Raw genomic sequence first — 50,570 nt, 5'->3', positions numbered from 1 at the left:
CTTTGCTTCCCAGCCCTCCCAAGGCTTCCGGACTACTTTTGTACCACTTGTGAACTTCAACATCTGCTTTGCGAAATCATGGATCCCAGACTTCTCTCTCATGTTGTGTTCAACGTGCTTAGAACAGGAGTGGGGAACATATGATGTGGGGGCAAGATCCAATTAATCTATGCCCTCCCCCCACCACAGTATCAAAGAGCTGGTGCTCCAGCTCTGCAGCCCCCCTCCAGGAGTGCTGACTCTCCACTCTAGGGCTATGTCTATACTCACGGCTTCTTGCGCAAGTCATATGCAAATTAGGTTACGCGTGGAATATTGCTGAACCTAATTTGCATACATAATGAGCCACCATTTTTTTCAGAAGAGGCTCTTGCGCAAGAAGGAGTGTCTACACTGCCCCTTCTTCTGCAAGAAAAACCATCTTGCACAATGCCGTTCTTCCTGTCAAGTAATAGGTGTAATGGCGTTGCGCAAGAGGGTTTTTCTTGCGCAAAAAAGGGCAGTGTAGATGCTCTTTCTTGCCCAAGAGCCTCTTCTGAAAAAAATGGTGGCTCATTAGGTATGCAAATGAGGCTCGGCAATATTCCACACAGCCTCATTTGCATATTACACACGCAAGAAGCAGAGAGTGTAGACATAGCTTAGGGGTCATAGCTTAGGGGTGGAGGGATGAGCTCTTTCTCCCTCTCATCCTGGCTGGGGAAATGGCAGCACAGCAAAGCACTGCCTGGAGCCATTTTGCCTGCTACTCTGATTGGCCATGACCCATAGCCAAAAGGAACAAGGTGGGGGGAGGAACTGAGGCGGTAGGGACATGGAGCCATGTGCATCCCTGGGAAGCTGTGGCAGGTAAGCATCCCCATCACCCAGTCACTGTATTCCCCCGCCAGCCCTTTCCTGAATCCCCCTCCTGCACAGACCCCCATGCCCTCCTCCTATACCTCCTTCCCACCTAGACTTTTCATCCCCACTTTCTTCCTGCACCCTACCTCCTGCCCAGACCCCACCCCATCCCCAGTCTGCTCCTGCACTATATTTCCTACCCAGACTCCCACCCCCAATCCTCAGCTCATTCCTGCCAATAGTGATGAATTGGAAAAGTGGGGGAAATCCAAACAAACAAAACCAATCTCCAGCAAAAAAAAGGAAAGGAAAAAGAAAAGTAAAACAGTGTTGAATTTCATGACTGACTTTGAGAAAACCTTTATCACTTGTGGTCTGCAGAGATCAGCAAACCAAAAAAAACTTACTATAAAGTTCCTTAACTGCCCCGTGTATGAAGAAATATACATAGATTACATATTTTACAGCAGACTTCTCTATTTTCCTCTGTATGTTAGTGCACGTAATCTAGCCTCTTCAAAATCACTAACTTAGTGTCCATATTACAAGCTAAAAGAAAAGCTACCAATCTCCCTCTAAGACTTCTGCAACTGCTTTGGATGCGTCTATGCAGCAGCATTATTTTGGAATAATGGATGTTATTCTGAAATAATGCGAGCGTCTACACAGCAATTCCGTTCTTTCGAAATAATGGACGGCTTATTCTGACTTCTGTAAACCTCATTCCATGAGGAATAATGCCTATTCTGAAATAGCTATTTTGAAATAGCTGTAGTGTGGACCCACCTCTACTGCTATTTTGAACTAGCTCCTCCCCAGGGCCATTCAAAGTCATTACACCCTAGTGGTTCCTGGGGCTCTAAATCAAGGTAGCATCCTCAGGACTATCTTCGAAGCTTTCCCATAGGGTACGTCTAGACTATCGCGTTTTGTCAACGGAAGTTTTGTCGACAGATACTGTCGACAAAACTTCCGTCGACAAAGAGCGTCCAGACACATTGAGTTCTGTCGACAAAACAAGCTGCTTTGTCGACAGAACTCCGTAGTCTGGACACAACGTTACAGGCAATAACACCTTCTGTCGACAGAGTTCTGTCAACAGAAGGTGTTATGCCTCGTAAAATGAGGTATACCAGCGTCAACAAAACTGCTGAGTTCTGTCGACGTTATGTCGAAAGAACTCAGCGGTAGTGTAGACGCTGGTATAGTTTTGTCGACAAAAGTCCACTTTTGTCGACAAAACTAGGTAGTCTAGACACACCCATAGTGTAGACATGCTATTGTAAAATAAACTATTTTGGAGTATTCCTTCCGGAGTAACTTATTCCGAAATAAGTGTACAGTGTAGATGTACCCTTTGTGAAATAGGAGAGGAGTCTGTTTTTTTAGTATACTTCGGTCATCTGAAGAAGTGGGTTCTGCCCAGGAAAACTCATGATACCAGGCACGTGTTTTGTTAGTCTTTAAAGTGCTACTAGACTATTTATTGGCGTTGAAGTTTTTTCCTGTTACAGAGTAACTCCGCAACCCCTCTGAAGCTTTTGATTTCTGAGGGTCTGTTTTCAGTGACCATTCAAATCCGTGGTCAGACGCAGCAGCGACATCGTTCACGTTAGGCGAGAAGAAAGAAAACAATCAGGAGCAAGGGGAGGGAATCCGAGTGCCCATCCTCCCGGTTTTTGGCCGAAGCACACGTTAAACCCTCCTTTCCTTTGTACAAGCTTTGGAAAATGGCGGCGGCGGGGGCGGGGGAGCAGAGAAAGGAGCAGGGAGTGAGGAAGGGAGGCGTGCGTGAGGGAACCTGATTGGCCGTATTTTGCCGCAGATTCCTACTTGAAACGGAGCAGGGCGGCTTTTACGAAGCCACACAATGGCAGCCGCGTTATCGTAAGATTTATCGAAAGGGAAAATATTCCAAAAACAGATAGAAAAAGTGACGTAAAGAGATTCCTAATCTAGCCATCTGCACGCTGAAGGAGAGGCCCACCAGCGTCAGGAGAGGCGGGCTTCCAAAGGAGCCCCCATGCTTCGTGCCAGCGCTTCACCCCGAGTCGCCTAAACCCCCCGCGCCAGTCCCTTTTAGTAAGCAAGCTAGTTTTGCGAGCCTTGCGCCGCCCCGGCAGTCAGAGGCATGGACAGCGAAGAGCGGGGGAGGGGAGACGGTACAAATAACCCGCCCTTTTCCCTCTGCGGTTCTCAATGAGGTCGGACTTCAGGCAATATACGGAGACGATTACCCGGCATCGCCACGCAGCTGTGACTGAAAAGCTAGCGAGCATGTCTGGCCGTGGCAAGGGAGGTAAAGGTCTCGGGAAAGGAGGCGCTAAGCGCCATAGGAAGGTATTGAGAGATAACATCCAGGGTATTACGAAGCCAGCTATCCGCCGTTTGGCGCGCCGTGGGGGCGTGAAGCGCATTTCGGGTCTCATTTACGAGGAGACTCGGGGAGTGCTGAAGGTTTTCCTGGAGAACGTGATTCGAGATGCTGTTACTTACACCGAGCACGCGAAGCGGAAGACGGTGACTGCTATGGACGTGGTTTATGCATTGAAGCGCCAAGGCCGTACTCTGTACGGATTCGGAGGCTAAGCCTGGCAGTCATTCTTAGGGAAAAGAAAAGAAAAAACTAACCCAAAGGCTCTTTTCAGAGCCACCCACGCTTTCATAAAAAGGAGCTGCTGTTGCTGTAATGGTTTGGGGTCTGGCCAAAGCCTTCGTTACATTAGTAGACGACGGCTGTTCAAGTTAGCTCGGGTGCCGGATGGTAGCTTCTCACACGGAGAAATACTTTGCTTTGCATTCTATACAGCGCATTATCGCTAAGACTTAAGTGAAAACCCAACACTCCTCTCCTCTCCCCCCAAAATAAAAGCGCATTTCTAAAGGCTTCTCAGTTTTTAAGTTTGCGGGAGCGCATCCGGACTGCGGGGTGGAAAGGGGAAAACAACAGTGGGGTGTTTTTTTGCCCGATAGTAGCGTGTACCTAAGGAAGCGGAAATACAGCTCTTTTCCGTGTAAATGTGGTGGCTCTTAAAAGAGCCTTTGTGTTTTAAATGGTTGCAAGATAAGGGCTTTAAGCTCTTTCCCCTCGGATGCGTCGGGCCAACTGGATGTCTTTAGGCATTATAGTAACTCTCTTAGCGTGAATAGCGCACAAGTTGGTATCTTCAAAGAGACCAACCAGATATGCCTCGCTAGCCTCCTGCAGGGCCATAACAGCCGAGCTCTGGAAGCGCAAGTCGGTCTTGAAGTCCTGGGCGATTTCTCGCACCAGGCGCTGGAAAGGCAGCTTGCGGATCAGCAGCTCGGTAGATTTCTGGTAGCGGCGGATTTCTCGCAGGGCGACGGTACCGGGGCGATACCGATGAGGCTTTTTCACTCCCCCAGTGGCAGGCGCGCTCTTCCGAGCAGCTTTAGTGGCCAGCTGCTTACGGGGGGCTTTGCCACCGGTGGACTTACGGGCGGTCTGCTTGGTCCTGGCCATTCTGCGCGATGGCGGGTCTTAACTCCGACAACTAGAAAGAAAATGAATCGAGGCGGTTGGTCTGACCGCTCTTTATAGCCAAACTCTGCATCATGATTGGATGAGGAGGAGACGGCAGCTCCCATTGGACTTTTCAAAATTGTTTAAAAAGACCGCCTTCTTCGCCGAAAGCATTGGTTCTAGTCATCATCGTTTTTTCTTTAATCCTTGTGACTTAACTTCGACTGAATTCACTGTTGCCGATGATAACTTTTTTTAGGTGCTATTATAATACTGTTATGATTCTTTGAGAGGTTCAGCTTTTGGTATTGCTGTTTTATAGCCGGGACGCTATTCCAGAAAAAAACGAGCAGATGAGACATTGGATAAAGTTCACCCACCGGTGAGAAGGTGGATGTAGAGAAGTATTTATTATGTATCTGGCGTTGGTCAGGATTTTAACTGAAGTAATGGGGGGGAGGGGCAGAGACTAAATAAAAATGTACATGCTTTATTTTAATTTTTGTGGTTTTGGAAAATGAAGACTGGAGTGTAAGGGGGTAAGGTAAGGAGGGGGAGGATAGGATAGAGGATTGGGAAGTGTGGGTGGGGGAGCTCAAGGCAGGGGGAAGTGGAGGTCTCAGTACAGAGAGCTAGGAGGTGTATGGGGGGGTTACTAGTGTCTTTTATGTTGATGACTGTGGTACTGCTCTAGCAGGAGCTGCACCCATGGGGCTGTGGTAGCATTCCCTGGCCAGGAGCTCCTCCTGGGGATGGGATGTGGGGGGTAGTCCAGGTATGTGTGCTTGTTGGGTGAGGGCTGGTTGGGACTCTGCAGGTGGGTCCTGGCTGGCTGCTGTTCCAGCCTGTCTGCACCCTCAGGCCTATAACTGCTCAGGGGAAGAGGGGGCTTGCTTGGGATATTACCCCTTCCTCCATCATGTAGCCTGTTGGTGAAGCTCTCTGCACCTTGGCCCTGGCCTCCAGCTCCCTCCCCCATCTTGCAGCTGGTCTTGGGGGGAGGGATAGTGCTTTGGGGGCTATCCACCTCCAACCAGCTCCTTCCATCCTGTGGACTGTTGGGGAGGACACTCCAGGGGATTAGCCAGGCACCATTGGCTACCCCCAGACTTCAATGCCCCCTCCCCCAGCCTGCAGACTGTCTGGGGGGGGCTGGGCTCTGACTACCCATGGTCTCCAGTGGCTCCCCCTTATGGTTTGCAGGTTGTTGCAGGAGCGTGGCCCCCTTCCAGCAGCTGTACTGCCCTCCCCATGGAGGTGGGGGCAAGTTTTGGATTTAAGGCAGGTGGGCGACTCACACAGTCTGGTGGCAGGCAAGATAGTTGAGTCCCCACCCTGCTGGTCACTCTCTGGCTATATCTACACTGGCAGGTTCTTGCGCAAGAACCCGCAGAGCATCCACACAGCCCACCTGCTCTTGCGCAAGACTTACAGTAAAGCGTGGGAAGAGAGGTCTTCTTGCACAAGAGCTACGCTCTTTTCTAACAAGTGTAAGCCCTCTTGCGCAAGAGGGCAGTGTAGACACACGGCAGGGGTTTCTTGCGCAAGAAAGCCCTATGACTAAAATGGCCATCAGAGCTTTCTTGTATAAGAGCGTCCATACTGTCATGGATGGTCTTGTGCAAAAGCACATGGCCGTGTGGACGTGTTCTTGTGCAAGAGTTCTTGCGTAGGAACTCTGGCGCAAGACCCACCAGTATAGACATAGCCTCTTTGTGATGCAGCTGCCCCCAGTGGCTACTCAGTATCAGGTCCTTCATATCTGTGCCCCTACTTTTTATTTCCCTCCCCACACTGCCCCCTGCCTTTCCCTGTTGTTCCTGAAAGTTCCCATTTTCCAGGCAAGACCGAACCCTGACCTTGGTTGAAATTAAGAGAAAGCTGCATATCAAATTTGGTGGTCCTACCCTTAGTTCCCTGTAGTGTGTATGCCTGTATAGGCAAGCACAAAGAATTTGATTCCTGCCCACCCCCTCAGCAGAGCTGTGCAGCTGCACTTCCCTTCTTTGAATTTTGAACATAATCTGGTGGCTCTGTGCTTGGTAGGAAATTGGGGAGCCAAGGCCACATGGTGGGTGCTCATCTGCTGAGTGGCTGCGCTATGTGCAAACACATCAGGCAGCTATTTTCCATGGGGGCCCACTCTGGGAGCAGCTGGGCAGCCACCCCACACCACTGGTGTTACCCACCAGCTCTGTGTTCTTGGGGAACCAGCGCATGGCCACCTGTCAGCCCTGTACTCTTGAGGAGCCAGGACATGATACTCATGGAAAACAATCCCCCTCCCCCAGGCTTCTGCTTGAATCAAAGACAAAGCAAGGAAAAGGCAGGCTATGTCTACACTGCAGGCTTCTCGCGCAAGAGTTCTTGTGCAAGCGTGCATCCACACTGCCATGTACTCTTATGCAAAAGATGTGGCAGCATGGACTCTCTCTTGTGCAAGAAAGCTGTGATGGCCATTTTATCCATAGGGGTTTCTTGCGCAAGAAACCCCTGTTGCCCAGTCACAGTGCCTTCTTGCAGAAGAGCTCTTGTGCAAGAGGGTTTATTCCTCGTGGGGAGAGGAATAACTCTTGCGCAGGAAGCCCTCTGTTCCAACGCTTTACTGTAAATTTACTTGCGCAAGAACAAACGTGCAGTGTATATGCTCCGCAAGTTTTTGCGCAAGAACAGCAATTCTTGCGCAAGAAGCCTGGAGTGTAGACGTAGCATAACTCCTCCAAACAAGGATGATAGAATTAAGGCAACACCCCATTCTCATCTGTTTTGAAGCTAGAACAGAGAGACATCTCTATTAGCATATATAATAGAGAACCACTCTTCCAAAGGAGGAACCATACTGAACTATGGGATACCAAAAGCAGAGAAGCACTGCCTGATGGGAAGTCTCTGCTCCAGATGCTAATTAACCCAGGCCTGCTCACACCAAATTAGTCATTATCAGACCAATTTTAGTAATGAATCCTATTGACATCCAAAATTCTGAAACTGCCTACTTGCATTGTGAGTTCCTTCAAGGAACATCACCATAACCAGGTGTGATCAGTCTCTATTGTCTCACCTCTGTTTACCCATAAATAAATCCAGTGTTCTCCAATCCCTATAAAAACTATCCTTGCCCAAGAGACTGTTTTAATACCTGGATTTAAACTGCATCAGTTCCACTGAGACTTCATAACCAGTCTGATTCTGCTGGGGGCTTTGCTCTGCTTGTCTCCTGCCCTCTGGACCCCCCGGGTTCCCATCACCATCTGGGAACTCTGATCAGTGTTCCATGAAGTGGTGAGGTCTCTCTCTCTCTTTTTCTCCCTTCCCCCCAACCTCCACTACCTCTCTCTAAGCATAGCCTCCTGACCCTGCCCTATGTAAACTGTTATATGGTTAGCTAGGCCTAACACTTGTAATCAGTTTCAATTTATATTTAATATTGTAACTGTTTTGTGAGTTTGGCTCTCTCTCGCTCTCTCTCTCTATATATATATTCACTACCCAGAAATAAATAACTTAATAACTTTCATTGTTAAGCTGATTGCTTCTCCCTCTTTCTCTTTCACTTATTCTTCCTCAATGGGTGTTGTTTTAGCTTCCCCATTTGCTCTGCAACAACTATTCTTGTACCCAAGCTAAAGATCCCTCTAGTGCCCAAAATCCTGTGGGGTTTGTTCATTGTGTGGTTTATCAGTGAATGACTGTGGTGTGAAAGTGGGGATAGGAAGGTGCTGAACCTGGGGGGCGGTATATGAGGATGGCAGATTAAAGTGATGTTAAATCCAGACCACTGAGTCCAAAGGCACATGAGGATGCAGTGTGGCATTGCTGATAAACCCAGCCTGTTGAGTCCAGGGACATATAAGGGGTCAGCTTGTGAGTGTTGATTACCCAGTCCTCTCAGGAGTGCTTTGTTAGTGGGTGTGAGTGTCCATGTGTTGCTAAGGTAGGAAAAACCCTGTCCTGAGGAACCTAGTTCCTGCAGGAGAGCTCTAGTGGGAGGGGGAATTGCAGCAGGGAATTTCAGCTCCATATGAAAGCACAAACAGGGCACTGATACAATGATTAATCTTCCCCTGCCCCATAAGAGTAACCCTAATAAATGAGCATACCCCAGAGCATTGGGCAAATCTGGTAACACTAGCCTCAGCTCCATCTCTTTCCCAAACTTGGAAGGGTGGGCAGTTAGTACTGGTACTCAGGCTTCCACTCACAGACTCTGACCCAAGAGCGCTGGCCACTGCACATAGACAGGACATGCAGACACTCTCCATCCTGATGAGATTATAGCAGAGGTACCAATTGGAAGGGCAGTGGGAATGGGATTGTAGCACTAGTATGAATCTGAATTATTAATAATCACCTTCTGTGCTGCCTGCACTATCATTAAAAAAAAGCTCTCAGACACAACGTACTTGCCAGCCTAGGGAATCTTCACCCTCCAGTGAAAGTCCCAGTCCCACCCTAGGCATTGACCCCATGACCTTATGTCCACATGGGCAGAGACCCTGGAGACCCCTTCCCCAGAGAATGAGAGGATGAGTTGATGACAATCAAGCAGACACTAAATTCATATTCGGGGAACTGAACGTAAGAATGGCCATACTGGGTGAGACCAAAGGTCCATATAGCCCAGTATCTTGTCTGTCAATACCAGAGGGAGGGAACACAGTAGGTAATCCTCAGGAAATCCCTCTCCCGTCACCCATTAACAGATAAACAGAGGCTAGGGACACCATTCCTACCAGTCCTAGTTATAGCTATTGATGGACCTAACCTCCATGAATCTATCTAGCTCTTTTCTGAACTCTGTTGAAATCCTAGTCTTCACAACATTTGGCAAGGAGTTCCACAGGTTGACTGTGTGCTGAGTGCAGAAAAACATCCTTTTGTTTGTTTTAAACCTTCTGCCTACAAATTTAATTTGGTAATCCCTAGTTCTTATATTGTGGGAATAAATAAATACCTTTTCCTTATTCACTTTTTCCACACCAGTCATGATTTTATAAACCTCTATTATGTCCTCCCTTAGTCTCCTCTTTTCTAAACTGAAAAGTCCAAATCTTTTTAATCTCTCTTCATATGGGACCCTTTCCAAACCCCTAATAATTTTTGTTGCCCTTTTCTGAATCTTTTCCAATGCCAATATATCTTTTTTGAGATGAAGTGACCACATCTGTACACAGTATTCAAGATGTGGGCATACCATGGTTTTATATAGAGGCAATAAAATAGTCTCTGTCTTATTCTCAATCCATTTATTAATGATTCCTAACAGTCTATTTGCTTTTTTGACTGCTGCTGCACATTAAATGGATGTTTTCAGAGAACTATCCACAATAACTCCAAGTCACTGGGCTCACACACTGCAGCTGCTTTTTATCCCTTTAGTCACTGACCTACCGCTTGGCACAGCACAGACACAGGACAACTCATGGTCTGAACCGAACCCTAAAGCCAGAAATTCACGGCTGTGAATAATGGATCTCAAACACACATCCCCTTTTTTACTGAGCACCTGTTTACTGAATGGTGGGGAGGAGAAAGGATTTAAGGTATTTTGAATTTAAAAAAAAAAATAAAAAAAACCCCAAATAGTCTAGCAGCACCTTAAAGACAAACAAAATATGTAGATGAAATCATGAGTTTTGCTGAGTACATCTGAAGTGGGTTATACCCACTTTCGATCTACATGTTTTCTTAGTCTTAAAGGTACTGCTAGATTATTCGTTGTTTTTTTAAAATTCCACTTACAGCCCAAGTGGGCTACATCTTGGAATGGTTGATTATTTTCCAAGTGGAAAGAAACCGAACGAACCACAGCAGTTAACAAGTGTTTTGGGAAAAATGGAAAGGTTAGCGCTGCAAATAATGATCCAGAAAGTATGTTACGAGAAAGGCAATTCTGTGACAATAACACACAAAAATCTAATCGCTTCCGGGACTATTAGCTACTGGAACCAATGCTTTCGGCGAAGAAGGCGGTCTTTTTAAACAATTTTGAAAAGTCCAATGGGAGCTGCCGTCTCCTCCTCATCCAATCATGATGCAGAGTTTGGCTATAAAGAGCGGTCAGACCAACCGCCTCGATTCATTTTCTTTCTAGTTCTCGGAGTTAAGACCCGCCATCGCGCAGAATGGCCAGGACCAAGCAGACCGCCCGTAAGTCCACCGGTGGCAAAGCCCCCCGTAAGCAGCTGGCCACTAAAGCTGCTCGGAAGAGCGCGCCTGCCACCGGGGGAGTGAAAAAGCCTCATCGGTATCGCCCCGGTACCGTCGCCCTGCGAGAAATCCGCCGCTACCAGAAATCTACCGAGCTGCTGATCCGCAAGCTGCCCTTCCAGCGCCTGGTGCGAGAAATCGCCCAGGACTTCAAGACCGACTTGCGCTTCCAGAGCTCGGCTGTTATGGCCCTGCAGGAGGCTAGCGAGGCATATCTGGTTGGTCTCTTTGAAGATACCAACCTGTGCGCCATTCACGCTAAGAGAGTTACTATAATGCCTAAAGACATCCAGTTGGCCCGCCGCATCCGAGGGGAAAGAGCTTAAAGCCCTTATCTTGCAACCATTTAAAACACAAAGGCTCTTTTAAGAGCCACCACATTTACACGGAAAAGAGCTGTATTTCCGCTTCCTTAGGTACACGCTACTATCGGGCAAAAACACCCCACTGTTGTTTTCCCCTTTCCACCCCGCAGTCCGGATGCGCTCCCGCAAACTTAAAACTGAGAAGCCTTTAGATTTATTTTGGGGGGAGAGGAGAGGAGTGTTGGGTTTTCACTTAAGTCTTAGCGATAATGCGCTGTATAGAATGCAAAGCAAAGTATTTCTCCGTGTGAGAAGCTAGCTACCATCCGGCACCCGAGCTAATTTGAACAGCCGTCGTCTACTAATGTAACGAAGGCTTTGGCCAGACCCCAAACCATTACAGCAACAGCAGCTCCTTTTTATGAAAGCGTGGGTGGCTCTGAAAAGAGCCTTTGGGTTAGTTTTTTCTTTTCTTTTCCCTAAGAATGACTGCCAGGCTTAACCTCCGAATCCGTACAGAGTACGGCCTTGGCGCTTCAATGCATAAACCACGTCCATAGCAGTCACCGTCTTCCGCTTCGCGTGCTCGGTGTAAGTAACAGCATCTCGAATCACATTCTCCAGGAAAACCTTCAGCACTCCCCGAGTCTCCTCGTAAATGAGACCCGAAATGCGCTTCACGCCCCCACGGCGCGCCAAACGGCGGATAGCTGGCTTCGTAATACCCTGGATGTTATCTCTCAATACCTTCCTATGGCGCTTAGCGCCTCCTTTCCCGAGACCTTTACCTCCCTTGCCACGGCCAGACATGCTCGCTAGCTTTTCAGTCACAGCTGCACGGCGATGCCGGGTAATCGTCTCCGTATATTGCCTGAAGTCCGACCTCATTGAGAACCGCAGAGGGAAAAGGGCGGGTTATTTGTACCGTCTCCCCTCCCCCGCTCTTCGCTGTCCATGCCTCTGACTGCCGGGGCGGCGCAAGGCTCGCAAAACTAGCTCGCTTACTAAAAGGGACTGGCGCGGGGGGTTTAGGCGACTCGGGGTGAAGCGCTGGCACGAAGCATGGGGGCTCCTTTGGAAGCCCGCCTCTCCTGACGCTGGTGGGCCTCTCCTTCAGCGTGCAGATGGCTAGATTAGGAATCTCTTTACGTCACCTTTTCTATCTGTTTTTGGAATATTTTCCCTTTCGATAAATCTTACCATAACGCGGCTGCCATTGTGTGGCTTCGTAAAAGCCGCCCTGCTCCGTTTCAAGTAGGAATCTGCGGCAAAATACGGCCAATCAGGTGCCCTCACGCACGCCTCCCTTCCTCACTCCCTGCTCCTTTCTCTGCTCCCCCGCCCCCGCCGCCGCCATTTTCCAAAGCTTGTACAAAGGAAAGGAGGGTTTAACATGTGCTTCGGCCAAAAACCGGGAGCATAGGCACCCGGATTCCCTCCCCTTGCTCCTGATTGTTTTCTTTCTTCTCGCCTAACGTGAACGATGTCGCTGCTGCTGCGTCTGACCACGGATTTGAATGGTCACTGAAAACAGACCCTCGGAAATCAAAAGCTTCAGAGGGGTTGCGGAGTTACTCTGTTACAGGAAAAAACTTCAACGCCAATAAATAGTCTAGTAGCACTTTAAAGACTAACAAAACAGGTACCTGGTATCATGAAAAAGCGAGGAGGAGTCCTGTGGCACCTTATAGACTAACTGAAGTGTAGGAACATAAGCTTTCGTGGGCAAAGACCCACTTCGTCAGATGCATGTAGTGGAAATTTCCAGAGGCAGGAATAAATATGCAGGCCAGGATCAGGCTGGAGATGACCAGGTGGATCCAATCAAGGAGGATTATTCCTGCCTCTGGAAATTTCCACTACATGCATCTGACGAAGTGGGTCTTTGCCCACGAAAGCTTATGCTCCTACACTTCAGTTAGTCTATAAGGTGCCACAGGACTCCTCGTCGCTTTTGCAGATTCAGACTAACACGGCTACCCCTCTGATACCTGGTATCATGAGTTTTCCTGGGCAGAACCCACTTCTTCAGATGACCGAAGTATACAGGCAGTCCCCGACTTACGCACTTAAGAACCGCACTTTCAAAATAGCTATTTCAGACTAGGCATTATTCCTCATGGAATGAGGTTTACAGAAGTCGGAATAAGCCGTCCATTATTTCGAAAGAATGGAATTGCTGTGTAGACGCTCGCATTGTTATTGATATAAATAGTAGCCCAGTGTCTGAAATGCCAAAATGCTGGCTCTTCCCTCTGGGGGGGGGTGCTGTTGCCTGAAATGCTGGCTGTTCCCTCTAGGTGACGCTGTTGTTGAAATGCTGGCTGCTCCCTTTGGGCGGACTATGCTGCATGGGGAATGCGGGGCCCAAACGGCTGCTTGCTTCCTTTTAGCGGCCTGGCTGAGCAGTGCAGAAGTCAGCCGAGTGCCATGGCGGGAGGTGAAGGGGGCGGGGCGGTGACGTGCGGCATGACAGCAGTTCCAGGCCCCGCCCCCTGGCCATGAACGTCACCACCCTGCCCCCTTTGTCTCCTGCCATGGCACTCGGCTGACTTCTGTGCCGCTCAACCAGGCCGCCCCGTGGGACCAAGTGGCGCAAGTGACCGTTTGGGCTCCGTGCTCCCCATGCAGCATGGGGAGTGCCAAGCCCAAATGGCCGTTTGGGCTCTGCGCTTCCCCAAGTGAGAGGCAGGAGGGGGAGAAGAAGAGAAAGAGGGAGAGGCAGGAGGCAGAGGAAAACAGAGAGAAAGGGGGAGACAGTAGGAGAAGGAGAAAGAGAGAGAGATGGAGCGAGAGACCGGAGGCTCAGGAGAGCAGACCGATGTAGAGGAGAGACCTGAATATCCCGTCTTATGACGGGCTAATTGGCTAGTTTCAGAATAACATCCATTATTCTGAAATAACGCTGCTGCGTAGACGCATCCAAAGCAGTTGCAGAAGTCTTAGAGGGAGATTGGTAGCTTTTCTTTCATTTTTTAATGTGGACACAAAGTTTGTCTGATTTTGAAGAGGCTAGATTTTTAGTTACTTGCACTAACATACAGAGGAAAATAGAGAAATCTGCTGTAAAATATGTAATCTATGTATATTTCTTTATACACTGGGCAGTTAAGGAACTTTAGAGTAAGTATTCTTTGGTTTGCTGATCTCTGCACACCACAAGTGATAAAGGTTTTCTCAAAGTCAATCATGAAATTCAACAGTTTTACTTTTTTTTTCCTTTTCTTGCTGGAGATTGGTTTTGTTTGATTGCATCTTCCCTTCCCCCCTGCCCGTCCACCGGCAATTCGTTCATTTGGTTTGTTTACTGCTGGAGAGAAAACAATGACATGTATATGGGTTTTAACTTTGATTTAAATTACCTCCAGGTTTCTTATGGAGAATTAAACCACCTCTGTCACTAGCACTTCAATGATCCTTTTATCAGTTCTTGGGCCTCTCACTGTGCAGGGAGCCCAATAACGTTAGGAAGATATTTGGGCCTTCTCCTACTGGCATTCTTCTGTCATTCAGGTAGTAAATTGAGCGTGGTTCTCAAACCACAGCTAGCACCACCATCAAGTGTATTAGCAGGATTAGTCCCCTAGGATAGTACATGACTCCTTCCCCTCCCCGTAAAGCTTGCTGTGCATGCTTCATGCTAGGAAGAGGAGTCTGTCACTTCCACAGTTTAAGACAGGAGATACACTAAGACCTGGTATCCTGCCTTTGAAAATCATTCCACCTGTGAAAGTGATGTGTTGAGGCCTACCCAGAATATGTCAAACAAGTACCAGTTTAATTGTAAGTGGAAAGGAAAGGCAGCATTGTCAGATACAGGAGATAAAAATAAAAACAAAATTTGATTGGTTAACCAACAATAACCCTGCTTTTAGGGAAGTAAGTACCTCACACAGCAGTATGCAACAAAAGTGCTGGTTACCCCAAAATGAGCAGACGAAAGTTTTTTGTAAGGACAGAATGAGACAACAAAAATCTAACGTCAGCAATTGTCAGGCGAGTGGAGGAGTACCAAAATACCGAAACAGGGTATATAAGATTGGTTGAAACAGACCAAGAGCGGACGGTTTGCGAATCCGAAAAGCCAGGTCTGATCAACCAGGTCTCCCTCCCCGGCGCTGAATCTTGCTGCAGCACATAAGCTCCGAAAGGAGAACAAATAAGCTCCGAAAGGGGAACAAACACCTTGTTGCAACAAAAAATCCAAAGAAAGGAAAAACAAAGAAAAGAATATCTCCTGAATCTAAGCTATGCTTCTATCTTTCTTAACGTGAGTATTATATATTTGTTAACTCCATAAATTGTTTAACGGTAACTCAGGAGGGTATATCTGTAGGAGAAGTTATTTTTTCTTGTTTTTTTTTTCAACTGTACTGTTTTTCTACTTTTTCTTTGTATATTATATTGTCTTAAAAGAATCAAAAATAGTGAATTGATTTAAATGGAAAATTAATTATAAAGTAAATAGAAAAAATGAATAATCTTTGTTTGACCCTAAAAAGAAGTATTCCTCTGTCTGTGGTTTCAAATCCTTTAAAGAACCAAACCCGGTTACCGAAACCACCAAGACAAGTTAAGTACATTCCAGTTCCAGTCCGGGAATACAGACAAGCCTTCTGTTCAGATGTCAATGTGCACATTCTACAAGTATTGAACCATTTGTGCAAGTAAGACTCCAACCCAAGTGTGGCCCTACTCAGCTCAGCATGAGGTTTGTATCGCCCACTTCAGGACACACAAGGACAACATAGAAGAAATTCCAAAACTGAGCCATTTTCCACATTCAGGAATCTTTTAATGATTGTTCAGTTCAGTGAGTGACTGGTGCTCTCGCACTGGAGCCAGTCTCCGTGTCCATGAAATGCCCATCTCCCTGGAAGAATCGTGCACTGGCACTAACCAATATGCTTAAACAGGTTTTGTATACAAGGACAGAGACAGCTCCATTTACAACTTTTTAAGGCATAGCGTAATTAGTCAGGCATTGGCTGTAAGAGGAGAGAAGGGGGTAAGCGCCCACCTCCATTAATGCTTTGCCTTGGGGCCTCAGTTAGGGCTCAGGGGATTCTCCTTTAGATTCTCCCATTTAACAGACAGGTCTACAGCCCAGCAAAGCCGAAGTCTGCACATCATCATGCTTTGGAAACACGGCTTAGGCCAGGTCTACACTAGACCTGGAAGGTCAGCTTAAAGTACACAATTCCAGCTACATAGAATACATAGCTGTAGTCAGCTTCCAGCACCCACACAGCAGCAGGCCAAGAGGAGCAAATGCTCCAGTAGGCTTCCCTTACTCCTCGGGACAGCGAGGAATACAGGCACCAGCTGGAGCTTCCCTCACTGTTTGACTTACAGGTCTAAATCAAACCCGCTAAATCAAACGCCAGAATATCTATCTCCAGTAGGGTGAGTGCAGACATTCTCTTAGTGTCTCATAATCATGGAGATACGGAAAACATTGGCACTGTCTTGTTTATCAATTTTTCTAGCATGATTGAGATGCTAACATAGAGGTGATTCCTTGGTGCAAAGCAAAGTCACATTAGTTAGATAGGCAAGGAGAAGTCTCTGGAGACATTCCATCAAGACAATGAAAATTAAAAATCAGAGTTCTGCAAAATCTCACATAGAAGCCCCTTCCCGCAGCTCATACCAGTGTCTGATCAGTGTGCAGTTCTCATAAGGCTTTCCAAGCACCTTTCCCTAGATGATCTATTCAATCCTTTATTGTTTTGGTTTCCTTTGAGAAGCATGGGGATAGATATTTGCCTCCTAATCACAGGTGATTGTCCTCCCTTGCTTACTGTACATTAGAATGTAAAATGGGACAAAGACTCCTCCCCTTATGCTTGAGTTAGGGGGTGCCCTAATATATTTGGTCAGGGAAGGGATACTCTTCAATGGATATCTCATTATTGCAGACCACATCTCAGAGGGACAAAGTCACAAGCAATGTCAGCACCAGACATACTGATGGACATATTGCCAGTGAATGATGGTTTCCATTTTTACTTCCAGAAATTCCAGTTTCTATATTGTGCATACATTCAGTCTTCAAGGATGGCTAGTGTCCCAGTGGAGATGAGGGAGAGAACACAAACACAGGTGAAAACTCAAATAGAAAGCAATTCTGTACCAGAAGCAAGAACCCAGCCAAGGAATGTAAAAAAAAACTAGCTCCAGAACAGGATGATTAATCTAGGCACCCCTCTGCCTTGCCTAGGCAGTGAAAATCCACTTCCACCAGTGGGGAAAGTAAAGTCCCAAGGTAGCATTTGGCTTCTGATTACCACCAATCACAGGTGATATGATTCTCTAGAAGTCAGTCATGAAATATACAAAATTTTACTTTTATATCCACTTCTTGTTTTTTGACTTGCTTTGTTTTTGTTGCTGCGGATTGTTTTCTCCTTCCTCCACCCTCTCTGTCCCCTTCCCACTCCCTCTCCCGCTCCCGGCTTACTTTTGAAGTTGCATCATTGTGACCTAAAAGAGTAATTTTTTTAAAGGGGGGGAGGGAGTAGAAAGAGTTGGGGACCTTATTGTGATATAACAAATATTATATAAAGAGAACCCAAGGAAAGTTGCTTGCTTGCTAGTTTTTGCGCTTTTGTTGTTGTTTTAAACCTTACTTGTTTTCTACCTTTAAAAATCTTTTTTTTTTCATTTTAAAATAATGTAATATTTACAGATAATCAAAATAGTGATTTATTATTTATATAAGAGTTTACAGTATAAACAAAAAGTAAATATAACCACACGTGGTTAATGGTATCTCAGAATTTAAAAAAAGATGTTTGTAATATAATTTATTAGCATCACATTTTTTTTGTGCATTTTCTACTTTTTAATCTCAGCCCTTTTTTCCATGTATCAACAAAAAATGTTCACAGGATTTGTCTCAATCCTTGATTGAAGGGGCAAAAGTGTTGGCTTTTCAATAAATTATGAGGGTTTTTTATATTTCTTATTCTTATGTATCACCAAACAATGCCTTCTTCAGACATTTATTATAGATCTTTAAATTCCCTTTCAAAACAAGTCAGCAGAGTTGTTGAATCGAGTCCGACTTAAGTTGCCTAGGTGACTCGACTAGAGACTCGACTCAGATTCATTGTTTGTGACTTGAGACTCGACTTGAGACCTGCAAATTTTGTTAAATCGACTTAGTGAAAAAATTGTCCGAAAATGCTGATATTGATGGCTTGTACAAAAGTGACTTGACATTTTTTAAATTAAGACTCGAGACTTGACTTGGATTTGACAATGACAGCTTGAAGACAATACTGCAAGTCAGTAAACAAAAAGCTTTGCGGTAAATGGTATTTATGTATATAGTAATTAAGCACATGTATTTTCAGGATGTAGTCCCAGAAAATCCTAATAAACTTTGTAAGCATAAATAAAAAAAGAAAGGTGATTGAAACAGTAAACACAGTTTGTATATAAGATTCTTCACTCCATATTATATTGATAACATCACTTAAGGATTTTAGAGCAGGATTTTCCTCAAAACCATTGAGATGTGGCCTGTTTCAACTGCATTAACTGGTAAAATCCTAGTTTATTTACTTCAGTTGGAACTGAGTTAGGTTATATCTGAGTTATTTTGACAAGTCCAACTTCCCCTTTCAATAATTGCATGATGAAACTGAATTACTAAAGGACTGCGTCTCGACTGGCAAGTTTTTCCGCAAAAGCATCTGCTTTTGCGGAAAAACTTGCCAGCTGTCTACACTGGCCGCTTTGAATTTGCGCAAGAACACTGACAATCTAATGTAAGATTGTCAGTGTTCTTCCGCAAATACAATGACTCTCCCATTCGGGAAAAAGCCCTCTTGAGCAAATGCTTTTGCACAAGAGGGCCAGTGTAGAGAACTGAGAACCGTTTTGTGCAAAAAAGCCCCGATGGCGAAAATGGCGATCAGGGCTTTCTTGCGCAAAACCGCGTCTAGATTGGCACGGACGCTTTTCCGCAAAAAGTGCTTTTGCGCAAAAGTGTCCGTGCCAATCTAGATGCTCTTTTCCACAAATGCCTTTAACGGAAAAACTTTTCCGTTAAAAGCATTTGCGGAAAATCATGCCAGTCTAGACGTAGCCAGGATGTATGCAATGAACATTTACTGTGGTTAAGAAAAAAGGTCAGTTTTCTAGAAAAGGTCAGTTTTCTAGGGTACAAGAAAGGAAATCACTGCATATTCTGTTTACAAAATTAAAACAAATGAATCCAACAGTGGGTTTTACTTAAAATTTATACAATTTATAATGCAGAGAAAATAGATCAAATAGACTAAACTATTGCTATAACTCTTGACTGAAAATGTAAGGGCTCTGATCTTTCGATCTGAAAGTGTAGGATAACAGGATTCAAGTATGGCTCAGTGATGACTTATTAGAAAATATATATTATAAAATCAACTCCCTACAATTCCATAATAAAAAAGTAGATGTCTACTTTGAAAAAAACTTTGATTAATGTATTAAATCGTTACATTTTCTTATCTTTAATAATATTACTATTCAGTATTGAATGTACCTACATTTATTATCATAACTACCCTGGTTAGATATCAAAAAGCAAATTTTCATCTTGATTAGTAATAGCTAGTGGTGTTGAATCTTTGTTTTATGTGACACACACAGTTCATGTAAAACAAAAGGAACTACCAAGTGTGATCTTACTAAGCCAGTATCCTGAAAGCACACATATGGGACGTATTTAATTTTAGTCACAAGAAGTCAATAGGAAAGAAGGGTGAGAGGTTAAGATCTGGTACCATTGAAGTCAAGGTCAATAAACTCATTAACTTCAATAAAGCTAGTTATTCCCTTGCTCACTAGTCCTGAAATGAGGTACACAGAGGCAGACCTCTGTGGCCCACATTATGACATCATTATGTCATTTTAATCTTCACCTATTATTCTTAAAAAGGATTTCCATATTTATTGCGTCTCAAATACTTTCACATAGAATTTGTGCAGCGTACAATTTTAACTCAGCAGCCACCACTGTAAATTCATCACTAATTCTGAAAAACTGTTATATAGTTTTGTTTTCTCTTCTCAATGATCATCAACTATAATGAATATTCCACAACTGAAATTATTTTCTTAATTGTGCTATCTCCAATTTATTATTACAGTTCAAATTTGTGTAATGTCATGAATCTACAAAGGGGATAATTGAAGCCACAGGTTTCATTTTTCATCATAAAAGATGATAGGGATGATGAACAAAGGAAAGAACTCAAGGTGGATTTTGGATCTCACTGGGAAGTGTTTTAGGTGAGAATGGGGGAAGAAAGATGGAAACAATTTCAAAAAGTAATCTGTAAACTGGATTAATTTAACCTCAGGTTTATAGATAGATAAATATGGAACTTTAATACTTTTCACAAAAGTGCTATTTAAAGTACATTTAATTTGTGTTTAAACTAATTTCTTTTTACTTTAATCTCTCTTTCAGAAATAGATCACAAAGATTCACAGGGCTCAGGCTTTGTGTCCTCCATAATATAAGCAGCTATAAACCATTATTGAATTTTAAACTAAAAGCTAGAACCATTTTTTAAGACTGTCCCTACAGTGAAACATTTGCAACTATTAGTTCTGACTATTGGTGTGTAAATTGTTTTTGATTGGTTGGAAAATATAACAGCCAATGGTGACATGGTATCTGAAGCAGACCAATTATGAAGTAGTATGTGTTGGTGCTATCATGTCTCTCTCTTGTATCAAATAGGAATTCGGATTGAAAAAGCTACTCATTTGCATACATTCCCTATAAATAAAAGTGTAGCTACAGTCTATAAGCTATGGTCCTTGAGCTACCACAAGCTACTAACATGCCAGAGCCAGCAAAATCTGCACCTGTTCCCAAAAAGGGCTCTAAGAAAGCTGTGACCAAGACTCAGAAAAAAGGGGATAAGAAAAGGAAAAAGAGCAGGAAGGAAAGCTACTCTATCTATGTGTATAAAGTGCTGAAACAAGTTCACCCAGACACCGGTATTTCTTCCAAGGCCATGGGCATCATGAACTCCTTTGTAAATGACATTTTCGAGCGCATTGCGGGGGAAGCCTCTCGCTTGGCTCATTATAATAAGCGCTCAACCATCACTTCCCGTGAGATCCAGACTGCAGTGCGTCTGCTTCTGCCGGGGGAGCTGGCCAAACATGCGGTGTCTGAGGGCACTAAGGCTGTCACCAAGTATACTAGTTCTAAGTAACTTAAACTTTTTCAGCCATAACCCAAAGGCTCTTTTCAGAGCCACCCATCCTCTCAATGAAGGAGCTTTATTACTAGTTTCTTTCTCTTTGCGGAACAATTCGTGTATAGAAAGCAGGATTTTGTTTTCAAAAGCACACTAAATACAGCTTTACTAAAAATAAAACTTTATTTACTCTTTCAGTTACTACTTTCCTGAGTGTTAGGGGGTAGCTGAGTTAGTCTGTACAGGATAAACAAAAATCAAATAGTCTGGTAGCACTTTAAAGACTAACAAAACATGTAGATGGTATCATGAGCTTTTATGGGCACAACCCACTTCTTCAGATCACAAGAGTGTTGGATGTCCACAACTAAAATAAGGGGGGGGGGGAGAGAAAAAATGGGAGGAGGGAACAAGAAGAGGCCGTGGTTATAAAAATATCAAGGGGAAAGCCAAACTGGATGTAACAGGAAAAACAAATAGTCTATAAAAGCACCTAAAGCCTGGATGCTTATAGACTATTTGTTTTTCCTGTTACATTCCAGTTCAGCTTTCCCCTTGATATTTTTATAACCACAGCCTCTTCTTCCCTTCCCTTATTTTAGTTCTGGCCATCCAACACTGGTCATCTGAAGAAATGGTCTGTGCCCATGAAAGCTCATGATACCATCCACATGTTTTATAGAAATAGAGAGGTAGCTGTGTTAGTTTTTCCTTTTTGTTTTTGCAAGATCAGACTATGTAGCACTTTACAGACAAACAAGATGGTTTAATAGGTGATGAGCTTTCCTGGGTCTCCACTTCCTCAGCTCATATGTTTTGTTAGTCTGGTAGCACTTTAAAGACTATTTGTTGTTTTTTAAGTTTACTTTCCTGTGGTTGGTTAAACAGAGTGGTAAAATGTTAATTGATTTCTAATATATTCCACACCAAGAACAAAAGACAACCTTCTAGCACTATAGGCATCTGTTTGATCTAGTCTCCAGTGCCTATCATAGATGAAATACTATAGAGCAGGTAAGTGAGGATAAAGTCTCTGACGTTTAAACTAGCTTGATTCCTCCAGCTCCTAATTTGAGGAATGCTCCAGAGTCTTTTATTGACTACTTGGAGTTAGAACTGAGCAGTTAAAAGCCCAGGATAATTTTCAATTTCTATTGTTTTAATTACAGAGCTCCTTTTAGCATACTATTACTGTATATTCCTAATAAAACATTCTACAATTCTCAGTATCATAACTTTCTGCAAGTTACAGCTAATGCATGGAGATTGCTTTAGGGATTTTTAACCATTAGGAAAATAAGAGGGCTGCTCTTACTAGCGAAAAAGAATAATCTTGCTAGATATACTATACAACTGAAAATCCCGAATGAGAGGTTTTCAAGGTATGGAAGAGATTGAAAACTGGTTGGTGAAAAATCACATGTAGTGTGCTGAAAAATGCGTTGGAAGGCAAGGATGCCTTGTTTTCTGATCAATGGATGTGACGACTTTCGAATGAGTCAGTTATGGAGTGTTATTTCTTCCTACTTGGTGTTTACAAACCTTGGTATTCTATGGTTCCTCATCCTATATGCCCTCTTTATAAATGCTTTAAAAGTCGTAAATGGCATGATGGTTCACTACATCATTATTGGCTGGCGAACTGAAAGGAAAAAGTGACGTAAGATGAAGTAGGCGCGCATAGGCGTTGAACGGGCGGTTGTACCTACGAGGGGTTGTGCAGGAAGATAAAAAGCTATGCACGCTGTGGATCAAGTCAAGGGTGAAGACAGAACTCGGAAACACCCCTTCAAGGCTACGAGTTCAGATTTATACGTTTATAGCAGCGTAAAATGCCCGGGTGGGAAATTGACCAATCCTTGCACAGCGCGGGCTTTTCAAACTCTCCACTAGCTTTAGTTGGCTGCGGTAAGTAGTCACGTAACTGTTTGAGCCAAAACATTTATTACCCCTCCACTAGTTCTCTCCTACCCTTATCTGTTTGCAGAATAAAGGATCGGCACACCCCTTAGAAATAAACCGTGTCCGACTCCTGTCCCAGCCGAAAACCGACTCTTTGCAACATACTAACAAATGCACAGGATGGGAAGAGAGGATGCCCAAGGGAAGCAAGTTATTAGAAACAGTATCCAATAAGATTTTTTTTTTTAGCCTTCAAGACAAGTTAACTTCAGTGATAGGATTAGTCGCAAAGGAGGAAAGACTTGTTGTACTGTTAGCATGAACATTTCAGCTCCTTTTGGAAAAGGTGGGTGGCTCTTAAAAGAGCCGTTGGGTTTGTTTGCACGGAGTTAGACTCTTTTTAAGTCCCTTCACTTCTTCTTGGGCGCTGCCTTCTTAGCCTTACCTGCTTTAGGCTTGGTTGGTTTGGGCTTGGCAGCCTTGGGCTTCACCGCTTTGGCCTTAGCCGGGCTCTTAGCTGCCTTCTTGGGCTTGGCAGGTTTAGCCTTTTTCGGGCTCTTGGCTACTTTCTTGGCAGCAGAAGCCGCTGGTTTCTTGGCTTTTTTCGGGCTCTTTTTCACGGCCGCAGCCTTTTTGGGTTTCTTGGCGGCGCTGGCGGGCTTCTTGGCAGCTGGCTTTTTAGGCTTTGCCGCAGGCTTCTTCTTGGGTGCCTTTTCCTTGGTCTCTCCCGGCTTCTTGTTCAGTTTGAAGGAGCCCGAGGCGCCGGTGCCTTTGGTCTGCACCAAAACGCCCTTACTCACCAAGCTCTTGAGCCCCAACTTGATGCGGCTGTTGTTCTTCTCCACATCGTATCCTCCGGCGGCCAGAACCTTCTTGAGAGCGGCCAAAGAAAGCCCTTTGCGCTCCTTGGAAGCGGACACCGCCTTGGTGATCAGCTCAGTCACGCTGGGACCGGAAGACTTACGGGCTTTGGAACCGCCTGCCGCTTTCTTCGGCTTTTTAGCGGAGGTTTTTGTCCCAGGAGCGGACACAGCAGGAGTGGCAACAGGCGCAGTTTCCGACATTGTAGCAGACGTTTCCTACGAATCAGAAGAAAACAATTGGGCTAGAACAGGTCAGATGCCTGGTATTTATAGAGAAGAGCCACTCTGTGATTGGTGCGTTAAAGATCCCGCCCAGCTGCAAGCCAGAAAGTGCTCTTCTTCCCGTTCAGTTTGTGTTTCTTGGGAGTCAAAAAAGTGTGTTTTTTGCAGTATATCCGCCACCGAATCACCCCCACTTTATAGCCCGGTGAAGGGGAAAGAGGGTATTTTCATTCAGTAGAGTTTCCCTCTGGAGAAACAAGAGGTGCGTTTAAAAAGAGTCAATAAACCGTGAGTCCTGGACCTGGCGAGACCTCGGGAAAGAGAAACTTTTGTTTTTCCTTCTAAATAAAAACTGCATCGTACACAATGAAATGTCCAAAGTAATGAAACATTATTCTTTAAAGGGTCTTCTCCCAAACAAGGCTCAAAGCCAGAAATTTGAATCGAAGTTTTCATAGTAAATTGATTTCAAAGAGAAGGAAGTAACACAAACTCGTCCCTGAGCGTTGAATATGGATTAGAAATTAGCTTCTTTGACCAACATCTTTTACCCTTCTTAAAACATGAAATGTTAAATTAGTGAACCCTGGAACAATGCGAGGAGCAGATTGAAGTCCCATGAGGGACTGTTGATACCCTAAAAGTCGATGACTTGTTAAAGCAGAGCCGTTTCATAGTGGGCTGCTCTGTGTACAAATACACAGCTGCTTGTTACAATCTTATTCCTGTGTTACAGGAACATTCATTATCCTAGTACACAAGCTGATAGTTTATAATAAAACCTCGCCAATAATTCTTCCACTTAAAGTTACTATTTGGGATATATTAACATTCATTACGCAACACTGTGCTTCTGAATTGATCCAGTACCAACTTTTGAAATCCTGATCCATTGTCTAAAGGGGCAAGGCTGTTGCTACGGTCTCTTCATTCTTGTATATTACAAACTTCGGCAAATTGTCACTGACATTTATGTTTGCTTTAGGACTAGATAATAGCATATTAATCACTAATTGAACTGTGTGTATTTTATATTAATTAGGAATAATAAATTATAGAAACAACCACCATACAAATCTCTCTTTACACAAAAGAAGGTTTGATGCAAATTTGGAGAACGAAACCATACAATAAAAATTTTAATACACACAAGGAAAGAAACAAAAAATCCAGAGCCCTTGCACAACGGGCAAGGACATATTCCTTTATTAAAAGGAGACTCATTTAAAATCACACATTGTTACAAGATTCAGGACAATGTAGCACTTTAAAGACTAACAAGATGCTTTATTAGATGATGAGCTTTCGTGGGCCAGACCCACTTCCTCAGATCAAATAGTGGAAGAAAATAGTCACAACCATATATACCAAAGGATACAATTAAAAAAAATGAACACATATGAAAAGGACAAATCACATTTCAGAACAGAACAGAATTGTATCCTTTGGTATATATGGTTGTGACTATTTTCTTCCACTATTTGATCTGAGGAAGTGGGTCTGGTCTGGCCCACGAAAGCTCATCATCTAATAAACCATCTTGTTAGTCTTTAAAGTGCTACATTGTCCTGCATTTTGCTTCAGCTACCCCAGACTAACACGGCTACATTTCTATCACTATTCTACATTGTTACAAGAGATTCCTAATGATACTATATTAACAGATGTTAAACCAAAGTAGTCATTTGAAAAAGTATTTTCGTATCACTGCTTTGCCTTCCATTTGTGACATTTTCGAACCGACAACCAGTGTCATATGCCCTATCTAATCATAAATGGGGATGAAATCTCTCTTGTATCAAATTAACCTATCGGTAACTGGCCATACCCTCAATCTCCCACAAACTTTAATTTATCCAAACTACAGAGGGAACAGATTAGACAGTGTAACATGCTTTACCTATTTTAAATTAAAATCTGTTAAGAACTCTTCAATGCACTTCAGGAAGAATTGAAACTCCCTTGTAAAGGTATTAGGGTTTCACTATTATTTTGGGTTCCAATGAACCAATAGATATTTGGGAGAGTTCTTCACATGTGAGTAGGAAACACGCCAGGAAGATGAAACGCAAGTGGGTAATATTGTATATATTTCTTGGTCGTAGCAAGATTTAAAAAAATCAGGGTGGATTCATTATAGACTGCACCTTAATCACTTTTTTAAAAAATTGAATGCGGGTTTCCCGTCGGTGGTTATTACACGCACACACGGTTTACAATGTTTTGCCCTGTAGACATTTATAGAACCTGGAAGAACAAACGCTTGGCGCCCGCTTTCCCCTCCCACAAAAGGGACTTTTATTAAGAACAGTAATGGTGGAAGCGAAAGAGTCACTTGTAAATGCTAAAATGTTTGATATGACGCCTACTAACGGGGAAGGAGGGAGGGAAATTTTCTAAAGAACAGAACTGCTCAGTATTTTAGGGATTGTCGGCTCTTTTCACGAGTTAGTGTGTGGCTCTGAAAAGAGCCTTTGGGTTAGTTCTGAAGCTTCGTCTACTTGGCTCAGGTTTTATTTGCTCTTGGCCTTGTGACTCTCGGTTTTCTTCGGCAGCAGCACCGCCTGGATGTTGGGGAGAACACCGCCTTGAGCGATCGTGACTTTCCCCAGCAGTTTGTTGAGTTCCTCGTCGTTACGGATGGCGAGTTGCAGGTGACGGGGGATGATCCTGGTTTTCTTGTTGTCCCGAGCAGCGTTCCCAGCTAACTCGAGGATCTCAGCGGTCAGATACTCCAGCACGGCGGCCATATAGACCGGGGCTCCTGCCCCTACGCGCTCAGCATAGTTACCTTTGCGGAGCAAGCGATGCACTCGGCCTACGGGGAACTGTAGCCCAGCCCGTGAAGAGCGCGACTTCGCCTTAGCCCGCACTTTGCCGCCTTGTTTTCCCCGACCTGACATCGTAGCTTGCTTCCTAGCAACAGGGCGCAACAAGACAAACAACAAAATGAACACTAGGCACGTATTGACGACCTGCTGTCTCTCCTTTTATCCTGTCTGTGTGACTGATAGTGTCATTCGTGATTGGCTTAAAAAAAGGAACATGGATGTGTTCAACCAATAATGATGCGGATCTGAAGCTGACCAATGGGTAGGCAATAGTAAATCTAGTTTCGCCCTTGCTCTCCACCCCCTTCTCTTCCCGCATTTCTCCTCTTGCTCTACATTTCCCTCAGTAGTTTCTTTTACCCGCAGCATGTAGTTTGAGCACGTGTCTCCTAGAATCTTTTAATGCTTTTCTGCCTACATAACTAGTTCTTGCACATCGGTGTGGTGTGGGATATCTAGTTAGTTGTAAAATAGATTACTCAAGCATATCTTAAAAAAAAGAACAAAGTAGAAATTTTGCTTGCATGATTGTTGGTCATAAATGAGATACTTGTATTTAGTTTACTTAGTCCTCCCCCCCACACACACACACACACCAGAAGAGGATTATTAATGCCTGTAATGTTTACCAGAAAATCCAAGTGTAATTTCGCACTTGGATCCTGTCACGGGGCTGACTCACCACCCTGGTGCCTCCAGACCTCCAGCCTGGAAATTAGCTCGCCAGATCACTGGATGCCTTCCTCTAGCTGGTGTCTCCCAGTGTTCTCACTCTAACCGTTAGTCCAGACCCATATTACTCTTTAACCATGGTATCCTCTTCAGGACATCACCCTCCAGCAATGCCCACTCTAGTTTCTCTGCACCCCTTTTGGGGGAGGGGAAAAGGGAGGTACTGTTTACCCAACTGCACACTCCAGGGTCCTCCCCTGCCAAGGGGTACCCAGTTCTTCTCCCAGTGAAGACCCAGTTCCCTTGTACCCACCTTGCCTCAGTGACCCACTGTCAGTCTTCATCTAGCTCAAGCCTCAGGGGCAAAATGCAGTCTGTAATGGCCACTCATCACTGGCAAAAGGGGTGTGGACCTGCTGCCCCTTGCAGCCTCAGTAGCTTCAGGCCTTGCAGTCTGGGGTCTTGCTTGACCAGAGCTTCCCTATCCCTGCCTTCTTTCCCCAGCCCTACTCTCTAGCCAGACTAAGAGTGTATTTCCTCCTCTCCCTCAAGGAGCCCCTCTTTATATAGCCCTCAGCTGGGCCCTCATTAGCCAGAACTACCTCAGCTGGGGCTTCACTCAGCCCTCACTCAGGGCTGGGTTTTTGCCCTTAAAGGACCCTGTGACAGATACTTTCAGGCAGTAAACAATAGGATACATGCTATCCAAAATGCATACAGTCAAAATACCTGTACTCTGAGGAATGCTAGCCTTTGGAAACAGCAATAATGTATATCTTCTTAGGAATGGGAATAATTCTGAGTGAATTGTCTTTAGCTTGTCATAGATTCATTTAGAATATCCAGAAAAGTGATTACATTACCGAGAAAAGCTAGACCAGAAATTTAAATACTTTTCTTTGGGGGAAGGAAGGGACATAAATCAACAATATTTGCCACTATCACACTAACAAAATGTGGTGGGACTGGGAAAAAAAACAAGACAAGACTGTTGCTCTGGAAACAAATCCCTCAGGTTCAGAATTATACTGGTCAGGGTTAGACAACATTATCCCTTTTAAATGTTCTGGAGTCTAATAAGATTTTTCAGTCTCTGAGGAACAGTTTGTGATACCATTAGACAAAATGAAAAATACCTAACACCACCCATGGTCTAGTAGACTTCAGTCTGTCACAATCTAGCCCTGAAAAAGAACCATTCAAAAAATTGAGCACCTCAGCTGGAGCAGAGAGAGACCCTAGCCTCAGTCCAGTTGTAATGATCTGCCCATGATAAAGGTGTCATACTATACATCTCCCCCTCCCCCCCCCCACACACACACAAACCGCTATTCAGAAATTCCAGCCCCACTGTGAGTTTCAGTCATAAACCACCTGGAAGGAAGAGTAAGTACCTTCATTACCATGGCCTAAGAATCAGCAGCAGCACAGACAGTGAAATTACCAAGAATAGTAATGATCTTTGAAGAAAAGACTGTCATTTCCTATGTGTTTATCACAGTGGGGATACGGCTGGACTGAGATGTCTGGATCAGTGTTTCTTAAACTTGTTAAGACCGAGGAACACCAAACAATTTTTTTATGAGGAATACCAAGTTATTTAGCAAAAAAAAAAAAAAGTTGGGCAGCCATTTTTAATTCTGTGTTCTCCACGGCACACCTCTGACTGCCTCGAGGCACACCAGTGTACCATAGAACAGGCTGGGTCTAGACTGGCAAGTTTTTCCGCAAAAGCAGCTGCTTTTGAGGAAAAACTTGCCAGCTGTCTACACTGGCCGCTTGAATTTCTGCAAGAACACTGACTTCCTACTGTTTGAAATCAGTGCTTCTTGCAGAAATACTATGCTGTTCCCGTTCGGGCAAAAGTCCTTTTGCGCAAGGCTTTTGTGCAAAAGGGCCAGCGTAGACAGCTCAGATTTGTTTTGCGCAAAAAAAGCCCAGATCGTGAAAATGGAGATGGGGCTTTTTTGTGGAAAAGCGCGTCTAAATTGGCATGGACGCTTTTCCACAAATAGTGCTTTTGCGGAAAAGCGTCCGTGCCAATCTAGACGCTCATGCCAGTCTAGACGTAGCCAACACAGTTTAAGAAACACTGGTCTAGACACTACTGCAATTATTCAGGAGGCAGTCAGAATTTACTGACGAGGTGTCCTCACAGGACTCTGGCTCCGTTGATGATGATGACCAGAAGGCTGCTTGCGTGTGTGCTCAGTGATGTGCCATGCTGACTTGTGCACTTAGTCTCCACCTCAGACCCCCAAAAAGCCCCCAAAGACCACAAGCCAGATAAGGATCGAAGGTGCCCAGCCAGGTTTATTGTTAAGCAAAGTACAGTAAACTCTATTGAACCACTAGCACATGTACCCTGTAACAATGGAATGATTCAATCAGTGGGAAATTTCCACTGCCCCCTACATCATAGAAAGACTGTCCCCCAAGACACCACTTTATATACAGGTACATAGCTGTGAATACATAGCTGTAGTCAGCTTCCGGCATCCACCCAGCAGCAGGCCAAGAGGAGCTTTATGGGAGGAGAAAAACAAGGCTTCCAGAAAAGCGTGTCCGCTCTTCCTTCTTTTTTTTGTGTGGAAGAATAGATGCGTTCCCTGGATGCAGTGGAGTTTTTCCTGGATACCTCCGGTATCCCAGAAAAACCCCATAGTCTAGACATAGCCTTATTGATTATCTGTTCTGTTCATTCCCTCAGTGGCCAATACCTGTCAGAAGACAGGATACTAGGCTAGATGAACCTTTGCTCTGACTCAGTATAGCTGTTCTTATGTTATGTTCTATGATTTCAGAAGGGTCACAAAGTTGTAGTAATTGGTCAGCTGTCAATGTCTTTTAGAGCTAACTCTGTAGGACGTTGGGGATTTCTGCTTCTATTTTGTAGCTCTGGCCTGATGCAAATCCGAACAGCAAAAGATGAAAAATGTTTTTATGAACTATTTTTGTTTTCTTTTTCCAAAATGCAAGCTGATGGGATGATCATTTTTGCTTGTCTACTTCGTCACATCCATGAAGAGTAATTAATTTTTGTATTAGGACATCCCCCCCCATGTCTCATTTAGTTTGTAGAGACCTTCTTGATGAGCAGGAAATGATCCCTTCTGAACTGGGTTTGTGGCTTCAGAGCAAATATTTTTTACAATTACACAGTAAAAACTTAAATGATCCCTTATTGCATAGGATAAAGACATTATACGTTAAATTAATGCATACAGCAATTTATAAGCATTTCATAAAGTCTAAATACTTTACTTTAAGTCTGATACCAATCTCAACCAGACTAACAGATCCTGGTTTCCAGCAACAAGTTTATCAGTGCTCAGTTGAGGAGCACGACCTTGGCAAGAGCTGATACCTGATCTGTCAATACCACACAGACATCCTCCGTAATTCATTCCTTCTGGACTTCTTATAACTCACTATTTTCAAGGCTTTTTTTCTTATTTGCTAGTTAGTACATTTCTTTAAGACACGCAAGTTTCCTTAACCAAACTTAAAATAACCCAAGTTCTTTGATTTCATATTTACGCTGCACAGTGGGAGCTCTATTTGTATAAATCTGATCCAGTTGGGGAAAGTAAATGAATCTTTATATATAGAGATCTGTGCATCTGTCTGTGTTTCTGTCTGAGTCAGTTTGTTCAAGAACTCCTCCTAAATAGCAAGAGCTAGGGCCACCAAATTTGATACGCAACATCCTCTTACCCTAACTTAAAGCAAGGTCAGAGTTCAGTTGTGCCAGGAACATGGGAAGTTCCAGGAATAGGATTGTTTCCCATAACATGGAAAGGGAGGGGCTGTTCCGAGGGACTAGGGTTGCCAGGTTTTGAACCGGACAGTCCAATATTTGAGCTTTATGTTCGGGAAGCAAATTGAGAAAATAGAAATGTCCGGTATTTTCTAAATCAGATGTAATGTAGGTTGTGATGTCATGTCAAGTATTTTTGTTGAAACCATCTGGCAACCCTACAAGGGACACGAAACAGAGGGGTTACTGGGGGAAGTTGTAAAACCATGAGAGTGGCCAGCAGGGCTGGTGCTCCTGCTATCTTGACTGCCACCAGACTAGGTAAGTAGCTCCCCCTCCTCACCTCCTGACCTCCCCCATGCTCAGGACCCCATTTCCACCCGGGAGCTTCCCCACCAAGAGAGGCTAGGTCCAGGAACTATGGCCAGACCCTGAACCGCCTGCAAGCCACGGCGGGGGAGGGCGCTGCAGGGTAGGGAAAGCCCCTGGCTCCTGCCTTCCCTCTTGCCCCCTCCACAGAGAGGCTGCAGGCTGTGGAGAGACACTAAAGGCTGGGAGAATCCCCCAGAGCCTGCCCCTCCCTTCGCAGAAAGTCAGAGTCCCACCTACAGACTGGAGGGCATGGGGCAGCTGGAGGCAGGGGCTGGCCCTGACCCCCCCCAGGAAAAGCCTCCACCCTTGCCACCACAGGCAGCCCTAGTAAGTTCTCCCCTTCCCCCCAGCCTCCAAGCTCTCTGGCCCGAGTCCTGCACCCGACAAACCTTGTCATGAGCCCTGCCACGCCTGGCTCAAGCAAAGAGGGTTAAACAGGGCTACTTACAGTCCAAGATTGGGGGTCCTCCACTATAAGGCACATCAAACAAGTCAAAGAACACTTCAGCTGCCACACTGGCCAGCAAGATGTCATGCAAGCACCCCTAGACACTCCAGCTTTCCCAGTGCCACAACCAGTACCACACCCAACTCAAATGAGAAATTATGAAAACCGATCTCACCAGCTTCCCAAAGGACCAGCTACATTCTCAGGTCAATTTATACCTTAGATCTTACCCAGAAGAGCATGCACACTGTGCCAATCCTTTACAATCTAAAATCTAACCATTTATTAAAAAAAAAAAAAACTCAAGAGTGGAATTGTTAAATAAATTACATTACATACATCAATCACAAAGTTCCCGGTACCGACTCTTAGCAGAGGTGGAATAAATGGTTATCTTAAAAGTCTCTGGAAATCAACCTAGGATGGGTCATCAGTCCTTCTGGGTCCAAGTTCATAGCAAAGGTGCTTCTAAAGCGATGAGCTGGAGTGAAGACCAATGGAGGAATTCCTAAGACCATATTTATAATCTTGTCCATGTAGAGGGAATTCCATTGTTCTTGCTGTATGAAGGTACCTCCCAAAAGGTAATAAAATGAGCAAGTCACATGTCCATGTCCTTTTTAGGCAAACAGCCATGGCTACCTGCTTTGCCTCAGGACAGTTTACAGGAAAATTCCTCAGATGTGTACTGGCAACACTTAAGGTCCATCATCACTGATATACTGCTATTTACTTGACCATACATCCTTTCACAAAAGGTGGGAGATGCCTGCTGATACCTCTCCAAAGCAAATACTTGAAATACCAGTACATAGCCAATACTCATAGCTTCACATACAAAAACCATAGTATAAACAGAATCAGCAAAGCGTAAGCTTTAAATAAATACATCACTTGGCCCCCTTTGTACAAAATGTGGGGCAAACGTACAACAATGTTCTGCATGTTCACATCAAAAATCCAATATCAACACCCAAAGCCCCTCACCCCCTGCAGCACCCTGCCCTCATTTCTGCACTCCCACCCTGTACCCTAACTCTGGCACCACTACCCAGTCCTGAGCGCCCCTGCCACCAAATGCTGTGCCCTCACCCTCCACCCCCTGCCCTGAGTCTCCCCAGCTTTTCCAGTTCCCTGCCCTCACTCCTAGCAAGACTAAATTGTAAACATTGTCTACCAACAATGGTAGACTATTTACATTTTTTCCTTTATTCTTGAAAAATACAGTCATTTAAGTAAAACACATACATTTTCCTTTCATTTTCCACACAAACCCAGAAGAAACATTACCTCACTTAAAGACCTGCTCAATGCCAAGTACATCTGCTAGTACATAAATATAGAACATGGACAGATTGAAGGAGATAGGAAGTCACTAAAGAAATCCATTGCTTGCAGAGATCTAGACACGTGTTCTTATTACCAGAGGGAGGGGATGGATCCTGCTGCTGTATGAATGGGCGAGGAGGAGTGTTATGCTTATATGAAGCACATGAGATCTTTTATAGGGGAAAAGGGAGTAGCCCGCATTTATTGAGAATACAACAGTTAGCATATGCTTTTCAGTCACACACACACACACACACACACACACACACACACACACACACACACACACACACACAGTCCCGCCAGTTGATGTTATAGGTCCAGAGTCAGGATCAATCTAGTGGCCATCCAGATTGATCACAGAGGGGAGCCGGGCTTTGTCAGTTGTGATCCAATGCTCCTGGAGTTGGTGGCAAGACAAACCCAAAGTTCCATGGCAAAGCACCCTGCTTTTATAATCCTTTTTCCCTGTTGGAGTCTATGGATTCTGCTGTGTCAGTCTGTGACCGGTTACTCCTTAATTAGTGTTATCTGTTGATGTTAATATTCCAAAACACCTCTGAGAGGGTCATCCTGTCCTGGATTGTTAATCAATTGTCTTTAGGGGTGCCAGCCTTCACCTTTAGAGATGTCAATCTACTGATGATTCCCTGACACTGATAAGTCTCGTCTTCACCCCACGTTTTCCTTCTTTCCAGACAATGTGGCTTTAATGACGGCCTTTAAAGACTTTAAAGACTGAGAGATGCCCCAACGGATCTGTCACCTGGGAGTGACACAATCAAAACGCCCAAGCTCTGCCTATACCTGTCCCTTATGACCGGCTGAAGTTCTTTTAAATTGTGCTTGGTTCTGTTACAGCAACTGAAGGAGTCAGGTTAAAGCTTAAACAGTTACTATTTTATTGTTACAGGGTAAACTTAGTTGTTAAATGCTACTACTGTGTTACAGATAACACAGGCACTACAAAGGACAGGACAGAAATTACACTAATAAGTCACTTACAGGTACCATGAAACCCTTTTGGTTCTCTGAGCTCTTATTAAATGCATGCAAAATAGACACATAGCAGGTATATATTCTCACCCCTGCGTTCCAGACTTGGCGTGGCCAGCGTCTTTCTCTCAATCCCTCGGGAAGAAGTAGGGCGAGGTTGGGCGTCCCACAGACCTCGGGAGACAATCAATACCTGCCAGCAGGTATAGATGATTGGAGCTCAAATGGGGTGGGCTGCTGAACCTCTTTTATACCCCTTGGGTCATGTAGGCTTCTTCCTGGTTTCAAGTGGCCAATTAGGAAAAATGGCTTTGAACACCAAGTTTCCCACGAAGGGTGCAAAGCATAATTTACACCTGGGAAAATGCAGACAATGGGCACCTCTGGTATGTGATGGGCGAAGATTCCTCTCCTGGGACAGTGCAGGCGTGTCAATTACTGGTACTAGCCATCAGGGCGACGGGAGGCCCCGGGTCGTCAGCTAGCCCATTTACTGTCTGGTTTCTGTTTAGGGTAGAGTCAGGGACAGGCAGCACACCTGCGTTCCCAGGGCATCAAAGGCTGACTGCCTTTCCCTTGCTCTCTGGGGGCGGGGAACAAGATGGGGTTCGTGGAAAAACAAGATGGGGTTTGTGTCTGGCTACAATGTTTAACTACACATTACTAAACATCCAACCTGAAATACAGATATAAATTCTACTTCTACAGGAGCCTACTGTAGAAATGCATGGGTGGCATCATCATCCTTGCTGAGGCTGGTCACATCTTTTCCATTAGTGCCTCCCACAAGCTCCAAACTGGCCTTGGGATGTAAAGCAATGGAAGTTGATGACATCTGTTCACAGTAGCCATGAAAGAGAGAGCAAAGTCTGAGGGGGGCTTTGTTTTTCCCATTTTTGTTCAGCCCAGGGCAGAAAAAAGGGTAGACATCCAGAGAGTATTTCAGGCTATAAGTGTAGATGAGAGACATCTCTAAAACATCATAGAAATCTAACCTCTGAGCCTTACCATTCAAATGAACGCCAATTACTTTAGGCTGGCTGCCAAGTCTTAGATTAACTGGAGGATTTTCAAATGCTATACAATTAGCATTGTTAAAATATCGTATCCCCCAGTATCCATTCTCTGGCATCAAATCCTGCCAGCCTTTCCTATTAGCCTTCCCATCCGTAATCCCAAGATCCCAATCTGTTTTATCTCCCACATATACTTCCCAGTAATATTCCTTCCCAGCTCGGAGGATCTCAGATCCCAGCACGGAGGCCCATCCATCGAATCTCTCTGGAATATCTTGCACGTCATGCTTCTCGTCAGTGTGGTTTACACATAGGCAATCCAATGAAATATGAAGGTTGGGATGTGCTGTGTCACAATCCAGTCTGATTTGTACTGTACAGTTAAAGGGAGAAAATTGGATGGGGGGGGGGGGGAAGAGAAAGAATGGGTGAGCTTTCATTTTCTACATCACTCAATTCACAGAAGTATTCTTTATATTCCCTACTTCCTAATGCCCTGAGATCCTTCTCCTGCACTGTTCCCTGTAAGCTCTGTACTGGTCCAGCCACTCAGGAGAGAGTCAAATGCTGTCCAGCTGATTAGCAGAGCACCCACAGCTAGGTGTATCATTTCTATGGGTGGTGCACATTCATACATACCTTGGTGCACATACATTTTATTCTGCACATGGATGAAAAAGATTAGAGGGAACATTGCTCTACAGACTTAAAATGTTTCTACTCTGAAAATAAGTTAAGTATGTCATCAGAAATCTGCCCAGGGGAATTCAAAATTTACTCCTGGGGGAATTCTGGTGATTAAACACCTGCAGAAAACACCCACTCATCCCCGAATTCCTGTGCTTCTCTACAGAAAATGGCAGGGAAGCTGCATGGTGAAGAAGGGGGCCAACCATTTGCTCAGTTTTTGGGATGGGGAGCACAAGGGGTTGCATGTCACTGCCTCCTCCCCACACTCATATCCATTTCTTCAAGCCCAGAGTTGCCCAGCTGAGAGAGGCTGCATGTGGGTAACCCTGATTAGTATGCAGCTGACTCTTCCTGCCTGGGTCCTAGTGCTAGTTGTGTTCCTCTTGTCTGCTAGGAGCCTTCCTGTTTTCTGCCAGAAATAGTGCCCGCAGCTGGGCTCAGTAAGACAAGAATGAGGAAACAAGGGAAGGGTATGAGATTCCAGAGGAGAAGGGGTGGGAAGAAGAGGGAGTGGGGAAAGATGGGGGTGGAATAGGGAAGGAGAATATGGCAAGGAGGAGAGATGGATTAAAAAGGGGACAGGGAAATAGCTGGGGGAAGTAGGAGCCTGGCATGCAGCATCTCCTCAGCTCCCACGTTAAGCAGCCCCTTTGAATCCTCATCCTGACAAGCTTCCTACACCTGGACCCTTCCAACAAGCCCTGCACACCCAGATCCCCATATATATTGATCCCCAACCATCTGCAACTGGATCCCCACCCCATGAAGCCCCACTCCTCCAGCAACCAAATTCCACCCCACTGAGGCCCCACACCCAGAAACACTCCCCCCACTGAGCCCCAACCACCTTCATTTCGATCCCCCCCAGAGTCCCACTGCCCCGGAACCACCCCACCCACCAATAAGCCCCTGTGCATCCAGATCTCCCACTGAGCCACCCACACCCCGACTGCTCTACACAGAAACCTCTCACCCCATACCTGGATCCCCCTCATTAAGTCCCTCCACATGTGGATCCTGCTGGGCTGAGCCTGTCCACCCACACCTGGTGCAGAGGGGCTGGGTCTCAAGGTGTTTCTGGGGCACGCCCAGCCCTTGCATTGCATCAGGCTCAGATGCAGCATCACTGCCAAGTCCCTGTACCAAGGGAGATGGGGGCTTCAGAGTGATCTCTCACCTCAATGAAGCACAGAATATTCAATTTCTTTGGTTCATAATTTTAAAAATTTTGGTGCAGAATTCCCTCAGGAGTTAAAAAAAGTACATCTGTGTAGTTTGCTGACTAAGACACTGCTTCTTGCTCCTGTGAGGAGAGCCCTGCGTGGATATAAAATATATATCCAGTCCACAACCCACGAACACGGTGGGCAGATAGAAAGTGGGTATCTGCTGATTTGCAGGGTTTCACCTGGGAGTGCTGCACAGACAAGAGAGTTAGCAGGATTCCGTTCCTTCTTGTATTTTATTAACAGAAATCTTCATTAAATCTCAATTGCACGTGGGCACATCCGCTGAATGGGGGTTGCACTGATGTCAGTGACGGCTTAAATCTGGAGACAATCAGGTTGTAGGAAAGACCTTCTGTGACTTTCAGAGTCCAGATTGTGTTTTATAATGGGTGGCTAGCAAAAGTATCTTTTTATATTCTGAAGAAATCATTAACAGATAATAACTATGGAATCACACTGGACCATTTTTACAGAGAATTTCCAGGGGGAAAAAAAAAATAAATCACACTGATTGGCAGAGACTCCCTTTGGGTCACTCTGCAGGAGTAGTATCCAATGTCACACTTATTGTGAAATAAACTCTGCTTTCAATGACACCAGTGTAAATTAGAGTAACTCCAATGATTTCACAAAACTACTAACATTCATGTGGATTTATCCCTCTGCAATCAAGTCTACTCAAGTCCCCCAAAACAAGAAAAAGGAATTTGACACAATAGTGACACTGAGATTGAGACTATGAGCTACAGCTTTCAGGAAAGCTCACAAGTTCTAGAGATGTAAAATCCTATCAAACTAGTTACCCAGTTAAACATATTATTTAACCAGTTAACCCATTAAAGGGAAGACAGACAGAGGAGCTGCTCCAAACGCCTTCCTCTCCCCCCACAGGCAAGGGTTGCTCCATCCTGCCTGTGGGGCACCTGGGGCCACTGCAGACAGAGGCAGTTCCAGCTGCACTGGAGCATCGCCTACCTGTGGGGCTGAAGCCACCCCCTGCCCGTGGCAGGCGGGGAGCAGTTCCAGTCCTCACTGGTTAACTGGAACCAGTAAGCATCACCTGTTAAGGGTGATGCTTACTGGTTAACTTTTCATAACCTGTTCCTCCTTTTTATAGTTCCCTCCCACCCATTCTTTGAATACTCATTCTTCTCCAACAAGGCGGCAAGACATAGGCTTCTTCAGCTCCATTACAGAGGAAAATTCTTCATGTACAGATCTTCAGAAAATGGTACTGAACTAAAAAGGAAGTAATTTCACTGAGATACCAAAGAATAAATAAAATAACTGTTTTGGGGTTACTCACCAGCTGCGTTTCGGAACTTTGATAGCTCTGAAATGAGAAACAAGAGTAGTTAGGAAAGAATATCATGGTTAACTGAGTTTGCACTATTCATCCAATTGTGATCCTGCTATTACAATCCCCAGAAAAAGGAAGATCAGTCTTAAAAGCAGTAAGTATGTCACAGATAGAATTCCTCTGCCAGATTTGAAATTATCTGGACAAGGAATTCATTAGTTGTAACACCTTAAAAAAAAAGGCCGACTCCAAAAGTTCATATTTACACATAGAAATTGGCCTATATGCATATTTAAATACCTAAATAAATGACGTGATTTTCTAGTGTGCTGTGTACCCAGCAGCTTCAGTGAAGTCAATGGGAGCTGCTTGGCAGCCAGAACTTCTGAAAAATGTGGCCTCTTATTTTGGTATTTAAATATGGGCTTAGAAATGTTACTTGAAATAACCAATTAAAAATATTGTCCATCAGTATTTAGTTAGATACAGAAATATCTATATCCAAGTGTGTATTATCTAGCAAGAAAACAGAATGAAGCAGGGAGATAAAATATAGTTTACTGAATTCAGGTAGCTGAGATCTAGTGCACAGGACCAAAGATTACTTTAATTTGATATTTTAAATAAGTTATCCAGAACAGTATGGTCACATCTCTCAAGCTGAGAGGAAGTTCTGGAGAGCAAACCAGAGAGCAGCAGGAAGAAGGCAGCAAAGGAGTTCTTCCCTCCCCGTGTCTCCAGCATGGAAGTCAGAGACCAGGCTGGAAGAAATGCCCTTTTCAGCATGCTGCCATTCCCCCTGCCTTCAAAGTTCCCCATCCCCCATTTTTGTTGTTGCTTATCCAGCATGCACTTTGCCCAGTACTGAGCACTCTGACATGTGCCCAAAGGAAGCCACCCATTTTTGAGCAACTCCTATGGAAGTGCATGTGGGAGCACAGAGAACGGAGAAGTCAAGACAGCCTTGTATCCTCACTTCGCCCCTCTCCGTGGACTTTCTAAGCTCTGATAGAGTTCATTAAAACTAGTGCATAAAAGAAATGCACAGTTTCTAGGTCACAGTGAGCAGTGGTGCTGGAACTATTTTTGGGATGGGAGAGCTGAGGTGCATCCTCCTTTGGACTTGTTGAGGTCAGGTTGCCAACTCTCCCAGTCTGGACAGAATAGATGCCATTTGCAGCAATGGAGTCTGGTCCATCCAGTCCAGGAGAGGTGGCAACCTTCACCACGCCAGGCTCGGGCCACAGCTGGCAGCAGCTGCAGAGGGTCTGGTCTGGTGGCTGGACCGCGGGGCTGGTGGGGCCAGCGGGCTGCAGAGCCCATGACAGAGCCAGCAGGTGACAGAAACCTGGAGCGTTGGCAAAGCTCACAAGGGCTGCTCAGAGGCCAGCACCTGGAGCAACCAGCAGCAGAGCCGGCACCCAGGCATGTGGAAGCTGGGTACAAAACCTGGGAGTGCTGCAGCACCTCCCCCCTCCCACTTCCTTACTTCCCACATCTAGGATAGTGAGATCAAAAAGTTAAGATTTTTTTAATAGACCAGCAGTGATCACTCAAATCAAAGTCTTGCATTCCCCAAACAGCCTTAACCTCAAACTAGGGATATTAAATATTTGTTAACTGAATAGTTGAGTAAACTCATGAATTCTTAGTGGCTAGTCAACTATTCTATAGTCTCGGGGGACATGGTCGGCAATCAGTGCACTCCAGCCTCACTCCTGAGGAGCCCCCTGCCACTCTGCACTGCTGCCTCTGCATCAGAGGCAGCAGCATGGGGTGCCAGGCAGGAGCTGGTCCACAAGGGGAGCCAGTTTAAAAAACAATTCCCCTCACAGACTGGTGGCTTGTCACCATGTGCTGCTGCCTCTGACAAAGAGGCAGAGGCGTGGGTAGCAACAACCCTGTCTGTGAGCAGAGGGAGGGGTCTGAGATCCCAGACCCGGTGCGAGCTGGAACTGAGCTGGGCTGTTGGCCAGCTTGTTAAAAAATTTACTGGCAGGAGAGGGGGAGGAGAGCCTATAAATTTCTGTTTATCAGTTAATCTATTATTCAACTACACAATTACATCCCTACCTCAAACTGTCAAAAATAAAAATAAAAACACAAATTCATGCCTACAAGATCACGTGTGCCAAAATCCAGGAAAAAAGTAAGTTTGGGTTTTGTTTTAAGGAAGTTATACGCAAAAGGTCAAAGAAGGGCTTATAACAACAACGGCATTAGAACCTTAAGTATAGAGTCACTGAAGTAGTTCCAAAATACGACATCAGAAAGACAGGATCACAGAAATCCAGTTACAGGCAGCAATTCTCAAGACACCCAAGTCCTCAATATGTGGCTGGGCATGTGCCAACAGGGCATGTATAAAACATCAGTGGACTTGAAAATGTTACCAGCCATAACTGTTACCCAACACTGAAAAGGAGAATTACTGTCTCACTCAATGACCTGAAAGGGGAGGTTTGCACACATCAGTGAAGAGACAGAAGATGATCCTACTGAACGAATCCCCAGGCTCCCGAGACACACTAATGAACGTGACAAAAAAGCAGGGAGACAGTAATGAAAAGAAAGGAAGATGCAGAGCAAGTCCATTCCAGAAAAACAAAATGACATACCTTTTGCAACATGAAGTTTTCCTGAGGGAAGAAGAGAGAAGAGATGAGTGTGCAGAGAACAGACCATCAACTGGTATTACAACTACATTAATGTGACCACTCTCATGCAACCTGCACAATTCCCTCATCCTGCCTGATGCTACATTCCCATGATCAAAGAGTCTCCTTCCCACAGAGATCTACTTCAGCAAAAAATACCAAACACTGGCAAAAATAAGAGCATTTTGGGTGAGCCCAGGAAATGTAAATGTAACAGAGGAAATTGTCAGGACCAAGAGGCAAAACCAATCACGTACTGATGTTTCTCTTGCATCCCACATACCATGCCTAATTCTTGCTATTAATCTCTATCTCAGGATGCATTTATCTACAGAGAATATTCTATACTGGAAAAGGACCAGGAACATACCTTTGGATTTTCTCTCTGTTTTGAATATGAAGCCTGTAACTGCAATCAACATAACGAGCAATACACATAATATCACAATGTTGGCTAAATAGGACTGTTTATCATATGGGAATAAATCACCTAAAATGAAAGAGAAGTGGGATGTTAGTTCAGGAAGAAAACAACTTTAGAATTGGAAGGCATCTCTCTGACATCCCTCGATGCCACCGATCCACATCTAGGACACTCTATTCCCTCCAGAAGCAGCTCTAAAGTCCCACATCAACTATAAATCCTACTGAGCTCCCCCAAACTACAAGTATTTAATGTATATTCCTTCATCCATTATAAACTCCATTGACAGCATATTACACTATGTATTTTTAAATGCCATATACAAAAGAGATGTTTGGAGAGACTAAAAATTCCAAGACAATATATTGTGAAGCTCCTGCTTTCTGTAGCTCTGTCCCAACCTACTCTGTTATGTCCCTCTAACCACTACCCTGCTTTTCTACTACCCAGACAAACACTTTGGAATAGGATAGCCTTACTGGAAAGTTGCAACTCTGACTGTCTTGTCTGGTCCCAGAAGTTGCTTTGGAGTTGACACACCAGGATCTGGTCCTTGTTATTTTTCACATACAGGTGACTCTGAATATTGTATAGATCTTGGTCATCTTTCAGAGAGGACATAGTTGAGTTCTGTCTTTGGCCATGCCTGTCAGTCCACAGTATTTCTGGTTCCGGATACCACCCTTCTGAATTGCAAGTGAGTGTCACAGTCTGGTCCTGAGAATGGCGCACAGAGATCGTGGGGCCTGTGCCAACAGCTGTGTCAAAGCAAACCAAGTAATATTAGCCTCCTGAACAAGAAACACCACTACTTAGTTCCCATTGGGAGGGAAAGGGCTCACCATGTTGGTATCACGATGGAGCCATGTAGATTAGGCTGATCGGCAGAGGGAAATGAAGCCGCGATTTAAATAATGACGGCTTCATTTAAATTTAAATGGCTGCCGCACTCTGCTGACCAGCTGATGATCAGCTGTTTGTCATTTCCCTCTGCCGATCAGTCTAATCTACATGGCTCCATCGATGGAGCCATATAGTTTAGACACACCCAAATAAGTGCTTAGATGCTCTGTGATAATGTGTAGCCAGCAGAACACCACCGTGATCTCTGTAGCTAATGAGAGAACTTGGTAACTGGCTGTAACTGCTGCCAGCAGCCATGGCATCTTGGTGACAAGGGGGATCTGAAATGAAACAGAATGACAGAGGAAACTGTGTTTGCATGGGGGATACATGCCAGTGAAGGACACATCACCCCACTAAAACAGAAGAGCAATTCACTGACAAGTGCCTACTTTACCTCCAACCTTTAACTCCACGGAGCTTTCCATATAATTCAATCGATTGCCAACGAAGCAGACATAATTGCCTCCATCTGCCACCTGAACCTTCTTTAAGAGTAGAGAGATATTGCCATTGGGAAGCTCCTCTTGGAACAGCTCTGTCCTTCCCCGGTAGTGTGGGTTCTGCTTCTGCAGGGAGTCACCCCCATTCACATAATGATGGGCGAGGCCAGGCATCTCACTGCTGTGCCATCTCACTTCCATCTGTTTGGCACTGGTGCTAGGAGAGAGCTTGCATGGAAGGACGACATCAATGCCAACTTTGGCAATCACAGGAGAATCTGATCCTTTCAGGGTTAAGCTTTCTGAAAGGGATATCGTGAAAGATATTAATTCCACCAGCAGTTTATTGCCTATTTAATCCCCCCCCCCACACACACACACCATTCTGCCACTTGAACCGTTACCATCTACATTTCCATCACTAGTTCTCATCATTACCATCTTCATCACCAAAAATCAAAACCCACACAGAGTGCTGGTGACAAGGAAGACTCTATGACCACCATTACATAGGGCAAATTATGCAGGGGAGCATTCTGGACAACCCAGATAAGCATCCAACAGATAAGAGAGGGAAATACTCTTTTTAAATCTGATAGCGCTGTGAAGGCCTCATAATAACCTGAAAATACTGGAATAGCTGACCACCACCATCATTCAGCAGCACTGTCAGCAGCTCATATATCACCTGTCTCAACTCTCACCATCTTTGTTACCACCACCATGGGCCAGGCAGATCTCTTGCTCACTAATGCATCTCTCCCTCCCCACTGCACTAGTCAGTATGTTCCAATCCTAAAAAGGGGAGCAAGAGCACTGGACAATCCCCCAGCAAGTGCACTCAGCTTCTCAGGATTGAAACCTATAATATCAAATATTTTCTAGAGACTCCATTCTCCAGCACCTGTCTTGATTTAGCACTGTCTTCACAGTGACAGATGAGATGGAAGGAGTACAATTATTGTCTGAACCTCTCTGTCAAATTCATTCCCACCTCCTCATCCCAAGCTAGAACAAATGTCCTAGGATTAAGAGACTGCATAGGTCAAACCCAACAATACTATAAGCCAGGTGCATTTCTGACCTATGTCCAGAAGCATGGTGAATGAGTGACTGGTAAAGAATTCAGGTACGTTCTTGATAAAGACAGACAAATATTGAGAAAATTCATTCACTAATAGTGTCAACAATAAAAGCACAGAATTCGGGCCATACATATTAATGGGGAAAAATTCAGCCACTCGCGAGTGTTCAAACAAGTGCCAGGCTTTTGCAAAAATGTTTGTGAAGCCTCAAAGCATCATGAATTTTAACATAAGCCAGAGCCCATCTGAAAAGTCATAATACAGGTGTGTTATTGGTTATTTACCAGTCACGTATTATTCTCCCAGGTAAAGGAAGTTTGTTCACATTAGTAGATGGTAACAATAGCACATGAGCTAAGCGACTAGTGACAATAAATTGTCAAAAGTTTGTTTGCATGTACATTATTTGCTTCAATCTCAATACAGAACAGAAATGTTAAAAATCATTTAATACGTAACCGTGTACCCACTAAAAATCTCAGCAGTTATACACACTGCGGGCTCTGCGGTCTAAAGCTTAGCAGAGAAGCTTCCCGAGGAGCAGAGCCACCAGCCCCTGACTGCCCAGCTCCCGGGGAGGAGTCTTCACTGCCTTACTACAGCAAAGCCTCCTCCCCAGGAGTCATCGGAGTATAACCAATATCATTAACCGATAAGCTTATCAACTAAACAGTCGGTTAAACTAACATCCCTACTACAGAACAGAATTGGTGTGTGAATCTGATCAGAAAAGGGACAAACAGTTTGATCAGTTTTAGTTCTTGATATATTACGCCACCACTTGGGCCTCAGGTAGTATGTTGTTTTATAGTTTTCATTGCTTGTTTGTTTCATCTAAATAAATAAATACACAAGGAAAATTACCACTTTCCGCTCTTATTTTAGTAAAAATACATTTTACCAACTCCCAGGCTCTTTTGTTAGACCTCTCTTCTCTTCCAGATTCTTTCTTTTTTGCTCTCAATATTCTTAAGAAATCCCTCCTTACTTCATCAACTTCTTCCTCCTTTACTTTTCCCCCTTTGGCTCTAAATTCCCTGAGCAAGTGGCTTTGATCTCCTATCTTCTGGCTCTCTTTAACCCCTTCAATTTCGCCCCAGCCAATCTCACTATAAGCCTCTTACTCAACCCAAAGGGCTCGTGCTCTATAAATATTCACTTTCATTCTTCTACTGCCCTTCGTAATACAGAACAAATTATTTTCCTCTGGTACTTTCTTCCCTGGACTTCTGCTCTTATGAAGTACTTCCATTCAAACTGTACAGCTGTGCAAGAGCTCTTCCATAAACAACCCTTCTTTCTATGTGAATTCACTCTTCTTGTTCCCTCCCACATGCATTGGTGCTGTTGGGACTTCTCTCCAAATGGTTCTTGGGCAGAAGTGATCTCTCCTCCCACAATGTGGTAAAGATCAGAGAGAAGGGTGTGACTTTGGATCCAGGTACAAATCCTGCTTACCTAAGGAGACCATAAGTGCTAGGTGGCAGAAGAAGGCAAAGGCCCAGAGCCCACTCCTGGTAGACAGTTCCATAATCCTTACAACACAAAACAGAAGAGTTCATACTAGTGTCCAGAAAATTCAGGGGAGAAAAGTCTGAAGATCATTCACAAATCAAACCACAATTTCTGTCAGATAAAAATAATATGAGGTTCATACTACATTTTTCAGGCTATAGTGGCATAATCTGGAGTTTACAGTCTCATCGTGTTTTACATATAAATTTAAGTTTTCTTCCGTAGTGTGGTCCAATGGATAGAGCTCCGGACAGGGCATCAGGAGTCCTATGTTCCATGCCTATACACTGGCATTACTGTATGGCCTCCCAAAAGTTATAACTGTTTTTTGCCTCAGTTTCCTCATCTGTAAAATAAGAACAAAGACAATTTATCTCCTATGTTATACATTTTGAGATCTACAAATGAAAAGCATTATACAAGAGGTAGCTATAAATAATACTGTCCTAAAGAATCCCAAATCACTTCTACATAACATATATGCCAGCCATATAAAAAGGCTTGATAGGATTACATTGTTATTGGTAAATGTTGATTTCATGATGCATACTAATCCATAAAAATATATTTCCATTGATAAATGAAATTTATCAAGACAGAAAGTAAAAGAATGTTGCTTAAAAAATTCTTAGAGTTTGATTTAAGGATATTTACTTTGTATATTTTGACATTTGATGTTCACAATTTGTGCATTCACAGCTAAAGTTAAAATGTTATAGTTTTTATTTTCTGAATCTTGCGGTCTACTCTCATTGTCTGATGCGCTCTCCACCCCATGTCACACAATTTCCTGCAACTGTGAAATTTTTAAATACACAAAATGCTTTAAAATAATTAATATTTTCTGTGAGAATTGTAACAAAATAAAAAGTGAGTTCTGCTTGCACATGAAGCATTCAGAAGACAGACAGCAACAGCTCGGAATTTTAATGTTCCTTACTCGAGAATGAGCTGTGCTCATTTCACATTCCCAGCACCTTGGGGCAAGAACCATCAATAAAGAAGATGTACAGCACCTAGCACAGGGGCTCCTGGCTTAGGTGCTAGAACTGGGAGAGCACTTCTGCACCCCTGGGTTTTAAATGGCTTCCATCCTATACAGTAGTGGTCACCAATCAGTAGATTGGAATCTACTGGTAGATCTTGGAGCCTCTGACAGATGATCCTGACTAGTTTGTCCAAGAGTCTATCAAGTGCCAGCACTTCAGCTGCCCCTCCCCGCACCGCTGCTCATCTCCTGCCCTTTGCCTTGGAGCTGCCTCTCTCCCTGGGGAACCTCCTGCTTTCTGTGCAGGTGAGGGGAGGGAGAGAAAGGTTGCTGATGTCAAGGTGCCTCCTCTCCCACTTTTGTATCCTTTCTCCACAAAGCAGAGAAAGGGCACAAGATGACTTGGGAGGGAGTTTGCCAGCTGCCGTAGGGAGTGGGCCAAGGCAGGAGTGTGTCTCCCTTAGCCCCACTGCACCATCACCCAGGAGCCACAAGCAGTGCCCAGCTGAAGCCCATATCCAAACGACTACCCTAGTCATGAACCCTCTCCTGCACCCTAAGTCCCTGCCCCAGCCCCGAGCACCCCTGCATCCAAATGCCCTCCCAGATCCTGCACCTAGAATCCCCTCCTACATTTCAACTGCAAGCCCCAAGAGCAGCTCAGAGCCCCTCTCACACTCCAGATCCCTTAATCCAAAACCAGAGCCTGCACCCCAACCCTCTGCCCCAGCCTGATGAAAGTGAGGGAGAATGGGCAAGAGAGGGAGGATAGAGTGAGCAGAGGTAGGGCCTCAGAAGGGGTGGGAAGGAGGCGGGGCAATGGTATTTATATTTAAGGTAGATCTTGGATTGCATTTAAATTCAAAAAGTGATCTCATGCTCAGAAAGGTTGGAGACCCCTGCCATACAGCTTTTGCAGGAATGGGGAACCTAAGGTTCCAGGGGCCAGATGTGGCCCCCAGCTTGCCTGGATCTGGCTCTGAAGCTCAGGGCTCCCACCCCAGCATTGGGAAGCCCATGCTGGCACTCCAGCCCTCCCTGCTGTCCCACCTTGGGGCTGGAGCACACACTGGTCCTCCTAGATTTTGGTGTGCAAAAGGAATATGGGGAGTGTCTTTCTCCCTCTAGGTTTCTTTTTCACTTCTCACTTGTTGTGCAGCGCCCAACTGATTCTCTGTGGGTCAGCGGCCCCCGACCCAAAAAAAGGTCCCCCCCCCCTTTTACAATTTGGTACAATGGCTCTCAGCACGCGTACACCCCCCTTACAAATCACCCAGCACCCCGCTCCTGTGCCACGGTCGGACTGCAGTAAGTAACAGCCAGCCACCTCCTAAACCCCCCCAGTACAGAGACTGGGCTGCCTGCAGGGTGATCCCGAAGTCCCTTGCCACAGACACGCAGAGGATGACCCAGCAACAGGCCTGCCACGGACATGGAGGAGCCACCCACCCGCTGCTTCTCTGCCCTTCGGCTCAAACGCAGCGAGCTGCCGCCCTTGTGCGGACATTCCCCGCGGCTCGGCCCTTCCCCTCCTGGCCGGGCGACCCGCTAAGCCCCCGCGCACCTGCAGGCGCCATTCCCAGCGCCAAGCTGCAGCATCCCGCGGCTCCCGGGCCCTGGCGCCTCGGGCTGCAGCAAAGCGCCCAGGAGAGACGCGGCCCCAGATATGCGCAAGTGCGAAAGGAAACGAAACTCGCCGTAAAACGTAAAAGCAAAACACCGGGGCAAGCGCCCAGCAGCTCAGTAAGTTCCTCTGCCTCGCTAGGGCGGGGCACGATGCATGCCCAGCACAAATCCCCGACAGCTCTTCGGCTTTTCCTAAACGCAGGGAAATGTTAGGCTATTGCAGGCTCGATACACTAGGAGCCGATGAACCACAGAGCTCAAGCTACCAGGGTTCAAAACCATAACCAAGAAAGGTTGTTGTGTTATATTTTATCTACTAAAGGTTGTTATATAGACTGCGGAAGGATCCCACCCCTGTAAGCGACGGCGGGGGAGGCGAGGACGACTTAGACACGTGGGAAGCACCATGTTATATGTTGATTCTACACTTGACTTCAGGTGTGAGTTTTCTTTACCGGTCATAAACAGTCGGGTAGAAAATGACAATAAGTTGCCACCGAGACTTTACCTGGTACAGAGCAGCTGAGCAAACTTAATTGTAGCCTTTAGGAGAGTAAAAAATAAGACCAAGATTTTCTTTTTGATGTCCAACAACGTGTAAGGCACCTTAATAGGGATGATTTTTAAGAAAATGAAGAATATCAGCCCCCTGAAAGCCCCAGGTAAGACATCTGAACATGGGTACACAGTAATTTGGGAATCCGTATTTATTCCCTAAAAATCTTAATCTACAAATTTAAAGCTCAGTAAGATCTGAAACAAAAGACAGGACTATGCAGCACTTTAAAGACTAACAAGATGGTTTATTAGGTGCTGCACCATCCTGCCTTTTGTTTCAGCAAGACCACACTAACGGGCTACATCTCTATTAGTAAGATCTGTTCCCTTTGAGTGACTGTGCAGAAGCAACTGTTGGAAAAAAAGAGCTTATCAAATTGAAATTTCATAGTAAATTGTAAAAATTCAGTGTTTGGCATGTTAGTGTTCCCCTTCTGTAGTTTGAGTGTATTTTTAAAATAATTTTAATAAAGCTTTATGTAGAAAATCAACATCTTGCAAATGATCTTCTGAATTGAAACACTGTGTCTTAATTCAGTGCCCTTCAGACAAACTCTGAAATGTGATGGTTTGAAAATGTTTTCTATTAAAAGATTAATACAATATCCACACCAGCTGGAAAGCTCAAAGGGATAAATAGTGTCCCTTTGAACCCTAACCTACCCAGCCCATGCTAATTTAAGGCCTGTGTTGAGCAGAAAGAGGGGAGGGAACAGAGAAGCAGGGGAGGAGTTATATTTAAAAGAATAGAAAACTTGCCTTCTGGTAATACAATAATTCCTCATTTAACACTATAGATATGTTTCAGAAAATGATTGTGTTAAGTGAAAACGTGTTATGCGGCATCAATTTTCCCATTGAAAATAATGGAAAAAGTGGGGGTTGTTTCAAGCGGTGATGTCTGTTGGGACCTGGACATAAGGTTGGGGGAGAAAGGGGACTGGGTTACAGCAGGGAGGGGAGGAGTTTGGCTCTGGGAAAGGGAAGGAGAGGAGAGGGGGATTGGGTTGAGAGTATGCCCCTGTGAGTAGTGTGCTGGGACCCGCACTGTGTCCGGCGGGGGGGTCCTGCCAGGGAACAGCACAGTGAGCAGCAAACCCTCCGCCGCTTTGCAGGGAGGCAGGGAAGCCCCGTGCAGCCGCCAGCAATGGGCCGGCTGAGGAAATCATGTTATGCCAGGGACAGTCGTGTGATTCAAAAAACATTCCCTAAAAAAATAATTGTGCTAAGCGGGCATATGTTAAACAAGGAATTACTGTACTACAGGTTGAACCTCTCTGTTCCAGAACTCTCTTGTCCTGGGGGAGTCCAGCTGCCCCTGGATCCTTGACAGCTCACAGGCAGAGAAATCTGGTTATTTACTGAAAGACCACCCGAGAGCTCAGAATCTGTCAGCAGAGGGGCTGACCTCCTCTGGTGTAGCAAACTCCTTCCTTCAGAACCGGTCAGGTCCCCATGGTGCTGAATAAGGGAGGTCCAACCTGTAGTTAACTAAGAGACTCTTCAAGGATGACTTGAACTGCTTCACAGCTTATCCCAAGCCTGGTTGAAAAAAGGTAGCAACTGACCCTAAAAATTGGCCCATGTTTTCCACGAGTCCTGAGCCAACTCCATATAAGTGGAACTAAAACAAGGAGAAAGATAGATTATCAGCCTACACATAATGGAGAATAAATGTTCAGTCATGA

The 50,570-nt window shown here is 44.8% G+C and overlaps 8 protein-coding genes across 9 annotated transcripts; 3 read left to right on the top strand and 5 right to left on the bottom strand.

Annotated features, from left to right (window-relative positions):
• The first annotated feature begins 3,080 nt into the window (after positions 1–3,080).
• Positions 3,081–3,497, top strand: LOC142830363 (histone H4). The gene has a single exon (XM_075934708.2). It carries the CDS (start codon positions 3,121–3,123, stop codon positions 3,430–3,432), a length of 312 nt encoding a protein of 103 aa, XP_075790823.2. The 5' UTR covers positions 3,081–3,120; the 3' UTR covers positions 3,433–3,497.
• A 370-nt stretch (positions 3,498–3,867) lies between these two features.
• Positions 3,868–4,375, bottom strand: LOC102447677 (histone H3). Its single transcript, XM_075934702.2, has one exon. It carries the CDS (start codon positions 4,325–4,327, stop codon positions 3,917–3,919), a length of 411 nt encoding a protein of 136 aa, XP_075790817.1. The 5' UTR covers positions 4,328–4,375; the 3' UTR covers positions 3,868–3,916.
• Positions 4,376–10,401: 6,026 nt separating this feature from the next.
• Positions 10,402–10,906, top strand: LOC102446055 (histone H3). The gene has a single exon (XM_014574983.3). The coding sequence runs from the start codon at positions 10,453–10,455 to the stop codon at positions 10,861–10,863; it is 411 nt and encodes a 136-aa protein (XP_014430469.2). The 5' UTR covers positions 10,402–10,452; the 3' UTR covers positions 10,864–10,906.
• Positions 10,907–11,315: 409 nt separating this feature from the next.
• Positions 11,316–12,053, bottom strand: LOC142830361 (histone H4). Its single transcript, XM_075934695.2, has one exon. It carries the CDS (start codon positions 11,728–11,730, stop codon positions 11,341–11,343), a length of 390 nt encoding a protein of 129 aa, XP_075790810.2. The 5' UTR covers positions 11,731–12,053; the 3' UTR covers positions 11,316–11,340.
• Positions 12,054–17,596: 5,543 nt separating this feature from the next.
• On the top strand, positions 17,597–21,427 carry LOC102445822 (histone H2B 1/2/3/4/6-like). Its single transcript, XM_006125890.5, has one exon. It carries the CDS (start codon positions 20,658–20,660, stop codon positions 21,066–21,068), a length of 411 nt encoding a protein of 136 aa, XP_006125952.1. The 5' UTR covers positions 17,597–20,657; the 3' UTR covers positions 21,069–21,427.
• A 1,882-nt stretch (positions 21,428–23,309) lies between these two features.
• On the bottom strand, positions 23,310–24,070 carry LOC102445576 (histone H1). Its single transcript, XM_006125889.5, has one exon. The coding sequence runs from the start codon at positions 24,017–24,019 to the stop codon at positions 23,366–23,368; it is 654 nt and encodes a 217-aa protein (XP_006125951.3). The 5' UTR covers positions 24,020–24,070; the 3' UTR covers positions 23,310–23,365.
• A 2,334-nt stretch (positions 24,071–26,404) lies between these two features.
• On the bottom strand, positions 26,405–27,023 carry LOC102445328 (histone H2A.J). Its single transcript, XM_006125888.5, has one exon. The coding sequence runs from the start codon at positions 26,941–26,943 to the stop codon at positions 26,554–26,556; it is 390 nt and encodes a 129-aa protein (XP_006125950.2). The 5' UTR covers positions 26,944–27,023; the 3' UTR covers positions 26,405–26,553.
• A 6,194-nt stretch (positions 27,024–33,217) lies between these two features.
• On the bottom strand, positions 33,218–48,420 carry LOC102445078 (butyrophilin subfamily 1 member A1-like). Of its 2 annotated transcripts, none has more exons than XM_006125887.5 (8): positions 48,263–48,420; positions 45,654–46,056; positions 43,065–43,412; positions 42,244–42,522; positions 41,711–41,830; positions 41,302–41,322; positions 38,690–38,716; positions 33,218–35,837 (listed from the first exon to the last, which is right to left on the bottom strand). In XM_006125887.5, exons 2-8 carry the CDS (start codon positions 45,724–45,726, stop codon positions 35,161–35,163), a joined length of 1,545 nt encoding a protein of 514 aa, XP_006125949.1. In that variant the 5' UTR covers positions 45,727–46,056; positions 48,263–48,420; the 3' UTR covers positions 33,218–35,160. The 2 variants fall into 2 exon arrangements, with proteins under 2 accessions (XP_006125949.1, XP_075790776.1); XM_075934661.2 differs by having other exon boundaries at positions 48,148–48,361.
• Between the last annotated feature and the right edge of the window lie 2,150 nt (positions 48,421–50,570).

Source organism: Pelodiscus sinensis, chromosome 1 (genome assembly GCF_052426305.1).
Source record: "Pelodiscus sinensis isolate ZL-2025 chromosome 1, ASM5242630v1, whole genome shotgun sequence".
Lineage (NCBI taxonomy): Eukaryota > Metazoa > Chordata > Testudines > Trionychidae > Pelodiscus > Pelodiscus sinensis.
Note: the sequence above shows the minus strand (reverse complement) of the source record. Positions and strands in the feature narration are given on the sequence as shown.

Coding starts and splice junctions, on each gene's coding strand:
- LOC102447677 (XM_075934702.2), bottom strand. CDS start 4,327: ATGGCCAGGACCAAGCAGACCGCCCGTAAGTCCACCGGTGGCAAAGCC.
- LOC102445328 (XM_006125888.5), bottom strand. CDS start 26,943: ATGTCAGGTCGGGGAAAACAAGGCGGCAAAGTGCGGGCTAAGGCGAAG.
- LOC102445822 (XM_006125890.5), top strand. CDS start 20,658: ATGGTCCTTGAGCTACCACAAGCTACTAACATGCCAGAGCCAGCAAAA.
- LOC102445576 (XM_006125889.5), bottom strand. CDS start 24,019: ATGTCGGAAACTGCGCCTGTTGCCACTCCTGCTGTGTCCGCTCCTGGG.
- LOC102445078 (XM_006125887.5), bottom strand. CDS start 45,726: ATGGAACTGTCTACCAGGAGTGGGCTCTGGGCCTTTGCCTTCTTCTGC. Junction 42,523..43,064: donor CGTGGAGTTAAAGGTTGGAG/GTAAAGTAGGCA, acceptor GCTTTGACACAG/CTGTTGGCACAGGCCCCACG. Junction 35,838..38,689: donor AAAGTTCCGAAACGCAGCTG/GTGAGTAACCCC, acceptor TTAACTGTACAG/TACAAATCAGACTGGATTGT.
- LOC102446055 (XM_014574983.3), top strand. CDS start 10,453: ATGGCCAGGACCAAGCAGACCGCCCGTAAGTCCACCGGTGGCAAAGCC.
- LOC142830363 (XM_075934708.2), top strand. CDS start 3,121: ATGTCTGGCCGTGGCAAGGGAGGTAAAGGTCTCGGGAAAGGAGGCGCT.
- LOC142830361 (XM_075934695.2), bottom strand. CDS start 11,730: ATGAGGTCGGACTTCAGGCAATATACGGAGACGATTACCCGGCATCGC.